The sequence below is a fragment of the Marmota monax genome, unplaced genomic scaffold (genome assembly GCF_021218885.2).
Source record: "Marmota monax isolate L192 unplaced genomic scaffold, Marmota_monax_Labrador192_F-V1.1 WCK01_AAM20220418_F8-fsc00003, whole genome shotgun sequence".
Taxonomy (NCBI): domain Eukaryota; kingdom Metazoa; phylum Chordata; class Mammalia; order Rodentia; family Sciuridae; genus Marmota; species Marmota monax.
Genome location: NW_026694084.1, coordinates 4,228,701 through 4,300,789, shown reverse-complemented (window position 1 = coordinate 4,300,789; position 72,089 = coordinate 4,228,701). Strand labels below are relative to the sequence as shown.

At 38.6% G+C, this 72,089-nt stretch overlaps 1 protein-coding gene and 1 pseudogene across 5 annotated transcripts; both read right to left on the bottom strand.

Moving 5' to 3' along the window:
- Positions 1-12,105: 12,105 nt before the first annotated feature.
- On the bottom strand, positions 12,106-38,405 carry Ndufaf6 (NADH:ubiquinone oxidoreductase complex assembly factor 6). 5 transcript variants are annotated; one of them, XM_046464851.2, is made up of 9 exons: positions 38,186-38,405; positions 35,746-35,845; positions 33,374-33,496; positions 26,241-26,297; positions 23,336-23,438; positions 22,024-22,157; positions 21,075-21,176; positions 16,632-16,688; positions 12,106-13,115 (listed from the first exon to the last, which is right to left on the bottom strand). In XM_046464851.2, the coding sequence occupies exons 1-9, from the start codon at positions 38,383-38,385 to the stop codon at positions 12,987-12,989; spliced, it is 1,005 nt and encodes a 334-aa protein (XP_046320807.1). In that variant the 5' UTR covers positions 38,386-38,405; the 3' UTR covers positions 12,106-12,986. The 5 variants fall into 5 exon arrangements, with proteins under 5 accessions (XP_046320807.1, XP_046320808.1, XP_046320809.1 ...); XM_046464852.2 differs by having other exon boundaries at positions 35,742-35,845; positions 38,186-38,324; XM_046464853.2 differs by having other exon boundaries at positions 35,742-35,845; positions 38,135-38,255.
- LOC131424959 (peptidyl-prolyl cis-trans isomerase A-like) lies at positions 28,630-32,444 on the bottom strand (annotated as a pseudogene).
- Positions 38,406-72,089: the final 33,684 nt, after the last annotated feature.

Here is a 72,089-nt window from a genome sequence, read left to right as displayed (position 1 = left end):
CTGGGAACAGTCACCCTCTTTACCTTGTTCACTGCTACAGAGCAATGCTGGCTACACAGCAGGTGCTCAATAAATGAACAGTGAATGAATGAGTGGATTTACCTTGTTGAGATGATGAACTTGATATGCTGAGAATGAGACCAAGGATAATGAAGAAAAGGGTGGAATCTTGAACAAGTCCGTGAACTTGAGGAGAAAGAGAAGTCAGAGATCAAATCAAGGACGTGGAGCATTGTGATGTCAAGGACAGGGAGAAGTCTGGGATTCAGTGGACAACCTTAGGAAATACTGCAGAGAAACTTAAAAGGGTGAGATTTGGGAAGACACCACTGAACTTGGTCTTTGGAACTGAAAAAAAGGGCAGCTGCAAAAGAGAATTTGGAGTGGGACTCTATTTGTTCAGGAATTAAGGAATAATTAGGACACTAAGCAGGAAGTTTGGCAGTGAATGGAAGGAAAGACATGACAGCGTAGGCATTTACTTGCAGAGTGTAAGGACATTGTTAATTCAGTAGAAAAGTCTCATGTTGTCATATTGTCACTGTCTCAAGTGGGGGCTGCCTCTCATTCATCCTTTGTCCTAAGAGAACAAAAGAAGCCTTGAATTTCAAGAGCACCCAGTGATGTTTCTAAGAGCCAGAGCTTTGGAATGAGACTGCCCATGTTCAAATCCCATTTCTTCCCATTAATAGTTGTGTGGCTTACTACTTAATTACTTAAGAAATTACTTAATTTCTTGAGTTTTCTCATCTGGAAAGTAGGGATTCAGTCACTGAATGTCATGAAGTTCCTTCCACTGTCTAGTAGGGGACTCTGGATACCAGTGGTAAACAGATCTCTGTTGTCATTTCCAAATCATGAGGCCAACTAATATTTTTAAATTATCTCTTGACTCTACTTTCAGGAAGATGTAGTAGGGATGTATTTTTTCCTGTTGTTTTCATAAAGTAAAACTAAAAACCTGCTGAAAAATGTCAGGAAGAAGGCATAACAGCTACCTAGCACTTTAGGATCCAAAAAACAACCTGGTGATGAGTTTTCTTTTAGCCTCCTATATCCCAGACTTGGAGCTGAAGAATCTGGAAACCCAGAAATGCCAAGAGGAGAAACCAAAATAAAACCCCACAAAGCCTGTCCTTTCTAGCTACCACAGTTTTGGATGTGGTTTGTCCCCACCAAAAATTCATGTGCTAGAAACTTGGTCCCAGTGTAGCTGTGCTGAGGTGGTGGGATCTTTAAAAGGTGTGGTCTAGTGGAAGGTAATTAGGTTATGGGGCTCTACCCTCATGAATGAATGAATTAATGCTAGATCTCACGAACACAGAACTCATTTAGTACCTGCAGGAGCAAGTTATTATAAAAAAGTGAACCTGGCCCCCCCAACTTTCTCACTTTCTCTCGTACCACATGAACTCTCTACACACGTGCCCACCATGTGATGCCATCTACCATGTTGTGACAAAGCCATGGAGCCCTCACTAGATGCTGGTGCCATGATGACTGAAATTTCCAGCTACCAGAATCATAAGCCAAATAAATTTCTTTTCTTTATGTAATATCAAGCCTCAGTTATTTTGTTATAGCAATACAGAATGAACTAATGAAAGACCTAAGCAACCTCATTCTACTTGGGACCTCATTTTGCTCTGAAACTTAACCCCTGACCTACTGCAGTCCTAAAATCAGGAAAATACCACAGAAAAGCTCCGTGGAAACAGTTCTCTGAAAAGCCGCAGATGGTGATCGCCTAAAATAAGCCAAAATATCGAAATATCTGAAATTCCAGATGGCCCCCACCTGGGTGTGGTGACCAATATCTAAACTAGAAGCCCTGCAGCTTGGCACGTACCCCCCTTGCGACACCCTCACAATTTAAACCAATCATTTTTAAGTGCGTCAACCCCTTGAACTAACCAATAATCTTTTCCAGATTCTTTCCCGCCACTTGATATGCTAATCATGTCTTAGAGTTGTTTTATGATTTTCCCGCGGTGTGTGATGATTTGCTAAGAGATGCTATGATGTATGTGGGGTCCCTGCCTTCCCCAAAGAATGTATAAAACTGCTGCAAACCCTGGGCTGGGGGCTTCTCAGTGTCACCAGTTGCTGTGTGCACGCGGAGGACCAAGCTAGCTCGCAATAAACACCTCTTTGCTGCGTACATCCATCTGGGACTCTGGTGGTCTTTGGGGGGTCTCAAATTCGAGCATAACAGTGTAAGAAGAGTCAGCTAAAAACAGAAGACTTAACTGAGGCAGGTTTAAGAACACAGGGTCTTGGGTGGGATAAACAGTCCTCCCAGCACCAGCTCCATCCACATTAAAGGAATCTTGAAATTTTATGTAAATAAACATTACTTTATTAGACTAAATTATTAGTCTGCCTGACATTCCTTGGTTAAAGCCCTGGGACCAGCACACCCCTTCTGTTTGCTCTGGCTCACTGCTGAGCTAACCCATCAGGAGCCTGGAGACCAACAAACTAAAAAACTTTTCCATTTTGAACCTGACCAACACAGGGAGATAGTCCAGAAGATTTAGGGCTATTGAATGTGTCATTTTCCTGCTTGGGCATGTGGGTTTGCAGTTCAGTTTACAAAGGCCTCTGGTGTGCCTTCTTCCTCTTTTCTGTTGCCTGTTGTTTATTTGAAGAGGGAAAAGATTGGGTGGAGGGCAGGGGAGAACCCAATGGGAAAATGCCTTATTTAAATGCCTTATTTTTTTCTTGTTCTAGTGAAAGTAGAAGAAAAAGCTAAGGAACTGACTTAAATTTGATTAGACTATACCCCCTTAAACCAAAAGTAATTTTAAAAAAATATATCAAAATGACCAAATGGAGAATGACTAGCCACTTCTTTAAAAAGTACATTTTTCCCCCAAAAGTATTTTTAATAAAAGGGATTGAGGAAAATGTTTCTTAAAAAGGTGACCTCCTCTAAATTATTTAAGGTATTGTTATGCTCGAATTCGGGACCCCCCAAAAGACCACCAGAGACCAAGATCAATGTAAGCAGCAAAGAGGTATTTTATTGCGAGCCTAGAGCCCAGGGTTTGCAGCAGTTTTATACACTCTTTGGGGAAAGCAGGGACTTCACATACATCACAGCATCTCTTAGCAAATCATCACACATCTCGGGAAAATCAAACAACAACTCTAAAACATGATTAGCACAGTCACTGGCCGGAACAAGTTGGATAGGGGTGATTGGTTAGTACAAGAGGGGAATTCCTTTGAACTGATTGGTTTAAACCATGAGGGGAGTACGTGCTGAACTACAGGTTTCCCAACATGTTATCAACCACCATAAACTACTGGGAGGGCCATCTGGCATCCCAGGTATTTTCCCTGTCTCATGCTGATTGGAGGTTGCTAGGGGGTTGCTATGGGTTCTCACTTAGCCTGAGTTAGGGACACCTGGGCTGCAGATCTCTCCTGTTATTTGTAGATAAACAACTCAGCAGGGTGGGTATGTGCCTAGGAGTGCTCTGTGAGTTTTTCCAAGGACAAGGGTCAGGCCCCCTTCCTTGGACAGGCTTTGCTCTGAGGTAGAGGCTGGTTTCTCAGTATCTTTCAGATTCAAATACATTTGGAAACTGAATATATGTTCAGATGACTTTTCAAATCTGATGGTCAAGGCTTCACTACCAACCATCTGTGGATCCATATTGATACCACCGGTTATCAGTGAGGAGTCCTACTTCCCCACACGTTGAAGTCTGAACATCAGAGAAGCACGCAAAGGCTAGCATATAAAGCAGGGTTTATTTAAAAAGGAGTAACATAGACCTCCTGGAAGGGAGATGGAGGCCACAGCTGGTATCCTAGTATCCTAAGAAGCCAGGTGTTCTGCCCTTTTTATGTGTTGTAGGCTTCCTTTGTTCTCCTGCCCTCTTCCCCTAATCTTTCTCCTTCAGGCTTACATGAGGAGACCTTTGACTAGGCCCAGGAATGCTGGGTGGGGTGGCCAAAAGGTGGGGAACAGGTGGGCTGAAGGGGGAAGGGCAGGGTGGTGCAGCCCAGGATCCATTAACAACCTCACAGCTCCCTGTAGGGAGGGGAAATTCCTAGGGCAGGTTATCTTGGCTACAAGTTGGAGCTGGGGCAGGTTCTTGATAAGGGTGGACAAGGGCTCTGAAGGAATTAACATTTCAATCCCTCAGCGGACAATCTCCAACTTCCCGGATTCACTCAAAATTGGCCTCCTTGATCCGACCTGACTGGATTTACCTATCTATACAGACTGCCTGTCTAATTCTGGCTTCAATATCTCACATCTTGCTTCAAACTAATTCCATGTAAATATAAATGCAAAATAAATACATAAATAAATAAAGACACAAAAGTATTAAAAGAAGTTGTGGGAAGAAAGTTTTTTATAATCTTGAAGTTGGCAAAAAATAGAAATAATTAAATCAAAGGATAAATAAATGGCTTTTAATATATGGAAAGATGTTCAAATTCATCCGTAATAAAGATAAATGAAACTATACTGAAGAGGGATGAAAGTACACAAATCCCATGTTCCACTCTACCTTGGAGCCCTGTGTAAATACTGGCAAAGCTCCTGTCAATTTTTCAGAGACTATCACATGGCATAGTGGCTTACATACTTTATTTGGTATTAAAGGAAAGGCCAACTTCATAAGGTTGGAGCCCTTAAATTCTCTGAATTATAACTTCAAAATTAAGAGAGAAGACAGTGGCTAGAGTTGTGGCTCAGTGGTAGAGCACTTGCCTAGCATATGTGAGGCACTGGGTTTGATTCTCAGCATCACATCTAAATAAATGAATAAAATAAAGGTTCATCAACATCTAAAAAAAATTTTTTAAAAAAGAGAGAAGACAGAGTCCCACTAAATGAACTCCTATAGAGTTAAAAATACTAAGAATATTCGAATATGATTTACTTCATATTGTATTAAACTACAATGCAAACTGAGAAACATGTCAAATGTACCTTTCTTGTATATTTTTTATATGCATAGGGGAAAAATTGGAAGGTCAGAGACCAAAATGTTAATGGTGGTTACTGCTTGCCTGAGTGAAATTATGTGTGGCTTAAAAACTAATTTTCTCTACATTTTTGTGTTTAGTTTCTTAAGATTTCTGCAATGGCACGTGCAACTGGCTGCATAAGGAAAAAAAAATAATGTTTTTAGAAAATGATGTCTTATGAAAGATTATCACATATTCCCTCAAAGCAAGATTAAAACAGAGCTATTTCTAACAACCACATGGAATAGCTTACAAGGAAGGGGTGAGGGCAGTGTCTTTAGGCTGTGAGATACCTCTTACTGGTCAATGTAGAAAATTAATATCAAACAAAGTAACTGCAGGAAGAACGAATAAAGGATATAGTGAAATAGCTTCTCAGGAGATTGGGGTTGTAGCTCAGCGGTAAAGTGATTGCCTAGTGTGTGTGAGGCACTGGGTTCATGTTTTTCAGTTTGCATTGTCATTTAATACAATATTTATTTATTAAATAAATAAAATAAAGGTATTGGGTCCATCTATAACCAAAATTTTAAAAAAGAAAGAAATAGCTTCTTAGATCATAAATGTTGAGTTCCTAAAGGATTCTTGCAGCACCCCCAAAAAGAAATCTTGTGGTTTAAAAAGAAGAAAAAAAAAAAAACCTCTTAAACTTGTTCTCTGAGAAATTCATTATGGAGGCCTGTGTTTAAACACACAGGACATTATTATATAACCAAGCAGCTGGAAAGATTAATCCTGATTAAAAATGAAAGGGAAAACAGCACACCATGGCAGGACTGTTTGATGAGAAAAGGGCGACTCAAAGGAAAACAGTATTTGTGCAGCGGAATAAAGCCAACCCACAGATTTATCAAATAGCAACAGGGACATGCTCGCTCAAATCTGATTTGAAAGGCATTACTTATCTGAAGATATGGCTGCACTAGCAATAATAGCCAGGAGTATATATACAGAATATATGTGTCCTGGGCCATTTGTGAAGTGCTTATCTCATTCCATTCCTTTGCTGTGACCTTTGATTTATTTGTCTTTCCAGGTATACTTTTCCTTTCTCTCACCCTGCTTTCCATTTGTACCCAAAACCTACTTTTTAAAATGCCATATGCATTGCCCAACTATTACATCTTGGACACCCACTTCCAGTTCAGCCTTCACCCTATTAGTCCCAACCCCAATTAATATTCCCTGGGATGAAATCTTAGAGTAGTTTTTATTTGCATTTCTCTAATTGCTAGAGATGTTGAACATTTTTTTCATATATTTGTTGATCAATTGTATTTCTTCTTCTGTGAAGTATCTCATCAGTTCCTTATTCCATTTATTGATTGGGTTATTTGGAATTTTTTGGTGTTAAGTTTTTTTTTAGTTCTTTATATATCCTGAGGATTAATGCTTTATCTGAAGTGCATGTGGTAAAAATTTTCTCCTAATTTGTAGGCTCTCTCTTCACATTATTGTTTCATTTGTTGAGAAGAAGCTTTTTAGTTTGAATCCATCCCATTTATTGATTCATCCCCATTTATTGATTCTTAATTTTACTTCTTGTTCTTTAGGAGTCTTGTTAAGGAAGTCATATCCTAGGCCAACATGGTGAAGATTTGGGACTACTTTTTCTTCTATTAGTTGCAAGTTTTCTGTTCTAGTGCCTGTCTGATCCACTTTGAGTTGAGTTTTGTGCAGGATGAGAAATAGAGGTTTAATTTCATTTTGTTACATGTGGATTTCCAATAATTTTCCTAGCACCATTTATTAAATAGTGAATGTTTTTGGCACCTCTGTCTAGTATGAGATAACTGTATTTATATGGGTTTGTCTTTGTGTCTTCTAGTTTGTATCATTGGTCTTCATGACTGTTTTGGTTCCAATACCATGCTGCTTTTGTTATTATACCTCTGTAGTATAGTTTAAGGTCTGGTATTTTGATGCCTCTTGCTTCACTTTTCTTGCCGAGGATTGCTCCAGCTATTCTGGGTCTCATTTTTCCAAATGAATTTCATGATTGGGAGGATGCAGGGGGTCAGGGGCAGGTACACTCAAACATTGCTGGTGGAAATGCAAATTGGTACAATCATTATGGAAAGCAGTATGGAGATTCCTCAGAAAACTTGGAATGGAACCACCATTTGATCCGGCTGTCCCACTCCTCAGTTTATACCAAAAAGACTTAAAATCAGCATATTATAGTGATGAAGCTTTATAGCAGCTCAACTCAATGGCTAAACTATGGAACCAAATTAGTTGTGCTTTAGCAGATAAGTGGATAAAGAAAATGTGGCGCGCACACACACACACATATACAATGGAATATTATTCAGCTTTAAAGAAGAATGAAATTATGCATTTGCTGGCAAATGGATGGAGTTGGAGAATATCATGCTAAGCAAAATAAGCCAATCCCCAAAAAACAAGGGGCAAATGTTTTCTCTGATAATGCTAATTCACAATAAGAGGGTGGGACTAGGGAAGAATAAAGTTACTTTAGGAGTAAAGGAAGGGGAGGAGGTATGGGGAGTAGGAAGGATAATAGAATGAAACAGACATTAGTACCTGATGTACATATATGACTACATGACTCATGTGATTCTACAACATGAGAAATTATACTCCATTTATGTATATCAAAATGCATAAATGTACTCTACTGTCATGTATAACTAATTAGAAAAAAATAAAAGATTGAAATATTCCCTGGGAGTCCACTACCCCACTAGCATGTTTTTTCAGACCACTAAGATTTTTGGAGTAGCATCAGAATCTATGGTAAATTCTGAAGATATAGAGATGAGTAAAATAGTGTCTTGCACTCAAGGTACTTGGCCCAGTGAAGGAGAAAGGCATAAACAATAATTCAATATGGTCAGCCTTTGGGGAGAGAGCCTGGCTGTGCTCCCTGAGGTCAGCCTCCCATTGCAGATCACTTATTAATCCAGCACCCACCAATTCTCTTAAACCACTGCTGCCAGCTCAAGTGTCTAGAGAGCAAGCAAGTACTGCAAATGTGTGAATCAGGCTGGGTGTGAGGTTAGCTCATGCTGGGACCTGTGGCCAGTTGGTGAGTACCTGTCCTGTCTAAAGGCATTCAACTTCTCTTTTTCAAAAGCCATGCCTGTGTTTAATTTGGATCAGGCTGCCAATTTCTGACTTGTTTAAGAATGTAATAACGTTTATTACTACATGCAGGTCATGATTCTAAATAGTTTGCAGGTATTAACTCATTTACTCCTCACAACTGATGAGGCTGGTATGACTACCTAGTTTACAAATTTGCTGAGGTTAGTTGCCAGTGAGTTGAGGCTGGGATTAAACCCAGGCAATCAGGCTTTTTCAGATTCCCACTCTTTCCACCCCTCCCCACCACTTTTTTTTTATTAGAGCATTATATATATTAGTTGGGTTCATCCTGACAAAATCATACAGGCATGGAATTTGATTTCAGTTCATGTTCCCCACCTTTTCCCTCCCCTCTTCCCATTCCTTCCTCTACTGATCTTTCTTTTGCTCATCTACCTATTTTTGATTGGTTCTATTTATATACAAGGTGAAATTCTCTGTGGTGTAATATATGCACATAGCATGATTTTGAAAAATCAATTCACTCTTTACTCCCCTTTCCTGTCCCTCCTCCCTTTCTCTCAAACTCTTCCTTCTACTCTGTTGATCTTCACTCTGTCTTTATAATATCTGAGCCTCCCCTTTCTTTTCTTTATTTTGCTCTAAATTCCACATATGAAAGAAAACATTCAGTTCTGGATTTTCCGAGACTGGCTTACTTCACTTAGCATTTCCATCCATTTACTAGCAAATGCCATAATTTTATTCTTCTTTATGGCTGAGTAAAACTCCATTGTCTACATACCACAATTGTGGATAGATGAATGGATTAAGAAGTTGTGGTATATTGATAATGGAGTTTTCTCAGCCATAAAGAAGAATGACGACAGAAAGACTATGTCCACCTATCTATTCATTATTCCATAATCACCTTCCCTGTAGATCACATTTCTCATTTGAAGGATTCTAGTTTTTTTAAATGTAAATTTTTTTTATTTATATATGACAGCAGAATGCATTACAATTCTTATTACATATATAGAGCACAATTTTTCATATCTCTGGTTGTATATACATAGTATATTCACACAAATTCGTGTCTTCATACATGTACTTTGGATAGTAATGATCATCACATTCCACCATCATTAATTACCCCATGCCCCCTCCCCTCCCCTCCAACCCCTCTGCCCTATCTAGAGTTTGTCTTTTCTTCCCATGCTCCCTCTCCCTATCCCACTATGAATCAGCCTCCTTATATCAAAGAAAACATTCAGCATTTGTTTTTTTGGAATTGGCTAACTTCACTTAGCATTATATTCTCTAACTCCATCCATTTACCTGCAAATGCCATGATTTTATTCTCTTTTATTTGCTGAGTAATATTGAAGGACTCTAGTTTTTAAGAAATGACTTTGCAATTACCCAAGGTATCTATGTTCACTATAGGAAAAAAATAGGCAAAAATGTCCACATTATTTTAATGTATTCTCCCAACTTCTCTTTTTTCCTCTGACCCATTTCCAATATACTTCCTACTTCCGGGTGTGTGTAGTTTCTTATTCAGTCCTCCTTACAGAAACACACAGTAGGATAATGTTCTATTTTCAATAACTGTGCAAAATGTTTACAGTCTGTGGCTTTTTTTGGACAATCAATTAGGTCAATGTCTTTAGAGAAAGCCAATTCCTGTGAGCTAAAAAACATTCCCAGGGTCACCTAGAGATTTGTTGAAATGATCAAACTATAAGTCTTTGATCTTATTTCAAAGTGTTTCACTAGTCCAGAGGATGTGGCCACTTTTTATCCACAAACTTTTCTAAGAATGCTGGATATTACATTCTGTTCTTTTTACTTAAGCTAAAACCAAAAAAAGTAATAAGAGTCTTAACATTCTGCCTCCTGGATCTTGTATATACTACTCCTTCCATCAGGACCTCCCAGCAAGACCATTCACACCCACTCTCCAAGCCTTGGCTTCTACCCAACCTTTCGGACACTATTTACATGCTACCTCTTCTGGGAAACCTTTGACCTTCAAGGCAGTTTTAAGTACCCACTGAGCAACACTTGCTATTTCAATTGTCTATTTCTTCTTCACCTAATTTGGAACTTGTGTAGTGATTACTTTTAAATCTGATTTGTACCTGAAATTAATGCAGTAATACTCATTTCTTTAAACTGTGTACCTCTGAGCTTTTACACTTGGAAGTTCAAGAATGGTACAAATAATGGGCTTTAGGCTTTGACACTGAACTGACGTGGGCTTGCCATCCAGCTTTAGTATTAATGGCTGTGTGACCTACAACTTACTGAGATAGTTTTATCATTGGAAAAGAAAGACCTACTTTACAGTACTTGGGAGGCTGAGGTAAGAGGACAGAAAGTTCAAGGCCAGCCTGGGCAACTGCACTAGAACTTGTCTCAAAAAAATGAAAAGGGCTAGAATATAGCTCAGTAGTAGAGTGCCCCTGGGTTCAATTACCAGTACCTAAAGGTGGGGGGAACCCTACTCACTGTGAAGATGAAAGCATACAAGTATAAGTACACCACCTGTCTGTGTTTGTGTTCAAGAAGGGTTACCAACTATTACATTTCTCAATAGAAATTTATTTCATCAAAAGGAGCGATATAACATTTCCAATTGACTAGGAACTACTAAAAATTTATTTCTTTTCAATATTTTTTTAGTTGCTGGTGACCTTTATTTTATTTACTTATATGTGGTGCCAAGAATTGAACCCAGTGCCTCACACATGCTAAGCAAGTGGTCTACCACTGAGCCACAACCACAGCCCCTCAAAACTTCTTAATGACAGACAACTCTACTCAAATTTAATCTGTAACATACACTTAATATTTGTTATTGGTTACTCTCCACCTATTTAGCATCAAAATACATCTAAAACGGTTTTTAAATGTATCTGACTCTCTCAAATACTAATAAAACCCCAGAGATTTGCAAAGTAAAAAGAAATATTGGCACCATCTCAGGAAGGTTTTAGGCCAGGAAATTAATAATAGAGTAAATGTTATTGAATAAGACTCCATTTTAATCTCTAAGAGATTGGTAACTTTAATTCTTCCAAATCTCTAAGCATTAAATTTAAAACAGCTTAGAAAGTATTTTGAAATTATTTACTTAATAGTAAATTGGCTTCTGAGCTAGTGAAGAATCTAGTAATCCAGTTGAATGTTTAGACCCTCTTTTTAATTTCCTTATACAGGAACCAAGATATTTAGCAGCTGATTAGTGCCAAATTTAACCTGGGAAGACCCACAGACAATGCTAACAAAGACTCTCTTTAATGAACTCTTCAACCCTGGAGCATTTGCAATCCCAACAGGAAACATGTCCCATTTCTTTGTACTTGTATTTAAAGATAAGCTAAAAGCTCTCTAAAGCCACAGCATTAAATAAGAGGATGCTCTTTCAGCATCAGTATCAACCAAGCATAACACACAACACCATGTTAAACATTCCTTCAACTAAACATTTATTAATTTCTACTTGCTCTAAGTAAGAATGGCTTGCTCAGAAGCCACTCTAGTTACTGAGGTGCCAAGACGAATGAAACAATGCATTCTTGTCCTTGAAAAGCTCTCAGTTTGAATTTTATTTACACAAAAATGTAATATTTTAAGGCATTAACTCACAATTTAAGTAGGAACTAATTCATAGCTAGGTCCAGAGACTTTGGAGAAACGGGACCAATACACTAGAGACATTAGTTGGGTAGGAGAGAGACAAAACCATGAAAAACAGGAAAACTGAAATGCAGAACAAAGGAAATAGTGGCATAATGACAGAATCCTGGGAATTAGAGACTTAGTCACACTCCAAATTTATCAATTACCACTAATGTAAACAATGTTGTTTTTTACAACTGGTATGTATTTTATGGAAAGTATTTTATATTTAAAAATTTTTAATTACCAAAAGAGGGTTGGGGATGGGGCTCAGTGGTAATTTGCCCAGCATGTATGAAGTCCTGGGTTTAATCCCTAGCACCTCCCTGCACACACACACACCACACACAAACACACACACACAAAAAATACATTAATTACCATTTATTTCATAGGGCTTTTAAGAAGATCAAATGAGAATACACACACAATGTGTTTGTTTACAGTGCTTATCAAGGGGAAGCTCAATGTATACAAGTTTTTAAAATATACATCTACTTAATGGATGTTCAATACAATATTAACATAATTAACACTAATACAAATTTTGCCAAAACAGTTTGTTCATGATCATAATACTGAATGACAGACTGATGCAGTAAGGTTAACAATAAGGTCAGAGCTTCCAGACCAACCACACCTAAAATCAAATTAGAGCTCCAGTTCTCACAGAAGGTGCCGTACCTTACATAAACTGTTTCAGCATCATGATAAACTTTCACACAAGATCATAAAGATTAAACATAAGGGATATAAAGCCCTCTACATAGAAACTGATCCTATTCAAAGGTTAAGTTCATCCTTCACGACCTGCAAATAAATGCATTTCCAGCTGTACAGAACACCTGAGTTTCAGATGTTTAGCATATAAATCCCAGTGCTAGTCGAGTCTCTTCCCCTTTCTCTTCCTAAGGGTGATGGAGGAAGGAATATATTCCCTCTCCCCACCCTTTGGCAGGAGCATGGCTCCCTCCTGGGCTCTGACTTCCCAGGGATGGCACAACAGACCCTGTCTGGGCTGGTGGTGCCAATGGTGGTGTGTGTGGCAGAATCTTGGCAGTGTCTTGACACTCCAGTCCCACAGCAACTTCACATCAGTTCTGTGAGCTAACTCAACTCCCAACCAATAATTCTTTTTCTACTTAAACAAACAGTTAGTTGCTATTGTTGCTAAACAAGAACCCTAACTAGAAAATTTCTGTAAAACTAATGAACTAAAAATAAACTCATATCAACATCGTGAAGTTGTTCTAATAGCTTTTCCTCCATGATTGAATATACAAAGATAATGGAAGTAATGTATTTTTCTGCTGTAAAGATGGATGGAATATATCAAAATCCACTTGTTGAATTTTCTTTAAATAGTCCTCTAAAGAAACCTGAAAAAAAAAAGAATAGAGGTTACTAGGTCATAAAGTAATCAAGTCTTTCAAATCAACTAAAGAAAAAGTACAAGTATTAAGGTTATTTTAGACTTTCAAGATGGTCTTCTACATAATAAGAATTTAAATGGGAATTTAAAAAGGGAGAGAGAAAATAAAGACATCTTCCAATAAGTTATGCTTAGGACAATAAAAGTATCACAAAGCTAGTATAAAATGCCAAGCCTCGTCTGCTTATGATAAATAATGTTCTAGTCAAGATGCAAGGATTAGAGGAAATTATGTTCTCCTAGTCTTACACAAAGGATGTTTTAATCATGGTACGTAAAACATCCCCCATCCTGCCCCACAAACGCAATGTGGCAAGAGGGAGATCAAGTTGTCTTTTTTAAAAACTATTTTGTGAAAAGTTTAATGGGTTACCATGTTTTTAATAGAAAATATGATCTTTCAACTACAGACAATAATCACAGGTCCCTATAAGTGTCATCTATCCTTTCTCCATCACATAAAATTTGACAAAATTTTTCCAGATAGAGGCAGGATAGAAAATGCCAACAAGCCAGGTGTAGTTGTGCATATTCATAATTCCAGCAACTCAGGAGGCTGAGGCAGGAGGTTCACAAATTCAAGGATAGCATCAGCAATTCAGCAAGACCTTGTCTCAAAATAATAAAAGGGCTGGAGATGTAGCTCAGTGGTAAAGTGGGTTCAATCCCTAGTACCCAACAACAACAACAACAAAAACAAACCAATAAACAAAACAGCAACATGTGATATTCTCTATTTTTTGGTTTTCTGTAATTTTTTGCTATTTTATAAAATTCTATTTTAATAACTTTTTTTATTAAACAAGAAGCCATTTAATTTTGCACTCCATGATTCTGAGGCACCACTCCCTTCTCAAGTCACATGCCCAGCGCCCCCTAGAGTTCTGCAGCATAGAACATGGATGATACAACACAGGGTTTATGCCTGAAAATTCTTTAAAATATATAGATGGAAAGAAAACTCAAATTATTTTCTTCCTATGCATTTATAAACATGAGTGTATACATACATATTTAGCAGCTACTTTTTTAATGCCCTAATTTTATATATATATATATATATATATATATATATATAACAACAACCAATATGTGCATTAAAATGCATAGCTGCCTTGTTTTATATTAACTAAAGACCTGAAAACAAGCTAGAAATTCTCTGACAAAGGAGATAAATTGTTCATATGATGATATATTGCAATGTAGTGAAATGAATGTACCATAGCCAGATGTAATATGGAAAAAAAATTTAAAACGCTGTGTGTGTATGTGTGTGTGTGTGTGTGTGTGTGTCCTAGAAGACAAACAGAAAACGACCCATTTTTATAAAGCTCAGAAATAAAATTAAGGAACATATTGTTTAGGAAAATACAAAATGAAGAAAGTTTTATGGAACAAATGCCAAGTGATAGTAAGCAAAAAAAATTTAGGATAGTTATCTGAAAGTGGAAGGCAAAAGCAGGGGGACGAAATGGGGAAAACAAGTACAATTTTTTTTTCTTTGTTGAGGGGTGGGATTGAACCCAGGGGCACCTGAGCTACATCCCTAGGACAGTCTCACTAAATTGCTGAGGCTGGCCCTGAACTTTGATCCTCCTGCCTCAGCCTCCCAAGTTTCTGGGATTATAGGCATGGGTCATGGTACTCACCTAAAACAAGTACAATTTAACAGTGACACTCTAGTTCCTGGATTGACTAGTAAGTTCATGAGTATTTACTGTTTTGTGCTTTGTAATACATATAACATACATATATTCATAGATTCATTTGTATATTAAAAATATTAAAAATTGCAAAATTTTAAAAAATCTTTAGAGAATATTTTAGTGCACCTATTTCACATGTTCCCTTTTTCTGAAAATATTTTAGTGTTCATCTCAGTGTTCTTGGGGAACTGGTTCCAGAATATATATTGAGAACTGTGGGACTAAATTAGTGGTTCTTGGGTCAAGCTGTACTTTACAACTGCTGGGGAACCTTTTAAAAAGTAATAATGCCTTGGCCCAATCTCTTAGGTATTATGATTTAATTGCAAAAGGGTCCAAGCATTGTTCTAGTTTTTATTTTTAAATGCCCAAAGTGATTCTAATGGGCAGGAAAAATTGAGAACTTTTTTTTTTTTTTTTTAATAGAAGTACACAACAAAGTGCATAACCTTTATTGAGTTTACTCTGTATGTTAAATAGCTGGTGGGACTTCCTCCAAATAACTATCAAAAAGGATAATAGAACAATATTAAGATGAAGACATTATTTCTGTATAGGGTGGAATTGTGGGAGTTCTAATGCCTTCTTTTGCATCCTCTCATATGATGCAAACATTAAAATGTTAACGTATTGCTTTATAATAAGCAAATCAATAAAGAAAGAAAATAATTTCAAACACACAGACCTAGAAACTTAGGATAAAACTAGCATAGAATTCATGAAAGAATAGAAATAAATCTTTAAATACAATTTGGAGGGAAAAGATAGAAGAAAATATGTTTGGTTTTATAGAAAGTCTGAGTTCACAATTTTCAAAGATCACAAATATTTGAAGTTTGCTTTCTATGCCATACCTAAGTTTATTCCCAGGAAGACTAGCAATAATGTATGGAAAAATCTAGTTCAGAGCCTGTCCCATGATGGGTTCCAGATAACTGGAAGAAATCATAATGTCTCGGGGCTTGGGCTGGAGCTCAGCGGCAGAGTGCTTGCCTAGCATTGCACTGTGTTCAATCCTCAGCACCACATAAAAATAAACATATAAAATAAAGGCATTCTGTCCATCTACAACTACAAAAATAATAATAATAAATTATAAATTCTCTATGTAGAACAATAGTTCTCTATTTTAGAACAACAGTTCCCAAAACTGGTTACATAGAATTATTCTTTAAAAATCACAGAGTCTCCTAGGAAGTGTCCCCTCTTCAATATCAAGAGTTTTATTTAATGAGACCCCAGGAATCCACATTCTAAAAAAGCTCTCCACATTATTCTGATGTGGCCAGCTCAGTACTGGGCTGTGAACCACTGTTCAGAAACCAATTCTACAATATGCTCAGTCTGCTATGCAGAAAAAATTAATAGAGTAAGCAATATTTATATAGCTACTAGTAGCAAACAATCCTATCCTATAAGATAGCTTCTCCTATTATTTGCCATTTTATCAGTGGGTAAACTGAGGAACACAAGGATTAAGAAAGTTGAGATCCCATGGCAAATAAGGGCAAAGCAGATTCAACCCAATGCAGTCTGGCTGTAGTCAGTGCTAATGACAACTCAGCTCACCAACCTCTGGAAGTACAGGAATAACCATCACCAAAAACACCACGTAATTAATAAAGCCCACTATACTGGAGGAAATAAAACCAAAGGCTCCAAATGGAAGAACTGCACTGCAAACCTTGTAAAGTACAAAAGGAAATCACGCACATCTGCTTCACTAATTATACAGCCTTCTCTGCTAATGTACTTACCGTCTGAAGAAAAGCAGGAAATGCTTTCACAGGAACACGTTTGTGAAAGGACCTAGCCTAAAAAGGAAGGGAAAAGAAAACTGGTTTGAAGTATTTTTACAAATAAATATTCTCCTTCTGAAAGTGAACACAAAGCAACACGAGCAGTTTGATAACACAACTAAAGGCCTCTCAAACCCAAAAATAAACAGCTCATTTCCTGCCAAATAGATTAGTTTCCAAAGTATAATGGACTTGAGAGAAAGTGGCTACTACACTATATTAAAAATTCCATTCTTTCTTATGTATTGACCTTGGCATTTTCCAACTAACTTATAACATTTTATAATAACTCTGGCACTTCAGTGCTGTGATAAAGGGTAAACAAAGAAATACTTGCATCAGTAAATTCTAGCACCTCCGTAGCTTAGAGTGACATTATCTCCCATTTAGATGAATAGAAAATCCTCTTAAGTGATTCCACACAGACAAATTAATGTCCTTGGGGCATTTTGCAACTTTTGCACTTCATTTTGTACTTTTTTAAACTTAATTCCCTGATAAGTCAAGTATCAACTATTCATCCTGGAATTCAAAGGCCTTCACATCTCACCTCTAATCATCTATCCAACTTCACTCCTTACTCCTCTGGCTATGAACACGTGGTCTACTCAGACTGATGCTTATCATTCTGCATTCACCACTCTTATCCCTGTCTTTACTCATAGTGTTCTTTACACTAGGAAGAGCACATACTCACCGCCTCCACTTCATTCACTGCAGTTTGGGTTTACCCCCAAAGTCTATTAAAATTGGTCAAAGATAATCCATGCTTGTTCTCTTCAATCTCTCACCACCAAGTAATACTTTGCTGTTCCTTTCTTCCCTAAATTTTCAGTATAGTAACTCAGTTTTCCTGTTTCTTTAACCATTCTACCTTTTCCTTCTTTCTAATAAAGGTTCTTTCTCTTTTTACTTTATAAATGGAGGAAGGTCTTAAAGGTTCTCTGCCCATCTCTTGTCTAAATGTATATTCTCCTTGAACCACATCACTCAAATTTAGAGATTTAACTGTAAGCCTTTCATATGGATAACTTCCAAATCTCTTATCTCCAGTCCTGACCTCCTTTTAAAGTCACGATCCTGAATTTTCAATAGCCCATCTCCCAAAATGCCCTCTAATCCCCTTAAATTCAATTATGTGCAGCAGCTAGTCAGAAGTCTAAAGATCAGCATGAACCGTACCTGCTTCTTTATTGTGTTTATTACTTAATGGCACCATTATCATCTATACTTGAACTTTTCATGCAGTCTTTGACTTTCCCTCTTCCTGATCTCGTCTCAATCCAATGAGTTGTCAAGTCTCATTGATTCCACTTCAGTTACGTACATGTGTGTATAACATATAAACATCTACTCTCTTTAAATCACAATTGTTCCCTCTCCTAAGTAAGTCTTCTAACTGATCTCCCAACCTCCAAAATGTGTATTCTCAAATACTGCTGGCAGTTTTCTACTGTGCAACACTAATGCCACTGCTTTACTTGATGATGATGATGAAGGCTAATTCTATTGCACTTATTACAAGCCAAGCGCTGTTATCAACTATTCATGTAAGTTCACTCATTTACTCAAATAATTCTTTGAGCTAGGGGCTAATATGATCCTCTTTTACAGATGAGGAAGCTGAGGCACAGCAAGGTTACAGTCACATGATTAGTAAATGACAGACCACGCTCCTTTGCTTCTCAAAAGCCTCTACAGCTCCCTAACTTTCTGTTCATCCACTGTTCCACACTTACTTTCCAGGACTGGATTTCATATAACCTACAAACCAATAGTTTTCAAACTTAGCTATTTAAAAGAATTTGGAAATTTAGTACCAGTCCAGGTTTACTGTACCCATATCCAGGAAGTAAAGCATAGGAGTTGCTATTTCCTAGGCAGGGTACATGTCCACTGACTAGGACTACTCAGTTCCACATACAGGTCCAGGGCTTTCCTGCCTCTGCAAATCTATAGTGTTCTCAGATCTTACCTTAAACTTAGCTAGTCTTAAGTATTTCTCAACTAAAGTCCCATGTATTTTTTTTTTTAATATTTATTCTTAAGTTTTAGGTGGACACAATGTCTTCATTTTACATTTATGTGGTGCTGAGGATCGAACCCAGTGCATGCTAGGCGAGCACTCCACCACTGAGCCACAACATCAGCCCCAAGTCCCATGTATTTTATCAATACTTCTGTCATGGCAGAGAACTGGGTTACATTCTTCAAGAAATTTAAAAGCTTAAGACAAAGTCTTTAACCTCGAAGAGTTTTCAATCTAATTATTTATTTAATAAATACATGAGTATCTATAATGAACTGGGCACTTTAGATGCTGAACAATACAGCACAGAACCAAAGTCATTTACATTCCATAAAGTAGGGGGGGCAATAAACAAACAAACACACTTTTCATGTCAGAAAGTGAAAAGTGCTAATCTAGGAAAGGAGACTGGGGGTAATGAAAAGGGAGGATGTTATTTTAAATAAGCCGGCCAAGAAATATCTTTCTGATAAGGTGACATGTAAGAACTAACTATAAAGAGTAAGGCAGAGAGGACAGGAAACAGAAAAACAGGAAGTAGAAAGGCCGAGGTGCACATGTAAATGATCAAGTCTTTAGGATTTACAGAAGGCTAACTCTTCAGAAGCCACTGAAATCAAGCAATGGTACAGGAGCTTTGGTACAGAATAGCACAGAGATAAAGAACACAGTGTCAAGAAAGACAAGAGTAAACAGCATCAAATCCCAAACTGAAGAAGTCTTAGAAGAAAACTCTTGGAGAATATCTAAAGTGGTATGTAGGAGAAATCAAGAACCAATTCAGGAGCCAAGTTAGAGAATCAAGGGAAGAAAAAAAGTTTCAAAGAGAAAAGAAGTCAATGGTATTAAAAAGGAAGAAGAGTTAACAAGAACAAGAATTTTAAAGAGCCATTATACCTGTAATCCAGTAGCTTGGGAGGCTGAGGTAGGAGGATCATGAGTTCAAACTCAGCCTCAGAACATAGTGAGGCCCTAAGCAGTTCAGAAAGACCCTGGTTCCAAATAAAATATTAAAAAGGTTTGGAGGGCTGGGGTTGTGGCTCAGTGATAGAGTGCTTGCCTAGCATGTGTGAAGCACTGGGTTCAATCCTCAGCACCACATAAAAATATATAAATAAAAAATAAAGGTGGGCTGGGGCTGGGGCTGGGGCTCAGCAGTAGTGCACTTGTTTGGCATGTGTGAGGCATTGGATTCGATTCTCAGTACCGCATATAAATAAATAAAATAAAGGTCTATCAACAACTAAAAAAAAGAATTTAAAATAAATAAATAAAATAAAGGTATTGTGTCCCATCTACAACTAAATGTATATTTATACGTGTGTGTTTGTGCGTATATACATATATATAAAAAGCATTGGGGATGTGGCTCAGTGGTTAAGCACTCCTAGTTTCAATTCAATACCAAAAACATAAAATAAAGAGCCATTAAATTTGGCAATAAGATTATTTACTAGCAACTGTTTATTAGAGTAGATAGAAGACAAATTATAACAGGATCAGCATGTCTATGTGGGAAGAGTCTAGGGGTAACAATGAATTACAAACCACTTATTCAACAAGTTTAATTAGGGGAGAAAAGGAAGAAATAAAAGGTTTCACAGGCTACCTGTAAATTTAGTAGCAACAAACCAGATGATAAAAGGGGCAACTTAACAGGAAACTGAAGCTAAAGAGGAATCACTTCAGCTCAGGAGTTTGAAACCAGGGCAACATAGTGTGACCTCATCTCAAAAAAAAAAAAAAAAAAAATTCAAGGGGTTGGGGAGCAGGTTATCAGAGACCCAAAGTGAAAACACCAGTGGGGGACTGCTGAGGATGAATGCAAAGTCCTGGAAGGGAGGACAGAGACACCAGCAGCCATGGCACATGGCAAGACACCCTGTGAGCAGAGCAGAGGAAGCCACATACTAAAGTTCAGGCTTGACTTAGTAAAGGGTGCACTCATCTGCTGGCAGAGGGAACATGGATTTTCTTTTTTAAGTGGGTAAAGTTGGCCGGGCGCAGTGGCACACACCTGTAATCCCAGTGGCTCAGGAGGCTGAAGCAGGAGGATAGTGAGTTCAAAGCCAGCCTCAGCAAAGCGAGACACTAAACAATTCAGTGAGACCCTGTCTCTAAATAAAATACAAAATAGGGCTGGGGATGTGGCTCAGTGGTTGAATGCCCCTGAGTTCAATCCCTAGTACCTAAAAAAAAAAAAAAAAAAGGGCAACATTTACAATAGTCCCTGAGATAAATTTACTGGGAATTTAATGAAAAATGGAACAAAGACTGACTGCTAAGGTAAAAATACCAGAACCATGTTCTAGGAATAAACACATCTTGAAATGATAATTTCCTAAATGATTTTCAAAAAAGACGCTACTTACATGCTTTAGGTGTAAGTGTGCCTGGCTGGCGATGTCATATATTACATCTCTCACATTTTTATTTTGGTTCCTCCGTAGAAAGTCCTCTTGTGAAACACCATGCTGTGTATGAAAATATACATTATATTAGAACTCTATAAGCATACTAAAACTAGCTTAACCCAAGAAAACAGCTGAGGCTGAGGTTGTAATTCACTAATAGAATACATGCTTAGGATATGTGAGGCATGGGGTTTGATCCCCAGAATAAAAACAAGGAGACTATAAGTGATAGAACAGTATGGTATATACAATATAATGCCTATTTTCTAAAAACTAAATATATGTATGTGTGCATGTCTGTGTGTACAGAGAGAAACACACACACTGCTGGAATATGCAATAAGATGTTAACTAACAATAGTTGTAGGAAGAAAAAAATTACATGAGCCAAAAATCAAACACGTAAGAATTTTAAAATCAAAGACAATAAAGAATCTGACACAGAAAAATAAAGTTCTGATGAATAACATTTTAAAATTTGGACTGAGCTGGGGGTGTGGCTCAGTGGTACAGCACTTGCCTAGCATGCATGAGGCTCTAGGTTCAATCCCCAGGACTTAGAAAAAGAAAAAAGACTATTTCCTCTAATAAAATAAAGAACAGGCCAAGGCAAACACTAGGAATAATTACTGTGATTGCTTGGAAGGGAAGGGAATAAAGCATCAATTTGAAGCTACAAAAAATGAAGTTCTCTAGACCTTCTTACTCATAGCTCCTCCAAAGACCTAACACACCTAACAAATTAAATTCTGACTTGATTAACTCTGGGGCAAAAAAGATGAAGAACGTTTGCCGGAAGCAATCAGTTTTACTTTCAAATTGGAATAGACTAAGCAAGAACCAAGAGATAACTTCACTCCATGCATTCCTGAGGTAAATTATTAGAATGTGCAAATTACAGCCTCACCTGCATACAAATATCCATAGGAAGGAATACTTTTCTTCTGCTACCATGATAGGGTGTTGCTCTTAAGCAGGTGACAATACCTTGTGCTTTTCCAATGTGACTTGCAGCATGATCTGCATGAAGGTCCTTTATACCTATGATTTTGGAAATGAAACATGGCCATTCTATTCTTTTTAAGTGTGTGAGAAATCAATATAGAAACATCATAGAGAAACAACCTAAATACATTAAAGTAGATGTTTGTCCTATTTTTTATATATGAAAAACAGGCTTTAGGCAGAACAAACTAGGCAAAGGACAAGTTGACCATTTTCCTATTAGCAGGTATCTGTACCAAACTTTAAAATGTTTTCCTCAAACTTCAGCACACCAAGAACACAATTAGAATTTTAATCAGTTATCAAAGAAAAACAGCACAAGTCTTCCATTTTTTTCCTCCTCTGTGTAATTTCCATATGACCTCATTTAAAATATATACTTTACAAACATTCTGCTCTTTGCTTCTTCCTTTCACTGTAATGGCAAACATCACCAGGGGTGCAGGCAGAAGAGGCCTAGGAAATTCATTGGGGACTTGTATTTTTTCTTTTAGGGGGACATAAAATATATAACCTTCTTCAAATGAGACAGTATTATCCTCAGGCCAAATAATTTCCTCATTACAAGACATCACTAATTTGGAAAAGTCAGAGGAGGAAAAGAACCATCTAAAAAATGTTTTAAAGAGAAAGGGAGGGGCTGGGGTTGTGGCTCAGGAGTAGAGCTCTCACCTCATACATTCGAGACCCTGGGTTCAAGCCACAGCACCACATAAATAAATAAGTGAAATAAAGGTATTGTGTCCAACTACAACTAAAAAATACACATTAAAAAAAAGAGAGAGAGAGAGAAAGGGAAAGAAAAATCTCATTAAAACTTTTATAAAGACAATTTATTTTTTTCCTTCTTTTTAAATGTGGTCAAATATTACTGACTGGGAAGGAAGAATCAGGCTACAGGCCTTCCAAATTATAGGAGATGCTATAGTAATAAAGTAAAACTCTCAGCAATTACCAGATTATAAACTATATAGCATTCCCGTGAAGTACCTAAAGTGCCTTTGTAAGAGCCTGAGTACTTGGAATAGTATGTTTGCAAAGGAGAATATACATATTCCCCTTTTGCTATTAGAAAAAAAAAAAAAATGTACCTTTATAGATGACACAAAGAAAAATTTCAGTGCTAAACTGGTTAGACTGTCACATTAGGAAATAGTGAAATCTGAAAAGTGTTTTATTTGAAAAAAGAAATATGAAATGGAAAAACAACTTACCCAATATTTCTAATGTTAAATAAAGAAGAGAGCTCTGTGTGTTTTCAGCATAATTTTCAAGTTCCTGGATATTACGATATGCTTTGTCATCTAAATTTTTTTCCTATAAAGAAAATGCAAGTAAAGTTTGTTGGTTATCAATATTTTATATAGAAAATTGCTATTTTTATCCTAAAGAACTAAATAAGAGTATCATTTAGCATATTTGTTTAGTAGGCAGTAAGATATTTAAGTCCTATACATTCAATACTTACAAATCAGCTCTCAAAATAAAACTCAGGAATAATCTCAGTGTACAAATCTCCACAGACATGGGGTTGGCTTAATTTTTAGTTCCTCCTAAAGCCCAAGGTAATAAAAGACCTTGATTTAACTGGGTAGGTATATGGTAACTCTATGTTTAACTTTTGGAAGAACTGCCAAACTGTTTTTCCAAAGCAACTGCATCATTTTACATTCCCACCAGCAATGTATGAAGGGTTCTAATTTCCCCACATTCTCACCAATACTTGTTACTTCTTTTGTATTATATCCATCCCAATGAGTATGATTAGGATTGTTCATTTATTATAGCCATCCTAATCATGTGTAATCTCATAGTGCTTATTTGTGATTTTATATCCTCTTTGGAGAAATGTCTACTTGAATACCTTGCCCGCCCGGCTTTTTGAACTTTTTTCTTTTTATGCATTTGTAAACTAGTTTTTTACTTTATTTGTCCTTTGCCTCTTTTCAAATTGTCTTTTCATTGTTGAGTTGCAAGAGCTCCTGATGCATTAGATACTAGTATATAACTGGAAAATATTGTCATTCTCTGAATTTTCATCTTCTTGAAGTATTTAATTTTGATGAAGTTCAATTTATCTATTTTCTCTTTTCTTGAATTGCCTTTGATATCCTAAATAAAAAATCACTGCCTAACCTAAAAATACAAAGATTTATACCTATGTTTTCTCCAGAGTTTTGTAGTTTCAACTCTAGCATTTAGGTCTCTGATCCACTTTGTTAGTTTTCATGTATAGTGTGAGACAGGGGTACGGATTCTTTCTTTTGCATATGGATAGTCAGCTGTCCCAGCACCATTTGTTAAAAAGGCTAATCCCCACTCCAGGACCATTAAAAAAAAAAAAAAAAAAGAAGAAGAAGTTATTTTTTCCCCCCACTAAATTGTCTTACCCTATGTACATGTATGATGACACACAAAATGGTCTGACTCTACTTTGTGTACAACCAGAGAAATGAAAAATTGTGCTCCATTGTGTGTACTATGAATCAAAACACATTCTGCTGTCATGTATAACTAATTAAAACAAATAAATAAATCAATTTTAAAAATTAAAAAAAAAATAAATTCACTCACCTGACCATAAATAAGTAAGTTTACATCTGGACTCTCATTTCTATTTTATTGATCTATATTCTTTATCAAAACTACACAGCTTGGTTACTATAGCTAAGTTTGAAAATCAGGAAATGTGAGTCTTGCAACTTTGTTCTTTGTCAAGATTGTTTTGGCTACTCTAGGTCCCTTGCACTTTCACATGAATTTTAAGTTGAGCTTGTCAATCTATATAAAGCAAAGAAGCTATAATTTTGATTACGGTTCTATCAAATCTGTGGATCAATGTTTGATCTCAGCCCTTTACTTTTAAATATCTTCCCTTTCAAATGCCAAAGGTTACTTTTCATTAAATAAAAAGGTACCTCTGTCTTAAGTTTTCTCATTTTATCTTGTAAAAACAAAAATACCTTAAAAACAGATTTTCTTAATGCTTTTTCGCTCTGTGGGTTAACTGAGCAATTTCATTTTTAATGCTAAAGTCATCACCCAAAACTTAGCTCTAAGAATTTACTACAGGATTCCAATCACTGAAATTGTCAGACTTACTTTCTTCCCTCTGCTATTTGGACACAGATCCATGCACTGGGATATGCATAAAAGTATGTATATGACTACTTGAGTAAATGATATTAAGAAGTTATTAGTAATTTTTAAGGTATGATAATTGCATGATAGTATGTTTTTGAAAAGTCTTTACACTTTTAAGATATATTTGTATTTGCAGATAAAAGGGTATGTCTGGGATGTACTTTAAAATAATACAGTGGAGGTTAATGGTGGGGAGTTGATATAATACAGATGCAATAAGATTATACATGTGCTGGTAACTATTTTTTTTTTTAATATTTTATTTATATTTTAGTTTTCGGCAGACACAACATCTTTGTTTGTATGTGGTGCTGAGGATCGAACCCGGGCTGCACCCATGCCAGGGGAGTGCCCTACCGCTTGAGCCACATCCCCAGCCCCATGTGCTGATAATATTAAAGCCAGGTGTCAGATACACGAAATTATATTACAGTATTCTATTTTTACAAAAGTATGCAAATGCCCAATTAAGAAAACCAAAATAAACAGGTGTCGTGATGCATTCCTGTAATTCCAGTGACTAGAGAGGCTAAGGTAGGAGGCTTGAGGAGAATCACAAGTTTGAGGCCAACCTCAGCAACTTAGTGAGACTCTGTCTTAAAATAATAAATAAAAAGGACTGGGGATGTAGTTTAGTGGTTAAGTGCCCCTGGATTCAAACCCCAGTATCACAAAATAAAAATAAAATTAAATTAAAAACATTTCCAAATTTTAAAAAACAGAGTGCAGTTGTGCATATACATGCCTCTGCCTAGATACCTATCTTTGCCTATGTGTCTCCAGGTGTAGGAACAGAGAGCCAAAGGTAGTGGAATATAAGGATGAAGGATGAAAGGATGAAGGATAGATAAAATGACACAGTTCTCTAAAAACTTCCTTCATCTAAAATATTAATACACACATATTTCCTCCCTGAAGAATAAGCTTAAGGATTAAAAAGAAAAAAACCTTAAGTCTTGGACAATTTCAACTTACTCTTTCATCAATGATTTTCATAAGCCATCTTTTAGTCAGATTATGTCTTTTGACAGCCTAAAAGAAAACAAAAGTGTTGTTAAGTTTTTGGAAAGTATTAGAAATGACTTACGCAAATTAGACTAAAAGACAAACCAAATACAAAACTAAGGAGCATTTGTAATAAGTCATCACCAGATAAGATAGCAGTGTTAGAGAAGTATCACTAGAAAGCATTTAGAAACATTTCTAATCTCTCTCTTTCTCTGCTTCCTGGCTGCCATGAGATGAGCAGCTTTGCTCAGCCACACCCACAGAGATGTTCTGCCTCACAAGCCCTCACAGCAATAGGGCCAAGTGACTATGAACTAAAACCTGACACCATCACTCACTCAAAGAAAACAGGTGCTCTGTTGTTGTTACTAATAGGGCATTATGTAAAAATGTAGATGTGTAACCGACGTGATTCTGCAATCTGTATTTGGGGTAAAATTGGGAGTTCAAAACCCACCTGAATCAAATGTATGAAATATGATATGTCAAGAGCTTTGTAATGTTTTGAACAACCAATAAAAAAAAAAAGAAAAGAAAACAGGTGCTCTGCCATGAGGATACTCAAACAGTCCTATGCAGAGGTCTAGGTAGTACAGAACTGAGGCATCCTGTCAACAGCCACATGAGTGACCCAACTTGGAAGTACATCTTCCAGTGCCTCTGTAAAGTGCAACCCCATAAGACTCTAAGCCAAACACAACCAGTGAAGTTGCTCCTAGATTTTTTTTTCTTTTTTGGGGGTGGATAGAAAGGGGTTCTGGGGATTGAACCCAGGGGAGCTTTACCACTGAGTTACATCTCCAGTCCTTTTTTAAATTTTGAGACAGGGTCTCACTAAGTTGCTGAGGCTGGCCCCAAACTTGAAATCCTCCTGGTTCAGCATTCCTGAGTCACTGGGATTTCACGTGTGTGCCACTGTGCCTGGCAACATTTATTTCTTAAAATATGGAAGTTTAGAAAAATAGACACTAGTTTCTTAAGGTTAGAAGCAGAATTTGACCCTGTGGTAGTTATTTTCCTCTTGCCCATTCCATTCACTGAGAATTCTAATAAGGTTATCAGAAGCAGAGATAAAGATTACACAGGAAGAAAGGGGAGACAGAAGGTTGAAATGTCATCTCATAATTCCCTGTTCCACTTATTTCCTAAAATGTTAGTCTTACAAGAGACATCGGTGATGGAACGTTTTTTCTCTTCCACACCTCCCATTGGAACACAGCTAGATGATCATTTTCTCAAAAGTAAACATAAAACAAATTTATCAAAATTTAAACACCTCTGATAATAGAAATTAAAATAAACTGAGGCATCTAAAAAAAACCACTTCCAAGATAATATTTCTAATACTTTTCTAATAAATGTCTTGCCACCCCCATATTAGTAATTTAACAATTCCACTTTCAAATAAAAACAATAATTAAATACTGAACATCTCTATTATGTGATACACTTTGATGTCTATGTTTATACATTATATACAAGTTTTTCCCCACAGGATACAGATTTTATTTAGCAAAACTAACCACTTCTCTAAAAATGAAAAGAGTAACTAAAACTCCAATGAAAATACTCTTCAGGGCAAACTCTTATATTAGCAAGTAATATACTCCAACGGCAAAGAACCCACCTTGTACCCAGATAGTAGTCTTAAAATAACTCCCAACAAAGGAATCACAGTTCAAGAGAAATGTGTGCTTCCAGAGTTGGGACAGGGAAGGTTCAAGATAATCCCAGAATATCTTATTGTGCCAGAAAATAAGAAAGTGTTAAAAAAAAAAAAAAAGATGAGGGATGTTATAAGGATAGAGATGCCAATTTGAAGGAGCTCCCACTCTGGGAGAGCTCTGGGAAATCTGAACACCAAAATGATTAAATCCACTAATGAATTATAAACCACTGCAAACATAAACACATACACACACACACCCCAGTAATTAATAAGAAAACAATTAAACATAGGAGAGTAAGAGTTCATATCCATTGCCAATTGATAGATGTAAACAGAGTGCTGTAGTTGAAAAATTATCTTTTTGGAATTTTTTGTTGTGCTTCAGTTTTGCAATACTAAGAATTGAACTTGGGGCCCTGCACATAGTAGGTAAGCTCTCTACCACTGAGCTATATATATATATATATCCCAGCCCTCCCACCTTATTTTTTTTTTTTTGTCATTTAGTTTTTATTCATGATCACAAATTTAACTCTGCAATCCAGCTAGACTTGGAGGAAAATAAAATATGGAACCTAAAGAACTGCAGCGAGAGCACAAACATTATGGGATACTGCAAGCAGATGGTGTAGAGGGGTGCTCTCCAAAGCTACAGAAGGAATGGTTTGGTGGTTAAGATAAACAGAAGTCCAATGTGTTAGAATTGTGCACAGTCAGTATTGGTAATCTTCTTACTGGTCTTGCCATTCCTGGATCCAAAATGCTCCATGGTTTCCATAATGTTCATGCCCTCTCTCATCCTCCCAAAGACCTCACGCTTGCCATCCAACCACTCAGACTTGGCAATGCAGACAAAAAAACTGGGCACCATTTGTGCTTGGCCTAGGGCTTGTATGCTTCAGGGTGAAGTTCTCATCTTCAAACTTCTTCCCATAGATGGACTTGCCACCAGTGCCATTGAGGTATGTGAAGTCACCACCCTGGCACATAAATTCTGGAATAATTCTCTGAAAGCAGGAACCCTTATAACCAAATCCTTTCTCTCCAGTACTCAGAACATGAAAATTTTCTGCTATCTTTGGAATTTTGTCTGCAAACAGCTCAAAGGAGACTCGACCCAAGTGCTCATCTTTGATGGCAATGTCAAAGAACACGATGGGGTTGACTGTTGGGAGTTGCCCGGCTCCAAAGATGGCGCTGACTGCGCTTCTCTTCTGGTACTAACTTCCCCATCCCCTGAGACAGTGGCGGGAAAAGCCACCCAATGGTGAGCCCTGCTGACCCTCATGATCCTTACCCACCAATCAGAAAGTGCCCCATGCCAACTGTTAAACCACCCCCGGCTCTATAAATGTGCAAAGTTGTTCCTCAATAAATGGGCACTTCTCCGACGAGGAGCCTTGTCCAGTCTTTCTTTCATTGACCATGGCTGAGAGAATGACCACAGGCAATAGCGGCATGTAAAAGTGCTATCCCAGCCTTTTTAAATTTTATTTTGAGACAGGGTATTTGCTAACTTACCCAGCTGGTCTTGAACTTGCAATCCTCCTGCCTCAACTCGGATTACAGGTGTGTGCCACTATACCAAGCTGAGAAATTATCATTTTGCAACCATAATGATAAAGATTGAATATATAAGAACCACCAATGACAACGAAGTTTAGGGGAAAATTTTTGAGGAGGAGCAGGATATTTGCAGAGTTTTAAAGTATCTCTTCAAAGTTAGCTATTTAAGTTGCAAAGAGGATTATAATTAGAGTAAGAAAAACAGAAAACATCTTGACTTGGTAATCAAAACTAACAATGCCAATAAAGGAAAAATGGACAAAGTATCCTTCCTAATAGGATCCCTTGAGAAGGACCTATCACCTATTAAGTTCCAGTCAAGAATCTATAACCTAAATATAATAATAAGAAAACATTACACAAATCTAAAATGAGTATTCTGGGAGGAAAAATAGTGGGAAGGCTATATTTAAAAAACATCAATGTCAGGATGGGGATGTAGCTCAGTGATAAAGCACTTGCCTAGAACACACAAGGTCCTGGGTTCAATTCCCAAGTCAATGTCATAAAAGACAAAAGATACAGGCTGGTGCAATGGCTATTGCCAAAAATCCCAGCTACTTGGGAGGCTAAAGCAAGAGAATCACAAGCTCAAAGCCATCCTGAGCAACTTAGTTAGCCCCTATTTAAAAAAAAAAAAAAACAAACCTGAGCAAAGCTCAGTGGTAAAGCATTCCTGGGTTCAATCCCCAGTACTGCTAGAGAAAGTGGGGGGCGGGGGGCAACGAGAGATATATAACAACTAAATACTTGACCCTAGATTGGTTCTTATACTGGAGGGGAAAAATGCTATAGTGGACCTTTTAGGTCAACTAACAAAATTGTAATATGAATGGGAAATTAGACAAAAGTGTTATATAAGGGAATATCCACATTCTTAGGAAATACTGAAATGATTTAGGTTAGTGTCATAATGTATATAACTTAAATTTTGAGTCAGGAAAAAATTATGAACATGAATATATATACATATACACATATATGTGAATATACAGAAGTGGGAGAGAGGGAAGAGAGAGGAGGAAGGAAAAGAGAATGCTCATCAATGATTTTAAAATGAGATAAAAATGTTAATATACCAATATAGGTAAAGGATATAAAGATGTTCATTGTACTATTTTTAATTTTGTAACCTTTCTGAAAGTTTGAAATTACCCCCAAGTAAGTTTTTAAACATTTTTTGCCAGATCAACACTAAGTATAAAATAAATATAGCAGTGAAACATTAAGTCTTAGGGATATCCTATACTTCAACTAAGACTCATCATATACAATTGATACCAGAAAGTAAATGGCAGCATGCTCATCAATGCACATGAATGTAACAAAAGTGTAAGTATAAAGAATGGGGCCAACAATGCCTGGTGGGAGCCTGATAGAAGCTGAAAGGGCTGTGTGTGTGAAGTTGGTTCCAAAATGTTCTGAGCACTACTATTTTCTCTCAGGACTTCCCATGGGTTTCTCTCCCAAATTCCAGAAGTCAGCCAATCAGTCATTAGACTCCTGTTCTTGTTTTAGTTTATATGTGTCTGAGTGGGTCAGGCATATTTGATCTTTGTTACTACACCATTTAGTGCTATTCCTGACATGTCAGAGTACTCAATAAATATTCAATCTATGAAAAGTCAAACTCCTATTTACTTAAGGATGAAGCTATAACAGTTGTAATTCCTTGACCACAAAATATGGTTCTGTCTAATTCTGAAGAAATTTAGAGATCAGGGTTAAAAGAATGAATATTGAAAAAGAGCTGAATAAAGTATCAACTTTGGAAAATAAAGCCAAACTGAATAAAACCTTGATTCTAAACATAAATTCAAACTATAACTCATATTCATTCACAGAGAAATGGAGTACCCTATCTGGAATGTATAAGAAATTATAAATATTCAACTATTTTGTACCCTGAAAAGTATCAATGGAATAATACAACAGAAAAGTGTTGGAAGCCATGTATGAATTATGGGTTTGTCTGAGCCATCACAAGGCAGGGGGGTTGCTTTTCTGAGAACTCTTGGTGTGAATCCACCAGTTGTAGATTGCTCAGATTAAAGCTGACACTTTACCTTAGTTCACAGCCCTAGGTTCAAACGCAGCCCCCACCTCCCCTAAAGTGGATATAACTTCCCTAGCCCCAAACAACTTGTTTTTCCCATCTTTATCTTGTTTTCCTTAAGAAGCCTGCCACACTGAAATCTTTTGATGTATTTTCCCTTAAATAAATAATTTGGGCCTTTTTTCTTGTTCGATTTCAGTTCCTATCAGGGCTGGAAGCCCCACCAGACCCCAGCTCTCCAGACAACATAATATCATTGCTTCCCCTCTAAAAAGGACCTGACAATCTTCAAAGAACCAATGGGAAGTTTTACTGGATCACAATGAGCACACAGTTCAACAGACTGGTGAGAGGCAGAGAATATTCAACAAGAACAACTGCTCTGGACACCACCTGCTTCTTTCAAATATTCATATTAACCTTATGATAGGTCACTTTGGAAAGTCAACCAACATTAATCATCATAATTTAAGCACCTTGTGTTGGAGATATAGCTCAGTGGTAGAGCTCTGCTTGACATGTTCAAGACCCTGGGTTTGATCCCCAGCATCACAAAAATAAATAAATAAATAAATAACAAGTGCTTATTAAAATTTGACAAATTATCGATCCAAAATTGATGCATACATAAGCATACTGCAATTCAGATGTATCATCTGTTTTTTTAAGAGACACTAAGGAAAGATAAATTTGCATTAAAGGAATTTCTGATCTTCTACTGTATTTCCTGAAAAAGGCCACGAACCTTTGATGCAGTCAACATAAACCTGCACTGCAGTCAGGTTTGTGTGTAAAATAATCAATAGGGTTTCTGGAATTTAGAGGAACTTTTCTTTCTACTGGGTAATCTGGTTGACCTTGAAGTGGGACAAATAGAGGTAGTAAACAACTAGTCTAATACTCACAGCTTCCCATCCACTCTTTCTTCTGAGTCCCCGGTGTGGGGGTCTGGCTTTCCATCTTTACTGGGGCTCTGTGAAGTCAATCTGGAGCCCAGAAACCAGGCCTGTCTCTGCTGGTGCACAGACCTGAGAAGAGGTGTGTACCACTGTCAGGTCTGTTGATGGCTCCTGTTACAGAAACCCTGTTCTGGCACTTATCATATTACAATAGGGACACACATCAGTGACAAAAGACATCTAATTCCCTTCCTCTGTGCATAATTTATGCATGTTTCTAAATTATGCCTGTTTATGAATGAGGAATCCATATACTTGCTTTAATATAAAGTCATTTACTCTATATATACATCTAGCAATACAAGTAATATTCTAGTCCATAGTATCCATTCTCTTAACACTTAACAATTAGTGAGCAATTTTATTAAACAGGACAAGGTAGTTTTAGGTTTGTGTTTGGGATATGCTGAGAGCAAGTCTCTCTTCACAAAAAAATTAACACTATTGTTCTAGAGCACAGAGTGTGCATTAAAACACTGGTACAAGGAGCTGTTGGGCAGACAGAACAGAAAATTTATCTGCCACTGCATCAGAATTCGCAAGGATTAAATTCTACAAACAAATATGGAAACGCCTATGCAATTTACAATATAGAAAGACCACATTCTTTTTTCCTTTAATAAATAAATACAGCAAAAACCTGTGCAAATTATCAGTGAATGATTTTAAATACTTCTACCAAGAAAAAATAAATAAAAAATAAATTCTTCTGCCAAAACTAACACAGATCTAAATATTACATGGGCCTAAGAAAATTTTCAGGATTCTACTATCATCACTTCTACCGAAACTGTATCCAAAGTAGACTCATAAATTCTTATGAATCAAAAGCAATAATTTCTTTTTTTACCTTCCACAGTTCAATGGCCACTGGCTGATGTGGTGGATTGTCATGGTATATTTCTTCCACAGTTTTTTTCCAAAACTGCATTCGCATCAGTCCAATTGCTTTTTCAGAGACTGAGTCCTTGATCTGTAAATAAGGTTAAAAACTTTAATAAATACACTGTCAACACTCTGAAACTACAGTATTTATTTAAAAAAAAAAAAAAAAACCTGCATATGTAGACAGAATGATTGAGAAAATGGTGGAGGGTGGATTTCTTGGCAAAGTTTAGGGTTCAGATCCCGGTGGCATGTAGTAAGCACAGCAATACAGCAGCAAAGGTAATCCTTTTAAAAGGTGACCAAGAGGGGCTGGGGTGTGGCTCAGAGGTAGAGCACTTGCCTAGCATGTGTGAGGCACTAGGTTCAATCCTCAGCAACACATAAAAATAAAAAATAAAAAAAGGTATTAAAAAAGGTGACCAAAAGATGCTGTCCCTCTCTGCTCAGGATCCTCCAATGGCTGCCCATCTCATTCAGAGTAAAGGTCAAGTGACTGCAGTCATCTCCAAGACCTCAACTTTCATCCTCACCTTCTGTGCCCTCCTTTCCCTGCCATCCACACTGGCTTTCCATTCTTTGACTGTATCAGGCATGCACATGCCTTGGAGCCTTTTTACTTGCTGCTCTTTCTGCCTAGAACACCCTGCCTACCTACTATATAATACACTCCCTCACTTCCTGCAATTTTTTGCTCCAATACCTCCTTCTCAGTGAGGTTTTTCCTGACCACTACATAAAATAGAAAACCTTGCTATGCTCAGTTTCCTTCTCTCCCCCTTGTCCTGCTTTACTGTTCCCCACAGAACTTGTCTCCTCTGATATATAATACATTTATTTGTTCATTGAATGCAGGAACTTTGCAAATTGTATTCAATGCTATACCCCAAGGACCTAAAATAGTATCTAGCATATTTTAGAAAATTAATTCTTGTTGAATCAGTGAACAAACAAGTACATACAAAAAAGTAGCAAGATGCTTCTAAAAAGTGACAGAGGATTCAGAGGGAACACTGAGGGTTTATTAAAAATGGAATTTTAATCACTGATAAATTATAGTGGAAGACCACAGTGTGACTGTTTATAGCTAAACTGTGACTGACTTAACATGCTGATGTGCAGTTTAAACTTGAGAAAGGACAACCCATGACATCCAGGAATACTTCAGAGAAAAAAAAAAATAGCCAGTCTCATAAACACTACAGATTCATAGTTGTGAATCTCAGTTTTACCTTGGTGCTATACTCACATCCTTTTATTCATTCTTTGTTCACTTCCTATAATATTCAGCAGAGAAACTGTACCAAACTTGCCATTCTTTTCAAGACTCCAGTACTTTCCTGCTCCTTTACTCTCAATATCTGAACTCTCCATTCAATTTACTGAGTAGACAAATGCCATTCTACTTAAACTCCTTCATTTCCACTCCTCACTTCAATTTGTTTTTATCAGTACACATACATACTCTACATTTGAAAAAAAAAGAAGTCTCCTTCCTTTGAAACTTTTAAGACAAAAATGAGTAAGCATGCTCTAAAGTCTGGGTTTGCTAAAATTTCTTTCATCCTCACTTCACATTAAATTTATAATATTAATTTTAAAAGTGTTTTAAAATCTAGGCATGAGGGCACATACCTGTAATACCAGCTACTTGGGAGCCTAAGGCAGGAGGATTGCAAGTTTAAGGCCAGCCTAGGCAACTTGACTAGAACTTGTCTCAAAAATAAATATTAAAAGGGGGTGATGGGCTGGGGATATAACTAGACACTTGCCTAGCATGCATAGGCCCTGGGTTAAATTCCTAATACAGACCAAAAAAAAAAAGAGGGCAGAGATGTTAGCTTAGTGGTAAAGCACCCCTGGGTTCAAAACCCAGTATGTCTGTGTCCCTCTCTCTCTCTCTCTCTCTCTCTTTCTCACTCACACACACATACACACACACACACACTCACACAGCTGAAAAATTTCCATATACATGTAGATTATATAATTGGAGAGAATAAGCAGTAATGCTCTGATTAACTTAACAGATAAATGTGCAATGTTAATAGCATAGTTTTGTAATATCCTCAGAAAATAAATTTAAAATTCCAGGATTTATTTGTTTTATTTGTTTTCTACAAATAAAATTTGTAGAAAAATTAAGTTTATCAGCTAGTTTTATTTTTGGTATTGAATTAAACCTAAATAGTTAATAAAAAAAGAAAGTACCATCAGAGATCTAAAATACATATAATATAATAATTACAACTGTATTTCTTTAATATAGTTATATTTGTTTAGTATTAAACATATCACCATCTTGCAAATAACAGTTTAAGGTATTTTAATACCAGCCTGAGCCAGTTCCACATTGAAGGCTCTCAATGCAAAAGCAGAACTTCGGGATTCGGCAGGGAGCAGCAGGGAACATAAATAACTTTCATAATCTCGTTTCCTGTAACAAATAGAAAAAAAAAAAAAGGGTAGTTACTCTTCACTTTTCAAACTACACACAAATACGGACGAAAATTAACTGAAATCAATGAGGCTTTCATTCAGAACAGGTCTGACCTTTCTTATCTTGTCAATTATTTCTAATTATAAAAAAAATGTACCTGCTGCCAATCTCAGGACAGTTAAAAAGAAATTTCAATTTATTATTATTGATGTAGTACTTATAATTTTAATTGTTTCAGAGTCACTTTGCTTGAAGTAAGAATTTGAATGATGGCATTAGAGCAGATTATGCTAAGTGAAGCTAGCCAATCCCTAAAAAACAAATGCCAAATGTCTTCTTTGATATAAGGAGAGTAACTAAGATCAGAGTAGGGACGAAGAGCAGGAGAAGAAGATTAACATTTAACAGGGATGAGAGGTGGGAGGGAAAGGGAGAGAGAAGGGAAATTGCATGGTAATGGAAGGAGACCCTCAGGGTTATACAGTGGAGGGGGTAGAGAGAGAGGAGGGGAGGGGAGGGGAGAGGTGGGGAGGGGGGAGGGGGGAGGATGGGAAAGGCAGCGGAGCACAACAGACACTAGTATGGCAATATGTAAATCAATGGATGTGTAACTGATGTGATTCTGCAATCTGTGTATGGGGTGAAGGTGGGAGTTCATAACCCACTTGAATCAAAGTGTGGAATATGATATGTCAAGAAATTTGTAATGTTTTGAACAACCCACAATAAAAAAATTTAAAAAAAAAAAGAATTTGAATGAGCTACAAAAGAAGAAATCAAGAAAATACTTTATGCAGTATTGGTATAAATTCAGAGTTCTTAATATAGAGATAAATAAATCTGAGAAATAAGACATGGAAACCAACATAGGACTGTGTGTGCACAATTTTCCAGCAGCATTTGCTTAAAAAACCTAGAAGCAATATCCTCTCATACTCCCAGCATCAGTGAACATACCAAGCACCTGGAACTTGTTCCTAAAACCGATCTCCACTGAAAGAACCTAGGGGTCCTTAGAAGAACAACTGACTCAGGGCTGGGGTAGGAAAATAAAGGACAGGCCTGAAACATCTTCTTGAGCAGAAAGATACGTTTAAAGGAGGGGGAGATGGGAGATGTGACAAAAGAACACAGAAACTGGCTTGGCCTAGTGTGCAATAACTTGAACATCAAAAAGAATAAAGACAGCTGGAGGTAATGGTATATTCAGGAGGCTAAAGCAGGAGGATCACTTGAGCCCAGGAACTTAAGGTCAGTCTGGGTAACATAGCAAGACGATATAGAAAAAAACAATAAAATAATGGCTAGGGATGTAGCTCAGTGGTTAAGCACTTGCTTAGTTCACAGGAGGCCCTGGGGTTAAAGTTTCAGCACAGAAAATAAAAACAAAAACAAAACACTGAAACACATGTATTTTTAAAATTCCCTTGCCTAATCAAATCCAAGGTAGTTTAGTTATTCTAGTATCAGAAGCCCTTGGGACCAAGTACTTTTAAGACATGATACCACTTAGAATGCTGACATAGTAAAAGCAAGGCCCTGGGTTCATCCCTAGCAGGGGTGGAAAAACAAAACAAAACATAAAACGAAACCTTTATGCCAATGTGTGTGGGTGGAGTGGTAAGCCACTGGTCTCTATAGTCAGTCCTGGATTACAAGGCAGGCTTAACCCACCTCCACAAATATTAAATAAAGAGCCATTCTTAAATGCCAACCCTTTCCCAGAGCTACTAGAGGAAACAAAACACTTCAAGTCTCTGACTTCATGAGGCTATTCTAGTGAACCTCTTTCAAATTCCCCTAAACCCCATTTCCGTCAGATAATAATAACTTACACTGCACTTAAAGTGCCCTTAATTATGTGCCAGGCACTGTTCTAAATGCTTTCTCACAACCCTAAATGGTAGGTCTACATTTGTCCACCACAATTTATAACGGGAATTAAACAATTACTTATAAACTACTTTTAGTAATGCACATCGGCATAAAAAGAACACAATGTAAACTATTGTTAAAATTAACAGCTAGCTGTTATGTGAATAAAAAGGGGTATGCATGCAAAAAACGAATGTCGGTTAAAATCAAGGTTCTGGCAAGGTGATAGGTGTGGGCAAGCGAAGAAATTTTGCCACGATTTAGTAGTGGCGCATATGAATGTCCCTGTCGCCTCGCTCCCTCCACGCGCGCGCACTCGGACGCACCACAACGCACACAGCCCAGAGACACAAGGAAGGCGTTGATCCCCTAGCCGGGGCAGGACACTAGCCCTAACGGCGACCACCTGACCTTAAAGGGCAGCTCTACGACCTGCCGCCGGGGCAGGCCGGGCTGGCTCACCGTAGCAACTCCAGGCAGTAGTGGTCAGTGCCCGAGACGCCCGGCCCACTGGTTGCCACCACGCTCCTCCGGGTCACCGCGGGCCCCGGGAGCCGCCGCACGCACGCCCACATACTACGGGGCCCCGGCCCGCTGCGGCACAGACTAGGGATGTTAAGCTGTAGCGGGCGCCAGCCACAGCCCACCGTGGAGGCCGCCATGACACTGACGCCGCGTGCCCTTCGACCCCGCGCCGGCGGCGCGCAGCGACGCCCCCTGCAGGTCCAGCGGCCGCCTAGCAGCCGGGGAGGGCAGCCTCGCGTCTCGGCTCAGAGAAGAGCCAGGTGGCGCTGTGGTCCTCTGCATCTGGGCCACCGCGCTTCCTGCGCAGATTCCGGGAAAGCCCAGCCCAAGTCCGGCCGATTCCTCCGGGCTACCCCTCCCACATCCATCCAGGGAACCCCCGTATTCCTCCCCGCCTCACCTGAGTTGTGAAGGATGCCTTCTTCTTAAAGGAGCTGCCTTACCCTGTTCTCAACAGGGGAGCTCTTTTTTTTTTTTTTTTTTGTCTTTCCACATTTTTTATTGGTGCACTATAGTTGTACATAATGATGGGGTTTGTTGTTATATATTCTTGAGTGCACACAATGTAACAATATAATTTGGCCAATATCACTCCGCAGCACTCCCCTCCGGCCACCCGTGGTCTCTTTCCTTTTCTGATCTCCCTTGGATTTTATTGAGATTCTCACCACCCCCACACCTTACTTTTCCTTTTCCCTCTCTCCATATATGAGAAAAAACATACGACCCTTGATCTTCTGAGTTTGGCAAACCGGTGCACTCTTGGCACTTTGGGAGCAGCAGCACCTTCTGGGAGGGACTGTCCTGCACACTGCTAGAAAGAAGTTTGCCATTCCCGAATGGCCGGGTATGGTGACCTCCAGAAGACCACACACATTCCCAGAGGTTTCGAGCAGCGATACCCTGGTTGGGAACTGGTCACCTTCCTCAGGGAGAAAAACACTAATGATCACCATCAGTCAGCCACTACCTGTAGCTCACCTGCTTGTTGATTGCCTCTTCCACTGCACTCCCTGAGGGTGGTTTCATCATTTTGTTTCCTGCTTTATCCCCAACGCCAGTCCTTTGAACATTATAGAAACTGATTTGCCTCAGTTCACTTAAAGGTAAGGTCAGGTATGGTTCAAGTATTCAAAATGTCTGTATTATTTTAAATTGGTGTTTGGTGAGGAAAAAAAAAAAAAAGAGGGGCAGGCTACAAGCCACAGTCTGCTTTCCTGGGCCCCCAAGGTCCAACATTTAACTCCAAGAAGTCCGAAAATTCTCAATTTATACCTTAGGTCCTTATGAAGATGTGTGTATAGAGGTAGAAAGATCAAGTATATTTTTATAGTTTCCTAGCTTTATTTATAACTTTTAAATATTTGTTCACATGGTACATGGACCTCCTTTGGTATTCATACCCTCAGACCTCTTAATTTTTAGTTAATTGCCATCACTGATCTGACCCAAACCACCAGCTGCCTATACCTTGATCCCAGGGATTCCTCCCCGCTCCAATTTGCAATGCAAACTGTTCTGTATTGAATTGCAGCCAGACTGGTTCTTTCTAAAATGTGCATCTTATCATGGCCCTTTCCTACTTGACAACCTTTACTATGTGTCCTTTACTATGTGTCCCTTTATGGTGTAGCCTCTATTTACCGTCAGTCTCAATTATGCCCATTTGCATTTGTGACTGTAGCTTAATGTTTGTTTAAACCAAAGACAGCAGCTTGTTCCCTGGACCTAAGAACCCCTTCACCTAGCTTTTGATTTCCTCTTTGAAATTGCCTCTCTTAGGCCTATACATTAGCCCTGCTCCAGCCCTTTTTGCAATAATGTCATCTCTTCTCTCTGAGCTTGTCCTTTAGCTCTGATAGATACATGCCACAGTTTTCAATACTACAATTTAAATCCACTCCACTAAAAAAAAAAAAAAAAATTACCCATCCACATTTTCATTTTGATCTCCTGCCTGTTTTTTTTTCCCCATCTTGACATCTTGTTATTACTTCAAAGTCTACATGTCTGAAAACCAAATCAAACGAACTTTCCTCCTCATCTCTTTATTTGAACAGTGTCCCCCCTCTCACAATCAGTGGAAACACTCTGAATCATCTTTGCATCTTTCCTGTTCTTTATCTAGTATAATCTATCTGGTCCTTTCCTTCACATATATGCATGAAGATTCTCCACCTAATTTTTTTAAACAATATTACTTTTGGTTGGATATGCAATATACTTAATAATTTTGCATCCATGGCAGCATAGCTGGTACAAAAGTACCTGGATTCAGATCCTGGCTCCACCTCCTATTGCTTGATGACCTTGGGTGAATTACCTGCCTTTTCTTGTACCTTAGTTTTCTCACCTATAAAATGGAAATAATGATAGAATCAACCTCACAAGATTACTATGATAATTAAGTAAATTAACACATCTAAAGTAACTGAGAAAGCACCCAGCCCATAATAAGCACTCATCAAAAATCAGCTATGTAGGGAAAACATTATGAAAGGCTTTTCAAATGAAGAAAAAAGGTTGTTGGTTTTCTTCAATAGAAAACTAGACAAGAGTCCAGCATATTTGCCTCTGTGGTATATGTACATTCTTTGAGCTATTTTACAGGTTTATTTGTTGTTATTGTTTGTTTGTTTGTTCTTGTGGTACTGGGGATTGAACCCATATTTTACAGTTTTGGAAGTTATAGTGACCATAATAAAAATTATTCTTGCTCCTAAATATGCAAACTGTGCTCAATGGAAATTCAGTTGATTATTATTCTATGACTATTGACCAGTTTTACCAGTTTAAGCAGATTAATTTATGCATCCCTGACTGCCTATGTATGTCTGGTACCTTGGGCACTACTTTGAACTAGTTGTAACATCTTACTGGTTCCCTCATTAATTAGTTAATGAGTTGAATGAAATGTTTGACGTAATGCATTCATCTTATATCTGTATGAAAGTCACAATTTCATAGCATTTAAAAATTATTAACAGCTATCTTTAGCTATTCCATTGTACTTCTATTATCCAGTTTCACATATTTCTGAAGAACCTGTTTCACTTATTTCCTAATTAGTCTAGGCCAAAGAGTCTATGTTGAAAAATACAACCATTTCTCATCATCAGATACGAATACTAAAGATGTTATGAACCTAAAGAGATATTAAATCTGAAGGCAAATCTGTTATTCAGCTTTCAGTTTCCATAACAAATACCTAGAATAAACCAACCTAAAAGGAGGAAAACTTGACAGGTGTGTTGGTACGTACCTGTAATTCCAGCTACTCAGGAGGTTGAGGCAGGAGGGTCAGAAGTTTGAAGTCAACCTGGGCAACTTAGCAGGACACTATCTCAAAAAAATAAAAAGCATTGGGAATATCTTAGTGGTAAAGCGCCCCTGGGTTCAATCCCCAGTACCACAGGGGAAAAAAAGAGGAGGATAATTTTATTTTGGCTCATGGGTTCAGTCCATGTTCACCTGGCCCTGTTGCTTTTGGGTGTGTGGCAACACAGTACATCATGGCAGAAGCACATGGTAAAAGAAGCATATTCACTTCAAGCCATCCAAGAAGCAAAGAGAAGAATATCCCCTTCAAAGAAGAGGCATGCCTTCCTCTAATTAGGCCCCATCTGCTGAAGGGTGTAATGCTTCACAGCAGTGCCATAGGCTGATGACCAAACCCTCAACACATGGACCTTTGGTGGACATCCATGTGTCAGCAGGCTTATAGCAGCAGGCTTCCAATTAATGTCTATAGAGGAAAAAATTAAGAACTTTTAAAATTATACCAGGAAGAATAGATTATTGCCAACTAACATTAATTGAAATCTGGTATTACAAAAATTTGAGAGATTTTTTTCTTATACGTACTACTACTACTACAGGTTTGTTCTGTTTTGTTTTTGTGGCACTGGATTCACATCCCCAGCCTTTCTATGTTTTTATTTTGAGACATGGTCTTGCTAAGTTGTCTAGGCTGGCCTCAAACTTGCGCCCCCCCCCCCCAGCCTCAGTCTCCCAAGTCAGTGGGATTACAGGTGTGTGTTCCCACACCTAACTCTGCTACAGGTTTATTAAATAATTGTGAGTATGTGAATTTATTTCCTTTGTCTAATTCCTTAGTGTCAAAACTATTGTTTTGAAATATGAATACACTTTTATTCATTTATAACCAAGGCTGAAGCTCTGTGCTTATCCAAAAAAAATAATGTAAACATAAATGACCACAGAAGCATAATTTGTTAACTTGGCCTTTTGCTGAGTCATTTGCTCACTGGGTTCCCTTCAAGTATATGACTCTATCCATAAAGATATAAGGGATCTGTGTAGTTGTCAATGAAACATAGTAACATTTCTTTCCAAGTTTTAGCCCAATAAAGATTGTTCTTTGGTTGATTGCTACATTGTGAGTTATGCCGTATAGCATGTTAGTTATGTCTTATTATTCCAACTTTTACTCTACTCTTTGTGTTTACCATGGCCTTTTGTTAAAAAAGTGAACTCCATTGATTATGTTAGTTGGCAGGCTGGCCCTCAGCTTTCGTATGACACCTTGTGTGTCTAAAGGGTCTGAGAATCTACATCAGACCACAGCTGGTTAAACTTCCTGGACAAGAATTCTCTCTAATCCAAGGCTCTCAGGGATCAAGTAACTTCTTCATTCATTTCATTTCATTACATATTTTCCATGGAAAAGTGTATATATGAAATCTGGAAAACACAGGCAAATCTAGAAAAACATCATGCTAAAACCTGTAATTCAAACAATTACTATTCATATTTTTAAATTTTCTTCCATCCTTTTCCTGTGAATCGGTTTTTTGCTTGTTTTGTATATTGACTTGGCCTAACATTGTCATAAACATTTCCTTATGCTGTTATTCCATTCATTTAAAAGTATGTGCAGTGGCACATACCTGTATTCCCAGCAATTTGGGAGGCTAATGTAGGAAGATTGCAAGTTCAAAGCCAGCCTCAGCAACTTAGCAAGAACTGTCTCAAATTAAAAAATTAAAAGGGTTGGGGATGTATCTCAGTGGTAGATCACCCCTGGGTTCAAGCCTCAGTACCACAATAAATAAATAGATAAGATAAATTTATTGAGAGTTTTCTATGTGCCTAAACTGGACCAAGTGCTAGATTGCCAGGATAAATAAATAGAAATATCCCCATATCCTTCCTCAAAGAGCATAATATCTGGTGGTAGATAAAGACATTAAACAAATAAAAATCATCACAAGAGGCAGGGGATCTAGCTGTGGTAGAACACCTACTTGCCTAGCCTACACACACAAAAAAAAAATACAGAAAATGTCATCACAAATAAACATATAAATAAAAAATGCCATAACTGCTATTGTATTCAGAAGAGTATAAATTTAGCTGTTTAAATAAAGATACAAAATAACTGATTTAAACAAGATAGACTCTCAAGTAGCAATTTAGGTATAAGCAATCTAGAGTTGCATGGATATCCCAAGGTCATGAAAGTTGTGCAGCTTAGGAAACCTCAGTTTTTGCCCCAGGCAAACTGGACAGTTGTCTCCCTACCGATACTAATGTTATCATCTCCATTTTAAAACAAAGTATGGAAAGAGTGAGTAATTTTTACCCAACAGTACACACTTAGTAATTGGCAGAGGCAGAATTTACACTCAGGAAGGCCTCTCCAGAAACTGATTCATCTCTGTATTTTCCTACCAGGCAAAGAGTGCATTGGAAGAAGAATATTCTACAAAAGGGAACTTCATTTACAAAAATCTTGAGTTAGTAAAGGATTCAGAGCCCTCAAAGAACACAGTAAAAGCTGTGTACCTGGAGCTGAGTACACAGAAGGATAGACCATGAGACCCTGGTGAGGTAAGCAAGAATCAAATGATATGGGGGCCCTGTAGGACCAGTTGAGATTTGGGGCATTTATATTAAATAAATTGGGAAGCCATTGGAGAAATTAAAGAATTAAAGCAGTGTTTGACATAATCTACTAGATTTTATTTTTTAAAGTTAATTTAATATTATTTTTTTAATGCTGGGGATTGAACCCAAGGCCTCATGCATGCTGGGCAAGTATTCCACCACTAAGCTACATCCCCAGCCCCTCTAGCTTAGGTTTAAAAAGACAGCTCTGGTTTTTGCTTGGAGAATAGCTTGAAAGCAGGGAGACCATGTAGGAACTTATTGCTGGAGACCCCAGACAGAATTGTTGGTGACTTAGATGAGTATAATTGTGAAGACAGAGAAAATTGGGTGGATTTCAGACATATTGGTAGACTTAGGGCCAGTAGAACTTGTTGATGCACGGGAGAGTCGGGGAAGGGTAAGGCCTGATTCCTCCTTTTGGAGGAGCCCCTTTCCTTCATGTCTAGCCTCTTCTAGAGGAGCCTAGCACCATCCTTGGTCCAAAGTGGTACATTTGATAAATGAATTTAAGCTCGGTGTTACCACTTCCATCACCAGTAATTGTCCCAGGACAGTGCATATGTCCCTGATCTGGCCAATGAAACTTGAGGAAAAACTCCATTATCATATTTTCATCACTTTCTCTATGTGAAAGTCAGCTACCATGTCATTTGAGGGAGATGAGTCCTTTGCCTGTGATCTAGAATATGAATTTTCTCCATGTTTGGTTTTGTTTGTGAAATCTTTTCTATGTAGACATTTTATAATATATGTTTACGTAGTCAAATATATCATCATCTTTATAATGTCTGTGTTTTATGTCATCTTTAGAAAGGCCTTAACCAAAAAAAAAAAAAAAATGAGGAGAGAGAGAAAGAAAAAGAGAAAGGAGCCAGGCATGGTGGCACACTCCTGTAATCCTAGCAGCTCAGGAGGCAGAGGTAGGAGGATTGCTAGTTCAAAGCCAGGCTCAGCAACTTAGCAAGGAACTAAGCAACTAAGCAACTCCATTTCTTTAATAAAATATAAAAAAGAGTTGGGGATCCTGCTTAGTGGTTAAGCACCCCCTGGGTTCAATCCCTGGTACCAAACAAAAGCAAACACAAAAACAAACAAAAAAAACCCAAAGGAATGATCTTACCTGTTTTTTAACTTTTTTTTTTTTTGGAGGGATAAGAATTATGATAGTGACCCAATTTTTTTCTTTATATCTACTACCATGACTTATTTAATAACCCACCCTTTCCCCCTTTGATTTGAGGTGCTTCCTTTTTCACAGGAGAAGCTCATGTGTGTATTTTGTGTCAATACCATTGCATTTGTCTATTAATGTTCTCCTGCCACCCTCTTGATGTTGCTGAAGCTTTAAAATATGTTCTGATATGTATATGTTAGACTTAATCCTTCCTCGTTGCTCTTTTCCTCTCCCAGAGTTTTCCTGGGCATTTGCCTTTATTTTTCCATTTAAATGTTAGAATCCATTTTTCTATTAAAAATTTCTGAAGATGTTTGCATTAGGGTCATGTTAAATTTATACCTAACTGGCTGGGCATGGTGGCACACACCTGTAATCCCAGCAGCTCAGGAGGCTGAGACAGGAGGATTGCTAGTTCAAAGCCAGCCTCAGCAACATCAAGGCACTAAGCAACTCAGTGAGACTCTGTTTCCAAATAAATACAAAGTAGGGCTGGGGATGTGGCTCAGTGGTTGAGTGTCCCTGAGTTCAATCCTCTGGTACAAAAAAAAAAAAAAAAAAAAAAAAATATATATATATATATATATATATATATATATATATAATATATAAAAAATTTTATGAGGAATTGGCATTTTTATTACAACGAACATTTATAAACATTTTTTATGACAGCCTTCTAGTCATTTTATTGATGTATGTAAAACATTAATATATGCCCTTATTCAGTCCTCATATTTTTGCCAACTAAACAATTCTCAAATTAATCATTATCGAAAAGAAAAAAAAATATTTTTCTATACTCACATAACACTTCTGACACCAAATGTGTGGTTCTTTCATATCCAGCAAATCTAAAATGAACTGTTTGGAGTTAGCAGACTCCACTTGTTAAGAAATTCGTCCCACAAAACTGTCTCCTACTTCAGACACCAATAGCAAGTAGTGGATCCCCAGATTACCCACACTTCAGTTTGGTTTGTCTGTAGATCAGAGTTTGTTAGGACTGTTTTCCTTAGGCTCAGTCATTCACTACAGTGACTCACAGAATGCTGGGAAATACATAAGTTTTCTGGTGTATTATATAGAAGATAGTAAAGAATATAGACGAACAGCCAGAGGAAGAGGACATAGGATAAGGTTTGTGAGAAAGGGCACAGTGCTTCCGTGCCATCTCTGAGCGAACCACTCTCCCAGCACCTTAATATTTTCTCCACCCACAAAGATCTCTGAACCACATAGTTGAAGGACTTTTATGGAGGCTTCTTCATACAGGCACGATTGATTATTAACTCAGTTGCTAGCTCCTCTCCCCTTTCTGGAGAGGAGATGGAACTGGAAGTTCCAAACTTCTAATCAAGACCTCTTGTGACCAGCCCCATCCTGAAGCTAACCAGGAACCTACCAGCATTCATCTCATTAGAACACAAGATCCTCCTACCACCCAGGAAATTCCAAGGGACTTAGGAGCTCAGTGTCAGGAAGCAGAGACAAAGACAAATATTATAACAAAATATAACCAAAGATGCTCGTTACCCCTGACACTCAGGAAATTAGAAGGGCTTTAGTAGACAAAGAGCTAATATATATTTCTCACTTTGTCACAATTTATAGTTGAAGCTTTGTCCTTAGCTGTAATTTTTACCTTATAATGTTTTCCTAGAAATAGAATTGCTAATCAAAGACTGAATCTTTGAGATATCTGAAATTGCTAAATTTCTTTTCAAGAAAAGTGAAAAACTGTGGATGAAAATATTAGAGATTTATTACATTAGAAAAAACCTCACAGTCTTGCTACTCTAATGGACAAAAAGTAATATCTCACTTTTAATTTTTATTTGTTTAATAGTATAGAACATTTCTTGTTTACTATATACTTGCACTTATTTTTTAGTTTTATTGTTAACATCACCATTTTTTGTTAAAAGCCTGGAGTTTATCTCAAAGTGTAATTTGTTATTACCCATTTTAATTCAGATGCTCTTAAAGTTTTTCTTTTAAATCCAGATAAGTTTTTTTTTTATTGTTGTTGTTTGCTTGTTTATTTATTTGTTTGTGGTGTTGGGAATTAAACCCAGGGCCTCCTGCATGTTAGGCAAGTGCTTCACCACTGAGCTATATACCCTAGCCCTTGTAATATTTTTTTGTTTTAAAATACGTACATAATCAATGAATAAATTAAATAATACAGAAGCAGCTATAGTAAAAAGTAAAAGCTCCCTGTTCTCTAAGTCCTAGGGCTAAGGAATATGTGTCATGATTTTTTTTTTTTTTAATAGTGTTGGGGTTTGAACCCAGGGCCCTTGTGCTTGCTAGGTAAGTGCTCTACCACTGAGCTATATCCCCCAGTCCTCAGATTTTTTGTTGTCAAATCTATAAAACTTTTTATTTGGGGGTTTTCTTGTTTTTGTTTTTGGTGTTGAAGATTGAACCCAGGGTATACTTTATCACTGAGCCACATCCCCAATCCTTTTTATTTTTTATTTTGAGACAGAGTCTCGGGCTGGGGATGTGACTCAAGCGGTAGCGCGCTCGCCTGGCATGCGTGCGGCCCAGGTTCGATCCTCAGCACCACATACAAATAAAGATGTTGTGTCCGCCAAGAATTAAAAAATAAATATTAAAATTCTCTCTCTCTCTCTCTCTCTCTCTCTAAAAAAAAAAACAAAAAAGAGACAGAGTCTCACTAAGTTTCTGAGGATCTCACTAAGGTGCTGAGGCTAGCCTCATACTTGCCTCAGCTTCCTGGGTTGCTGGGAATTACTGGCATCTACCACCACACCTGGCAGATTTTTTCTCTTGTTAATGTACACCATTTGTTTTTGTGAGAAATACCTTCCCTATACATAAATCACAGTTGGACGGGAGCTGGACTGAATATGAAAATATCATTAAGTAGACTATGGAGGTTATCCAGACAAGAGATTATTGTGGCTTGGACTGGAATGATGGCAGTACACACAAAAAAAGAGGTAGAGAAATCAACCTATATTTTTCAGGTTGATTTTCTCTTATATGTGAAAAATAGAGAAGGAAAAGTGGGGTAGAGTGTCATGAAAATCAAAGGGAGATCAGTAAAATAGAGGAAATGGACCAGGGGAGGGAGAAGGGAACAGAAAGAGGAATTACTGACGAAAGATATTGACCAAATTATATTGTTGTATCATGTGCATTTACAAATATGTAACAGCATATTCCACCATTATATACAACCATAATGCACCCATAAAAATATGGAAAAGATAAAATGATTTGTAGGTTGAGTTGCTGATTGACTGATTGATGGGAGAAGGTAATGAATAAAAGAAATAAGTAATGGTTCCTAGTTTTTCTATGGAAGCAGCTGGGAAATGGGTGTGTGTTTTCTTGAGCTGAGGAATGTGAAGTCTTTAAGGGATGGGGGAGGATATTTTGATGCATACTTTCTTGGTGATATTCATTGACATATGATTCCCTTCAGCAGGATCCTTAAGTGCAAGTTGATGGCGTCCCTGGACTCTGTTCTTGCCCTGGGATTTTACTCTTTAACCTGCCCTGTTCTAATGTACTTGCCTGCTTTGTAGGAATGTTCTCTTAGTGTTTACAAAGTATTCTTGAGTTTACCTTCTGTTCCTTTGATGACTGCTTTCTGGGTACTAACGTAAGCTAGGTTTTCATTACCTGGCCAGTGGGGTGCTTGAGAAGGGGTGTTTTGGGCCCAGAGGATCATAACAAGGTGGGAGGTGCTCCTCAACATTCTGCTTTATCAGATTGTTGCAATGAGGGCCCTTGGCAGTTACTGAGGACCAGTGCTGCCTAACTCACCACCACGTTTTATTTCAACATAGAGTCATCAAGGGAGAATCTAACTTATGGATGTGTGCCTGGAACAGCTAGTTTGGAACTAATCAGTAAAAACACAGTCGGTGAATTTTTTGTTGTTGTTGATGTGGTTACTGTGCAGAACAGTGCGCAGTGAAGCTTCTAGTCCACCTTGAACTCCACAAACAAGTTCAGAAGACACCATCATTTCAAAACATCAGAGCAATATCAGAGTGCCCACTACAGAGGAAGAAATAAAAGTCATAGTCTCTCCTCCCCAGCCCCTCTCCCACCCCACTCCCAATATAATCAGTTTGATACTATATTTGACTGTGCTCTCTTAATGACCCAGAGAAGATGACTCTGACTTCCTGCCAAAAGCGCACTTTCTGAATTGTTTTTTCAGAGAGCTACAGTGGCCTGTGTGGAGCTATTCTGTGCACACATATACCCTGGAGCCTTCTGGCAACCCAGGGCATGTGCCAATAAGGGAAAAAGGCTCACTGGCGTTAGTAATCTATGATCTTAGAACAGTTTGTTTGGGCAAAACTACTGCTCTTTCTTGAGAAATAAGCAGTTTACATCTTTCAGAAATTACGTTCTAGCTGATTCACAATTTTATTGCATAACTAAAGGTCACACCTGTTTGTCACCAAGGATATTTCCATTTGGCAAACAAAATACCTGGAGATTAAGTTGTTCCCTCTTCCTGGAATGTCCTTGTGTTCAGTATCTTCAAGGAGGCCATTTGGCGATGATCCCAAATCCCTGGCCTTTGACCAGCCACCTAGGGCCTCTTCAAATTCCCAAGAGAGCTACATAGAAGGACAGTTCTGGAAAATAAACTTGTTTATTATACCATTTTTACAACCCCCACTGCTGGGCTTGTCTGAATCACTTCAAAGGCAGAAAGACACATAGAATGACAAACTCAACACAAATCATGTGACCCAAGACCTAGATCCAATTGATAAAGCTGCAACCCCAAGCTTTCCTGAGATTTGGGGGTTCAGGAAGAAAACCTTGAGTTCATCTTATTCACCAAAAGTATAAATGTCTTTTACCCACCTCATGAACTTCTGCACATCCTATAACCCTATTCAAATGCCTCTTCCTTTCTGAATTTTCTTTGACCATAGACACATGCAAGAAAAATTAGTTCCTTCATTTGTGATCCTGAGCAGTTTGTTTCTCTTTGATCACATTACCTGATGTTATTGTGCTAATCTATTTACATGGCCCTCTTCTTCATCTGCCAAAGGTAGCCTCTGTGTTATTCCTCTTTTTATCTCTAGTGCCTGGCTGAGTGCCCAGCATTGGGAGGTGTTTACTGTATTGTTCTGAAAGCCAAGTTTTTTGGCACTGGGAACAAGGCATCTGATTGTGCAGTTTGTATACTTCACAGGCGTGCCCAGCCAAGACAGCAAGAGGGGCTGGCTTGGACCCATGTGGGATTGTCTCTGGGCAGGGGATCCTTTATGGTCACCCAGGCACATGCTTGCAGGGCTGCATCTGCCCTGAAGGGACTCCTAGCTTGCATCACGCACTTGCAATTGTACCAACTGGAAGAGCAAATTAGACCCAGCAACTTCAAGAATGGCAGAGTATGAAGAAAATACAAAGTTGAAAATAATATTTCCCCTTGTGAAAAGTTTCCACTACTTTTTAATAGTCAAATCTTGCAATTATTGGTTTTAGGGAATGTTTTTGTCAATTTGAGCAAGAACTTGAATGTATCATTTTTCTTAGTGTACCATAATTACCATCTTTTAAAAATATAGAATTGTAGAATTTTAGACCTGAAAGTTAGTCTTCTACTGATTCAACAAATATTTTTTGAGTAGTTCATAGTGGTTATATTTTTACCATGAACCAAGCACTAGTAACTGCAATAAAATTGGCCAGTAACAAATACCTGTTCAGTGATAGGATTTTTTATTTGCTAAAAGGGTGCCTACCATGTTACTATCAGAAACACAGGCAAGGAGGTCACTATGGTGGTACAATTACAGTTTTAAGTATGTATTGCTCTTTGGTTTCCACTGTGGTCTTATATGGCCACATTTTCAATGCAGAAGCTGCCTTTTATTTAGTTGTTCAGCTTTTTCTCCATCTCTTCCTACTCGCCTATCATAAATAGACTATCAGCCATTCTGGGGATATTGCCACTAAATGTTTCATAGATTTAAGGCACAAAATCATATGTGTAAATAAGGAAGACTGATGGTGGCCTCTACACAATATCTGTCAAAATTATCACATAGTTATTGTCTCTGCCCATAGGAAGGGGCATAGCTATGGTGAACTGCATCTTCACATCACAAGCTATGGTAAATTGTATCTGCACAAGTTGTTTCTCTTTTTTTTTTTTTTTTTCTTACTGTGGTAAGATCAAAAAGAGATCAACCCCAGGGCCTCATGCATGCTGGACAAGGACTCTACCACTGAGCCACATCCCCAGCCTTTTCTTTTCTTTCATAGTGTTGGGGATTGAGCCCAGGGGTACTTTATTACTGTGTTACATCCCCAGACCTCCCCCACCTTTTTTTGAGATTGGGTCTTGCTAAATTGCCCAGGCGGTACTGGAACTTGCAAAGCTCCTGCTTCAATCTCCTGAGTTGCCAGGACTACTGATATACACCATTATATCACATCTGGCAAGCTGTTTCCAATAAGACCGAAGAACCAAAGTTTAAATAGTATGAAAGATAAAATAGATGATAGATAGATAGATAGATAGATAATGATTCCAGGTTATCTTTGTGATAACGTCATTGCAACAAGGGAGGAAAAAAAAAAAGGTGGAGTTGCAGTTCTGTGCCATAAACTGCAAATAGTTTATGTGTGTCATCGGGTCAAGTGACTGGGGAATATGGCCTATCTGTGAATATCACCCATCAACCACATCCTCCCTTTTTGTTTTTTACTGGGCCCCCTTAAGGGACTAGGGCATAGATAAATCTTCTGTAGCTTCTTCCTGCTGGGAAGGGGCAGTGTCTGGACACTTGTTAGGGGCATGGGATGTCATTGAGGTAATGGTGAGGTCAGGTGGTGTTGGCAATGCTCACTCCAGAAGGCCCAATTTTGGTGAGGGGTTGGTATTCCTGTAACAGAAGCTAGTTCACAGTTTGGTTTAGAAATTTTTTGAATCTGGTCTTGAACAAATCAAATGACGCAGGGAGCAAGCATTAGCAGAAGGCCTATGACAAGGACAGGGGTCAGGAAAGGAAGTGCCCACTGAAGAAGGAAGTTACTTGGCTACCATCCTCCAACAGAGGAGGGCTGTTGTTTCTGAAGTTCAAGGTCCTGTTGGAGTTGTTTTATCTTGTCTTTGACAATACCAGATTGATTGACATAAAAACAGCATTCCTCCTGTACGAGTAGACAAAGTCCGCCTTTTTCAGCCATAAGAAAATCAAGGCCCCTTCGATTCTGCAAAACCACAGCAGCTAAAGAATCAAGCTGGGATTGTGTGGTTAGTTTGGTTTGAGCAAGTTGCTGTAAGTCCCCTAGAAATTGGAATGATAACTCCTGATAATAGTACATAGAGATGGCTATACCAGCTGTACCCGTAGCAATGCCAGCTGTGACCCCTCTGATGTTAATAGGTCCAGTTCATGGTGGTTTTGTAGGATCGCAGAGGCTAAAGAGTCCAGATGATTCTGGAGTGTTAGTATAGACTCAGCTACCTGTTGGGTACCCCCTATCAGCCGATTGGAGAACTGATGAAAATAGGTAATGGATGTGGTTATTCCTGAGTTCCTGTGGGTAGGCCTAGGAAATGCTGGTGGGGTGGCCAAAAGGAGGAAAACAGTGAGCTGAAGGGGGAAGGGCAGGATGGAGCAGCCCAGGACACATTAATTAACAACCTTATATCTCCCTCTATGGAGGGACAATTCCTGGGACAGGTTACCTTAGCAACAGGTCAGAGCAGGGGCAGGTTCTTGATAAGGGTGGAGGAAGGGCTCTGAAGGAATTAACATTTCAGTCCCTCAGGAGATAGTCTTCAACTTGCCGAACTCAATCAAAATTGGCCTCCTTGATCCAATCTGACTCGATTTACCTGTCTATACCAACTGCCTGTCTAATTCTGGCTTCATTCTCTCCTCCAATTTTAGGAACTCCTTACTGCTGTAAGGAAAAGGGGCAATGGCGGCTCTGGTGGTTTCAGAGCTGAGAGGGGGGTGAAGTGAGGTGGGGAGAAAACTTCAGACCAAAATCTCTAATGAACATAGATGCAAACATTCTCAATAAAATTCTGGCAAATCAAATACAAAAACATATCAAAAAGATCATGCACCATAATCAAGTGGGATTCACCCCAGGGATGCAAGGTTGGTTCAACATACAGAAATCAAAAAATGTAATTCATCACATCAATAGACTTAAAGATAAGAATCATATGATCATCTCAATAGACGCAGAAAAAGCATCTGACAAAATACAGTTCCCCTTTATGTTCAAAACACTAGAACAATTAGGGATAACAGGAACATGTCTCAACATCATAAAAGCTATCTATGCTAAGCTCCAGGCCAACATCATTCTAAATGGAGAAAAATTAAAGGCATTTCCTCTAAAAACTGGAACAAGACAGGGGTGCCCTTTTTCACCACTTCTATTTAATATAGTTCTTCAAACCCTGGCCAGAGCAATTAAACAGTTGAAAGAAATTAAATGGATACACATAGGTAAAGAAGAGCTTAAATTGGCACTATTTGCTAATGATGTGATTCTATACCTAGAAGACCCTAAAAGTTCCATCAGAAAACATCTAGAACTAGTAAATGAATTCAGCAAAATAGCAGGATATAAAAACACCCATAACCAAAGGCATTTCTGTATATCAGTGACAAATACTCCGAAAGAGAAATGTGGAGTTCCCTTTTAGAAGTCAGGTCAGATTGAAGTCTGGTTGGGGTAGAACAGGTTGTAAAGTCATCTGGGGATGGCTGCTTCTATGAGAGAGAAACAAAAAGTGAATAAATGTTGCAGTGTCTGGGGCATGAAGATGATAGCAGTCAATAATCTCTCACCAGGAGGTGTGAGGGCTGAGAAGTTGTCCCTATAATAAGGCCAGAGTGGATAAAGACCTTATTTGGCAATGTAAATCTTTAACATCCCTAGAGTTATCAGGAGTGTAAACACAACATATAACTTTTAATGTTACAAATTTCCATCTCCATAAGATGTAGTTAAGCTACTTAATGTCATCTGAGTTAAGAGTCCTTGATGGTATATTTAACAGTTAGCATTTTAACCTTGTAAGTTAATAAGATGTCTAACAAATGAGTAATCCCATGGGATTTATGAGTAATCCCATGTCAAATCTACTTTACTTATTTTTACCAAGATATCAGACAAGTATATTGAACAGTATTAGTCATTCCTTCCATGTTGAAGAAAAGTCCTAGAAACAATGGATATTAGACATTTTATAGATATTAACACTTTATTAGTTCTTTGACTACCTAGAGAGACTTGTGAGTTAAATTTAATTTTAAAGATATCTTTACTTTCATCTGTTTACCCAATTTAAATTGAATCTTCTTAAATCATATGAATTAAAGGTACTTGGATCCATTTTTTAAATTTATGAGCACTCATTTTCAGTTTGCCAATCTTGATATCATACATGACATATGAACACACACACACACACACTTATAGACAGACAACACACAGTGTGTGCACATACAAAAATAAAGGCCTTATAGCTTTCTGCAGGTGAATCTCCTTTGCAATGTTACAGATGTTTAAAATCTCCAAAGCTGAATAAAAAGTAGAACTGATCAGAAAAAAATTAACCTAGGGGCATAGAACCAAAATTATGAGCTCAAAAAAATATGTAATTTAAGAAAATACAAGAGTCCTAGAAAAAAATGACTGGCTGGTAATTAGTAAAGTACCTTACAATTTACTTTTTGGTTCAGTATAGTATGAGGCTTCTTCCATTTACATTTCCATGTAACTCTTGACATAGGTCTCGAAGGAGCTGGGGGAAACTGCTGTTCCCTAACCCTGCTCCCAAACTCACCTGCTTCCTCAGGTAGGAGAGTGTTGGATAGGATCATGGAAAATTAAATCATATTATTGGGTTAGGTCTTGGAATTCCTTAATGTACCTGAAGGATTGGAGGTGAAGGACCCTAGCCTCCTTTAGATTTGGGAGAGGTCACTAAGGGAGAAAGGGACGTGTATCCAGATAAGTCCCTCCAAACCTGCTATTACACGAGAGGAAAGCAAAGGTGCAGGCTGGGTAGAGGGGTCCCTGCGAGAACGGAAGTGAGTAGTAGGTGGACTGAAAGTAGGTGAGGGAGGACCCAGAAGAATTGGAGCAGAAGGTGGAAAATGGTAGGAAGGGTGTTTGTCAGCAGGGTCGAAAGCTGGGGTTTCGGGAGGGTCTTGAGGTCAAGAAGAGAGGGTTTAAGAGCCAGCAGAACCTAGGCTGGAGAACAGGAAAAGCAAAGGGATGATTTGGAAGGAAGGAAAGAGAAGGCCTGAGGGTAGAGGGATCTCTTTCCATTTTCCCAAACACTTACAAGAGTTGAAAAGATCCCTGATAATATTGGGATCTAGAGTGCAGCTAAGTGGCCATTTAGAGTCGTTATCCAAAGGATATTGAGGCCAGAACTGATGCACAAGTGGATAAGCTTTGGGGGCTTTAGGTCCAGTGTGACAGAGAGAGATCCTAGGTTAACCAGGAGGCAGCCTAGGGGATTGTGGGAGGGAATGGATGAGGAGCAGCCCATGGTGAGACATAGGAGGTGAGTTTAGAGGTGGGGCAACCCCCAGTCTCTAGTATCACCTAGTTGAAAGGACGGTTATGCTCAGAGGGTTGTCACCAGGTCTGGGTAAGCATCAGGGGCCTGTAGAGGCACTTGGGCACCTGACCAGGACTACGTAGGGGCAAAAGCCATAGAGATGAACCCAAGGCCAAGAGGTCTCACCAGGAACAACTCCCAATCATTCTTGGTGGTTTGTCTCAAAACCCAGGGTGCAAATAAAAGGCCACCTACAGACTCGATCGACAGCAGGGATCAGCAGTAACTGTGAAAGCTATGGCTGGGGGTGCCCCTGACCACATGGTAACCCTGGGAGTGCCAGACATTCAGTGGTCACTTCCCAGGACCTGTAGTTCGTTTAGGTTGACCAAAGACAAGGATCTTACTTGGAATGTCCAGTGTGTGTGCAGAGAGAGTGTTCAGCAGAATGGAGGGCCTGGTCCCACAAGGGAATTCAGATTAGGGCCCCGGGGATGCTCAGTGACCCTCGAAGGAATACCAGGGAACCCGATCCCAGGTTTCAGCACCAAAATATAAGGAAAGTGAGAAAGCGAGAGACAGTGAGCGAGAAATGAAGGACCGAGACCAGGCAGAGAGCCACACAAAAGTTTATTTGTGAAAGCTGACAAATAAAGGCCACCCCTCTATAGAGTGAACAGAGGCCCTGAGATGTTGGGGGTGTCCAGCTTTTGTGGGGAAGGGTTTGGAGGTGTGGCTGTGGCACTGTGGGCCAGGCTCAGGTGCTTGTGTCAAAGCTAGGTGGGTGGGAATAGGCTGGGATTGGCTGAGGTCCATGGCACAATGGGGCAAGGGGTCCTGTCCTTCTGGGATTGGCTTAGGGTTATGGTACCATGGGGTGGGAGGAGTTTGGGTAAGAGGAAGTACAGGAAAGCAAAACTCATCTCATAAGATGGATGTTAAATCAAGACCCTATAATAAGAGAGTAAAAAAATAAGTATTCAACTCTGTGATATTCTATTTATTTAGATTCTGAAGCAAAATATCTTCACATTTATTCTTTCTTTGTTTGTTTGTCCAAATGTCTGTTGTTTTTTTTTTTTTAAAGGTCATCAGTCATACTGAATGAGGACCCACTGTGATAATCTCATCTTGATTTGATCATCTGCAAAGATCCCATTTCCAATTAAGATCACAGTCACAAGTACTTGAGACTAGGATTTTCATATATTTTGGGGAAACACAATTAAACTCAAAACACTCTTCTTGCTGTGCACAATGGCACACACCTGTAATCCCAGCACCTCAGGAGGCTGAGGCAGGAGGATGGCAAGTTCAAAGCCAGCCTCAGCAAAGGTGAGGCAATAAGCAACTCAGTGAGACCCTGTCTCTAAGTAAAATACAAAAAATAGGGCTGGGGATGTGGTTCAGTTGTTAAGTGCCCCTGATTTTAGTTCTCCAACACCCTCTCCCCCCGAAAAAAGAAAAAAAAACCCTTTTATGCTGGGCATGGTGGTGCACACCTGTAATCCCAGCAGTCGGAAGGCTGAGGCAGGAGGATCACAAGTTCAAAACCAGACTCAGCAACTTAGTGAGGCCCTAAGCAACTTAGCAAGACCCTGTCTTAAAATAAAAAATGGGTTGGGGACTTGGCTCAGAGATTAGACAGCCCTGGTATCAAATCTCTGGTATCAAAAAAACAAAACAAAAAAAAAAACACCCTTTTTATGCTGACTTATTTTATTTTATTTATTTATTTTTTGTAGTACCTATGACCATCTGACCAATAATACACATATGTTTTTACTGGCTTAATGTTTCTCTCCCTCACTACTAGGAGGTACGTCCCATGAACATGAAGATGTAATGTTATACCCACAGTACTTAAAAGACTGCTTAGTCTGAGGGTAGAGAGGTTGCCTGGCCTCCGGGAAGCCCTGGGTTCAATTCCCATCACTGAAAAACAAAAAAAGTGCCTAGTGTATAGAGATATGCAATCAATACTTGGTAACTAAGTGAATACTAAACTAGGAAGCAAGCTTTCCTATTTTAAATTACTGAAATCCAACACTTCTTTTTTACATAGTCAACTATTTGAAGAAGAAAAGGTTTTTCAGATGTTTTTCATGTGTATATTCAGAACCTTAAGATTTATTAACAATCTACCTAAAATCTCTGTTAAAATCTTACAAATACCATTCCTTTGAAATTAGAAGGGTGTGGAGCTGGGGTTGTGATTCAGTGGTAGAACACTTGCCTAGCACATGTGAGGAACTGAGTTCAATCCTCAGCACCGCATAAAAAATAAATAAAATAAAATAAAGGCATTGTGTTCATCTACAAACTAAAATAAAAATAAAATAGAAGGGTGAATAGAAACACTCTGAGTAAGAATAGAATTTGGGAGTTGTAGGTTGATAGGGTGTTACCAGAGGTGAGAGGTGGTCAGGGGAGGTCCCAGACAGGGGGACTTCAACATAGGACAGGGTCCTTGACAAACATCACAGAAAAAAAAATTTCAAAATGTGTCAGATAGAGATACAAACAGAAATTCATTCAGGAAAGCACGGAGTTCTCGTTCAAGGGAGAATGTGGGCCATCTGGAAAGGGAGCAGCACTTTTGGGGTCTCAGCTCTTCTTTTAAAGAAAACTTTGTGAGAGATGGGTAGGGCTGGGCAAGGAAGTTAGGTGGGAATGTTGAAATCACTGGAGAAGTCAAGGAAATTCCCAGAGAGAGACTCAGAACAAATGGGGTCCCAGGCAGATGTCACAGAAATAAATTTAAGGATGTGTCAATTGGAGGCACAGAGATATTTAGGAAAGGAAGGGAGACATATTCAAGGGAGAATCTGCAGGCCGTCTCAAGAGTGAAAGACACATTTGCATTTTTGGTTCTCACGTTCTTCTTTTAAAGGAAATTTGATGAGAGGTAGGCATGGGAAAGTATATAGGGATGATATCAATTGGGTGATCACAAGACAGTTTGGGGAGTCTGGTAATTCTGGCGATCCTTAGGATTATGTGGCCTCCATTATCTGATCAGCATATGTTGAAAAGTCCCCTAAATTACAGGTTTCTTAAAATATGTCTCTTTTTGCTTAGCCTGTTCATCAGTGGGCTGATTAACAGTGTACAGGTAATTTTTGTAAGTAGGTGAATAAAAATAAATTTTTTTTGCAATAGTTGGGACTAAACCTTGAACCCAGGGTCCTTTACCACTGACCTATACCTAATTCTTTTTATTTTATTTTATTTTTTATTTTGAGACAGGGTCTTGCTAAATTACCCAGCTGGTCTCAAACTTATAATCTTCCTGTCTCAGTCTTCTGAGTTTCTGGGATTGCAGGAGCCCGCCATCAAGCCTGGCTTATAAATGGATGAATTTATGATAACTCTAAGACTTACAGATTTCTCAAAACTTAGGAGTGACAGGCCTGGAAAAGTACATGGAACTTTAAATTACATTTCTTTGTCTTTTATTTATTTATTTATTTTTGGCCTCCTTTCCAATTTTTATTTTTTCTCTCCTACTTCAACATCAACCTGTTGATCCAAAGACAGTTTATAGTGGTCTAGCAGGTCTCAGGATCCTTAGGTTGACATCTCTACTATCAGATCCATAGATAATTAGGAAAATACCCTGTATTTTAGGTTTTGCATCTTCCTTTGCTCAATCTAATCTAAAAATACATGTGGTTTGTGGGCTAATTAATAGTGTACAGGCCAATTTTCATGACTGCATGAATTTCCAGTAATTTTAAGATTGAGAGTGGAGATTTGTAGATTTCCCAGAAATTTGGGAGTGACGAGCCTGGGGGTAAACTGGCTTGGGAAGCTAAGGTCTGAGGAACTTTAGCACAAGGCTTTTAGGTTAAGGTTATAATCTCTTTATCTTTCGGTTTCTTTCTACCTGTCTTTTATTTCTTCTATTCTAACTCAAGGGGAAGGTGAGAAGGGATGGAAGCTGAATGAGGTTTAGTATGGTCAAGCTCTGGCAAAATCTAATAGTAGTGATCATTTGCTTGCTATCATGATAAAGTATGCCAGTGGTCTTCAGTGAAGTTATAGTTTTTCATTACCCATTGAAAAAGTATTTTTAATGTGAATATAGGCTGCTGCAGATATTAGAAGTGCCCCCACCCCAGCATTTAGTGTGATATACTATCTGTGTGTAACTTTTTCAAAATGTATTATCCATGTCTTTCCTCTCTTGCCCTTTCTGGAATATGAGCTAGGAGCAGGGAGTGGAATCTTTGCTAGCCTACAGACACTTGAAACACAAGTAGTAAGTTAAAAGAGAATATTTGTAGCATAAACACACACAAAAGAGTTAAGAGCCCATATTTACATGAGGCCTTCATTAATCTGTAAGAAGACAAAAGAACCAAAGGACCAAAGGAAATGCAGAGGCCATATAAACACATGAAAAATTGCTCAATTTCATCAGTAGCCAAGGAAATGAAAATTAAAATCATAATAAAGTTCCATTTTTGCCCATCTGCTTAGTAAAAATTAAAAAGATTGATGACTTCCAGGCTGATGAGAAAATGGATAATCAGACATTCATGCTTTAGGGAGTGGGATAGTATGTAGAACTGTGTGTTCAAATTCAAAATATACTTACACTTTAACCTGAAAGTCCTATATTGAGAGACCAAGCCCACACACACAAAAAAGGGGGGGGGCCCTCACAGTGATACTATCAATAAGTCTCTGAAAGTTCTTTTCTTTTTTTTCATTTAGGGAATTGAGGATTGAACCCAAGGATGCTTTACCACTGAGCTACATCTCCAGTTCTTTTATCACTAAGTTGCTCAGGCTGACCTCAAAGTTGTGATTCTCCTGCCTCAGCCTCCTGAGTCGCTGGGATTACAGGCATGTGCTGCCCTGCCTGGCAAGAATATACTCTTATGCTTCTGAATCCATAGAGTAAAATTCCCATTCTCTACAGATTTAATTATTAATTAAACACCACAATCAACATTTATTAAATATCAACTAGAGGTAAGGATCTGATTCCTTAAAATTCTGCTTTGGGAGTTAGATCATGAATGTTTAAGAAAATGTCTTTTGAGCGTTTGTATCTCACTCCCTCAAACAGTCTCAGATCCATACAAAACTGTAGGCCTCAAAGGTGAGCTTAGAAGGGGAACGATCAAAAGGGTGTGCATGGGAGGCCACCCTCTGCATCACTAGCAGGGGAATCCTTAGCTTTTGCTCCTGACTTTCACTCTTTGCTCTCACTGTCCTAGTTGCCTGGGTCTGTAATAAGAAGGGGACGTGCTACTTAGAGCAAGAATTTCTCACAGGCATTTTCTGTCACCCAGGGAGTGCATATTTATACTCAGGGAACGTGCTTGGTGGGCCTCTTTGAAGTGACTCCCTACCCTGCAGGGAGAGGAGAGGTCTCTCCTGGGCTGAACTGCTTTCTGAGCAACAAACTGAGAGAAAACCAGATGTTCTTTGGGAAAGAGAGAAGGTGAGGGGCAAGGAAACGGGTGAGATTTGAGGAGTTTCCGGACTAAATGGAGAAGCATTCCCTAGAAATGCAGCAGCAGTGCTTCTAGCACAGGTCCCTGAGGCCCTCGGGGCTCCAGCAAGGCTTGGCAATAGCTCCAGTTGATAGCTCCCTCAGGACCAGCTTCAGTGTGGGATTGGAGGTCCCAGCTCTGTGGGGAGGCATTCCCCGTACTGCCAATGGCAGGCAGTGACCAGGGCCTAGGCATTCCCACCAGACACAGTGTGCACGTTACTTAAAGCTCCTCTCATTTTGCCAGAGTGTTTGTTAGATCTGGATGGGTCCAGTGGCTCCCCGCCCAAGCCTGCTTCCCTCCCCTTTGTCTTCACAGCCATCTCCATCCCACCCCCAGACCTGGAGAAGGAACCCAGGGCTTTGTACATGCTAGGCAGATGCCTACCCCTGAGATATGCCCCCAGTTCATTTTATCTTTTCTTTCAAGACAGGGTCTCACTAAATTGCCCAGTCCGGCCTTGAATTTGCATTACAGATGTGGTCCACCACTTAGGGCTTCTTCCCAGTTTTTATTCCCCCATGAAAAATCTTGGCCATCCCTACCCTTCTCATTATCTGCTTCCTGGAAAGCACAACTGCACAGCTAGATACCCTCTCATTTGAAACTGCTAAGATAACACTATTTTCTCCCCCTTTGGTGATGGGGATTGAATCCAGGGCCCTGTACCTGCTGGACAAGTGCTCTACCACTGAGCTAGATCCCGAGTCCTTTTAATTTTATTTTTGTGACAGGGTCATTCTAAATTGCCCGGATTGACCTTGAAGTTCTGATCCTCCTGCCTCAGCCTCTGGAGCAGCTGGGATTACTGGGGTATGCCATCATACCTGGGGTATTTAGCATTTGTGAGGTCCTGAGTTCAATCCCCCAGTACCCAAAAAGAGAGAAAAAGAGAAATCATTTTGCAGGAAAGGGGGGCTGGGGATTGAGCCCACAGACTCTATATCTTGGCTACAACCCTAGTCTCATTCTTTATGTTAAATAGGGGAATATATTGGTCAATGCCATTTATTCTTAAACTCTTTTTTCTCTGCCCTCTTTCCCGATCTCTGCTGAAATTACATCTCCACTTGGCCCTTTCCCCTTTATAAAAAGGAGAAGCTCAACTTTCTACCTGGCTGCTTAACTTTCACTAATCCACTTTCTGTCCCAGCTGGCCCAAAGCAGATAAAGTTAGGACAGTTCTCATCCTCTCAGGAAGACCATGCCCCTAAACTTCTCTCTGTTGCTGTTTTGAGGATCTCTGCAGCATCGTTCACCCTCTCTATACTGTGACCCACTGACTCAGTAGCTCTCAGAGCAAGATGGCCAATGACCTATGTTCAACTGTATCTGGTTTTATCAACACCATGGATCAGCCAGTTCATCTACAGAAAAGGGTGGTTTTAGCTACAAATTATGCACAGATGGTTGAACATCTCTTCTGTGCCACTAAAATTGACACAGGGTGCTTCCAAGTGAAATAAAATCATTTGGTGAATGATATTTACTGATGTGTGCATATGGATATGTATTATGTGTTGACTACCAGTGCTGGTATCTGAGTTCACAAGCATGAACTTCAGGAAATGTCCACATCTATAAATAAAGATGAGTAAATGTTAGCATAGCATAGCATAGTATAGCATAGCATAAGTGGAAAATTATTTTCCAGTTTAAATTTTAAACATCTTAGATGGGCATTAATCAATAACATTAATTACTCTTTTAGTACTATCTCAGGATAGAGTTTCTTTTTCAGGAGCAGTGATCTAAACAAGAAATATCAAGTTGACACATATGAAAAGCAGCTAAGGAAAATGTAGGCCTCAGTTTTTTTGTTTTTTGTTTTTTGGTTTTTTTTACACAGTTAAAATGTATAAGACTTGGGGCTGGAGTTGTAGCTCAGCGGTAGAGCACTTGCCCCCTATGTGTGAGGCACTGGGTTCAATTCCACTGAGTTCGATTCCCAGCACCACATATAAATAAGCAAATAAAATAAAAATCCATCAATAACTAAAAATTTTTTTTAATGGATAAGACTTATTGCTGATCATCTTTAATTTTCTGTTTATTATTAAATAATACTGTGCTTTCCCAATATTACCTAATTATTCTCAGCTATGGCAATAAGAAAGGAGGATAAGAGAGCACAGAGCCAAAAGGCTATCTGGTTCAGGTCTGAAAGCTAAAACACAGTCTATTGAGTAATGATGCCACAGGTTTTAACTTCCTAGGCTTCCCCAAAAGACAGGTGGGAGAAAGATTTTTTAGAAAATTTGTGATGGTGGCACATGCCTATAATCCAGCTACTCAGGAAGCTGAGGCAATTCTTTAAAAAGAACTATGGGGCTGGGTTGTGGCTCAGTGGTAGAGTGCTTTCCAAGTAAGTGGAAGGCCCTAGGTTTGATCCTCAGCACTGAAAATAATAATAATAATAATAATAATAATAATAATAAACAATAAATAATAATAATTAAATCACAATTTTAAAGCTTATTTTAGCATTAAAAAACATATTAATACCTTCAGCAGTTTAGGAGACCCTGTCTAAAAATAGAAAAATAAAAAGGACAGAGGATGTGTAGCTTAGTGGTAAAGTGTCCCTGGGTTCAACTTCAAAAAAAAAAAAAAAAAAAAGGGAGGCAGCTTGGTTCTCTCAGCTTTTGAAAAGTCCTGAATCGTGTGCTTTCAGTACAAATGTTTCCACAAGCATATCTGTATAAGATTAAGAAACTACAGCATAAAAAACATATGGAAAGAAAAAAATAGTGGACAAGCTGCACATTTCAAATGAAAGCTAAGCATACACTCCCCACCCTCCTTTATGTTGGATTTTAAGGACTCCAAAACTAGTGTGGTAGTATATACCTGGAATCCCAGCTATTTGAGTAGCTGAAACAAGAGGATTACAAATTCAAGGCCACCCTGGGCAACTTAGCAAGACCCTATCTCAAAATAATAATAATTTTTTTTTAAGGACTGGGGAAATAGTTCAGTGGTAGAGCACTTGCCTAGCATGTGCTAGCCCTAGATTCAATCCTCAGCATCACCAAAAACACATGTCTCAGAGGAATCTTTCATTCTTACTATTCCAACATGTTAATGCATATTTAAAATATGCAAAATTTGCACCTTTAAAGCATTCTTTATGCTTTTTAGTCTGAAGTTACTAAATTGCTTTGGTAGATTTTTTTTTTAGAAATAGCATGTGTATAAAGTTATGAATGTTCAACTGGAGTAAACTGTATGATAATGAGCTAGTGTTCTTGGATACCGAGGCCTAGGGTCCTAAAATAAAACCTGGTACATAGAGATTGAGAGTTAAGTGTTACAGAAGTCTTACAAGGAGAAAGAACTGGCAGTAAACCAATAGAAAAATTAACTCTCATGAGTTAGAAAGGAAGGTTACTTCTATATGACCAGTCAACAGAAGTCATTATTTGAATTATAAATACCCTACAAATACCCTGAGCGGGAACTTCTTCCTCCTGTCTGCCCCATTCCTGAAAGTGCATTGTAATAACTAAGACAAATTCAGTAGTGTCAGAGATAGTCGTTTTGGTACCTCTTAATGACTTAAATTTGTAGCCAACTGCCTAGTTGTGTTGTGGGAATGATATTTTTGAGATCAATAACTAGCCTGACTAAGGGCACTTACAGAAGAGGAGAGACTAAGATACAAAGGACACCAAAGGTGAAAGGAAGTTTGGGGTCTGAATTCCATCCCTCCTCCAGGATGGAAGCCACTGAAGGAAGTCAAATAAAATGAATGAGCCAAATTCACACATGAATGTAATTAATGCCACCGAATTTAAACACTTAAAATAATTTTAATCACAAATTTTATGATATGTATATTTTATCATAATAAAAAACTAATGGCCAGAGAGTTGGTAAGAAAGCCAGGGAGTGTAGCATTTTGGAAGCCAAAGGAAAAGAATGTTTGCAGAAGGAGAACCATAAGAATGTTAAAAAAGCCTGGGTGAGATAGCACACGACTATAATTCCAATTTAGGAGGCTACGAAGGCGGATCCCAGGTTCCAGCAGACTTGGCCACTTAGTGAGACTCTGTCTCAAAACATAATCAGTGGTAAAGCATGCCTGGGTTCAGTCCCCAGTGCTGAAAAAAATAAAATAAAAAGTTTAAGAAAGGTGAATAATGACCTTAGAACTGGTCAGTGGAAAGAAGGTAGCAGAAGCCAAGCACAGCAGGTTGCGGAGCAAGTGAAAGAGGAGACAACAAGACTGAGTTTGGGTAAGTTTGACCGAAGAGGAGGAAAGAGATAAGGGAGGAGTGGCTAGAGGAGGCTTAGGAGTTGGGACAGTGAATATGTTCCATGGGAATAGAACAGAGCAGCTGTTCCAGGAGGCCCAGGGTTCTGGGACAGGGAAGTGACAGACTGAGTCAGGGATTAGGAAGTGTGGAGCATTGCTGTGTGTTCACACTCCTGTCTCTAGGGTTAGGATCCAATCCCGGCCCGCCCTTTGAACCTACCAGTTGAAGCATAGACTAAACTTGGGTTTAAAAACCTTCCCCAATAAATCCCTGAGGTACATATAGGCTGAGCTCTATCTTCGAGGGCCCCTAAAACAGCACTTTAGACTCATCTCACATCCTTTGTCTCCTCTGCTCCATGGCATATCTACCCATATTGAGCCCAATTGGACCACAGATATCTTTGTTGCTTTCCTACCTCTGTGTCATTGCTTACATATTTTGCTCCCCAAGGAGTATCCTCTCTGTGATAAAAATCATTCCTTTACTATACACACACACACACACACACACACACAATGGAATATTATTCAGTCATAAAGAAGAATGAAATTATGGCATTTGCCAGTAAATGGATGGAACTGGACACTGTCATACTAAGTAAAATAAGCCAATACCAAAAAGCCAAAGGCCAAATACTCTCTTTGATATGCAGATATTAACATACAATAAGGGGGAGGGTAATAGAAGTTCACTGGATAAGATAAAGGGAAATGAAGGGAGGGGAGGGGGATGGGGATAGAAAAGACAGTAGAATGAATTGGACATCACTTTCCTATGTTCATATATGAACACATGACTAGTGAAACTCCACATCATGTACAACCACAAGAATGGGAAGTTATACTCCATGTATGTATTATATGTCAAAATACACTCTGCTGGGCTAGAGTTGTGGCTCAGTGGTAGAGTACTTGACTCACATGTGTGAGGCACTGGGTTTGAGTCTTAGCACTGCATATAAATAAATGAATAAAATAAAGGTTCATTAACAACTTAAAAAATATTTTTAAAACCCTCTAATGTCATGCATATCTAAAAAGAACAAATAAAAAATGCTAAGGAAAAAAGTGAATCACTCCTTTATTTGTGTTCTAATAGTACTTATTACACAGGCCTGTTACAACCTTTGTCACATTTTATTGTAATTTTTGGTTTGCACTTAGAGGGTATCTGCTGTGTTCCTCTACCCAGCACCCCTTCCTCTGGCAACACGTCCACCCTGCAGTCAGAGAATTGCCCCTCGGTCACTCATTTTAGTTCTGCTATGGGGTCCAAATAGGGCTCCAGGACCTTCCAGCTGTAATGTGGGCACATAACATCTTTTCTCAGGGTCAGAAAATGAAAAGGTCCCTCTTTTTTTCTTCTTTCCTTCTTTTCTCCTCCCTCCCTTCCTTCTTTCCTTTCTTTCTAACTTTAGTTGTTTCTTTCTTTCTTTCATACTGGGAATCAAACTCAAAGGTGCTCTACACTGAGCTACATCTCCAGTTCTTTTTTTTTTTTTCAAGTTTTATTTTGAAATAGGGTTTTGCTAAATTGTCAGGCTAGCTTTGAACTTGCAATCCTCTTGCCTCAGCTTTCAGAGATGCTGGGATTACACAGGCATGTGCTACCACATCCGGCTAAAGATCTCTTTCTTTGGGTCTACTAGCTGAGATGATGAAAGTCAAGAGTTGTCTGTGGCCAATTTCAACACCATGACTTCTTCTTCTCCCCCTCTCCCCCAATACTGGGGATTGAACCCAGTGGTGCCCTACCTCAGAACTACATCCCTAATCCTTTTCATTTTGCATTTGAGACAGGACCTCGCTCAATTGCCCAGGCGACCCTCAAACTTGGAATCTTCCTGCCTCAGCCTTCTGAGTTTCTTGGATTATAGGCGTGTACCACAAGTGCTGACTTCTACACCATGATTTCTAACCACTGCCACATGGAGGGAGCCTAGAAAAACAGAGGAGACCCAGGTGAGACCACATTATTTGACTTCCCAGATCCACTTATGCCTGACAGTGTCTCCCCTCCTGGACTTTTCAATTCCATGAGCCAATCAAGGGTCTCTATTGCTTAAGCCAGCAGGAGCTGGTTTTGCTTACTTGCCCCCAAAAGGGTCTGGATGATTACATGTGGTGTCTCCCCTAGTAGTCGCTAAGTCTTCTATTAGATGTGGAGACTGTACCATCAGTCTCCACAGCACAATGAAGTCTCAATAATGTTAAATAACTTAAAATCCTAACAATCATTCCAGATATAATTTAAAGTTAATGTTTTTTAAAAATGGTTTACTAAATTCATTTAGGAATCAGAATTATTCCCAGAACCCTAAAGCAAATACTATAACTTCTGCTGACACTTTATAGGCTCTGTATGTTCTCTCTGTGTGTGTGTGTGTGTGGGGGGGGGTTGACATTGGGATTGAACCCAGGCCTCACACATGCTAAGCATGCACTGTACCACCAAGTTCCACTCCCAGCGCCTGCTTCTTATTTTAGCTGTTTGTGTTCTCGGCCCTTTCTCCCTGTCAGATGACAAGTTGGTGGCAGGGCTTAGATCTGCATAGTAGAAGTGCAGTAAGTTAACTGTTCTAAATTGGCCTCCTCTTTGCCAGTTGTTGTGCAGAAGATAAAAAGAAGGGAAGGTGAGACAGTTCCTGCTCCTGAGGTGCTTGCAGCACATGTTTAACAAGTGATGTTGTGACTTGCCTTGGCCTGAATAGGAAAAGAATAACAGAGAAGAAAAAAGTAACATATATATTTTATGGATACAAAGCTCTAGACTGAGAGAAAAAGATATTTTTATCAGAAGTATTAAAAAAAATGCAGAACAAGATCAGAAACATTTTATAAATAGATCAGGAACCAAACAGGAAACATAAAACCACTCTTAAAGTCAGACCCATTTCACTGAACATAATCAAATAACCGTAGGACTCGCTAAATGCTCTTTTCCATGTCTTCAAGGTTCTTTCCAACTAAATCAGGGCAGGTCAATCTGACCTGGATGTGTGTCTAACCCTGGGTAAACACAATGGCTGTAAAACGTTCTGCTTCCCCAGAGAACTCTCGATAAGGCTTCCGGTGTTCCAGCTGCTCCAGCTCCGCCTTAGACAGGGTAGGAGAGCTCTTTCTAACTCTGAGGCCCCCAAGACTTTTCCACATATAAATATACAATCTGCAGATGCTCTGGGAATATCTGTTGAATAGACGGCAAGTAACTCAAATTGAATCTTCCTCCCCAATGTGTGATCGTATCCAACTTCCTCACATTGTTTCCTCTTCAGCCCACTTCAGAGGTTTAGAGTCTAGCCCTTAACAGCCAAATCGAAGCAGAAGTTTATCCAAAGATCCAAAAATCTTAATCTAACCTTTGGACAGCTTGGAGGGATCAGGCTAAAAAAGCATCTGGGCAAATATGCCAGAAGCGATTATGTCATCTCAGCAGTAAAACATTGGGTGTCTTTGGTCACCTAAAAGTTTTCCTGTTGCAGTGAAAATAGAGACAGTCCAGTTGGTTGGCTTCTGGGAAGGATGTCGCTGAAGTACAGCCTTATCAAGGTGAGGTCCAAACATTCAGATCACAAACTTGTTGAGATCACAAACTTGATGAGACTAGCTCTCTCATGGGGGTGAGGGTGATCAAGCTCTGGGAAATTGAGTCACACACCCCAAAAAACTTCCCAAAGGGCCAGAAATTCAAGATGTTCCATCCTTCTATCCTAATGAAATAAATTAATACAGAAATTTTATGCACAAAAAGGTAAGGGCATTTTTAAACTTAATTTTGCTTATTATATTACAGTTCTACTTTGAGACTAAAATGTGCTTTTTTTTTTTTTTTTAGTGCTGGGAACTGAACCCAGTGTGTTCTACCACTGAGCTATATCTCCAGCCCTTTTATTTTGAGACAGGGACTCCCTAAGTTGTCAAATCTGACCTTAAGCTTGCAATCCTCCTGCCTCAACCTCTCTCGTAGCTGGGATTACAGTCTTGTATTACCATGCCCATATTAAAATATGAATTTTTATTTTTTTTCCCAATACTTGTTATTTATTTATTTATTTTCTTTGACAGCAGCCATTCTAATGGGTGTGAGGTGATCCTAATTTTACTCTTTATTTTTTTATTTTTTTTATTGTTGGCTGTTCAAAACATTACATAGTTCTTGATATATCATATTTCACAATTTGATTCAAGTGGGTTATGAGCTCCCATTTTTACCCCATATACAGATTGCAGAATCACATCAGTTACACATCCATTGATTTACATATTGCCATACTAGTGTCTGTTGTATTCTGCTGCCTTTCCTATCCTCTACTATCCCCCCTCCCCTCCCCTCCCCTCCCCTCCCCTCTTCTCTCTCTGCTCCCTCTACTGACATTCGTTTGTCCCCCTTATATTATTTTTCCCCTTCCCCTCACTTCCTCTTGTATGTACTTTTGTATAACTCTGAGGGTCTCCTTCCATTTCCATGCATTTTCCCTTCTCTCTCCCTTTCCCTCCCACCTCTCATCCCTGTTTAATGTTAATCTTCGTCTCATGCTCTTCGACCCTACTCTGTTCCTAGTTACTCTCCTTATATCAAAGAAGACATTTGGCATTTGTTTTTTAGGGATTGGCTAGCTTCACTTAGCATAATCTGCTCTAATGTCATCCATTTCCCTGTAAATTCTATGATTTTGTCATTTTTTAATGCAGAGTAATACTCCATTGTGTATAAATGCCACATTTTTTTTATCCATTCATCCATTGAAGGGCATCTAGGTTGGTTCCACAGTCTAGCTATTGTGAATTGTGCTGCTATGAACATCGATGTAGCAGTGTCCCTGTAGCATGCTCTTTTTAGGTCTTTAGGGAATAGACCAAGAAGGGGAATAGCTGGGTCAAATGGTGGCTCCATTCCCAGCTTTCCAAGAAATCTCCATACTGCTTTCCAAATTGGCTGCACCAATTTGCAGTCCCACCAGCAATGTACAAGTGTACCCTTTTCCCCACATCCTCGCCAGCACTTGTTGTTGTTTGACTTCATAATGGCTGCCAATCTAACTGGGGTGAGATGGTATCTTAGGGTGGTTTTGATTTGCATTTCTCTGACTGCTAGAGATGGTGAGCATTTTTTCATGTACTTGTTGATTGATTGTATGTCCTCCTCTGAGAAGTGTCTGTTCAGGTCCTTGGCCCATTTGTTGATTGGGTTGTTTGTTCTCTTATTGTCTAATTTTTTGAGTTCTTTGTATACTCTGGATATTAGGGCTCTATCTGAAGTGTGAGGAGTAAAGATTTGTTCCCAGGATGTAGGCTCTCTATTTACCTCTCTTATTGTATCTTTTGCTGAGAAAAAACTTTTTAGTTTGAGTAAGTCCCATTTGTTGATTCTAGTTATTAACTTTTGTGCTATGGGTGTCCTATTGAGGAATTTGGAGCCCGACCCCACAGTATGTAGATCGTAGCCAACTTTTTCTTCTATCAGACGGCGTGTCTCTGATTTGATATCAAGCTCCTTGATCCATTTTGAATTAACTTTTGTGCATGGCGAGAGAAAGGGATTCAGTTTCATTTTGTTGCATATGGATTTCCAGTTTTCCCAGCACCATTTGTTGAAGATGCTATCCTTCCTCCATTGCATGCTTTTAGCCCCTTTATCAAATATAAGGTAGTTGTAGTTTTGTGGATTGGTTTCTGTGTCCTCTATTCTGTACCATTGGTCCACCCGCCTGTTTTGGTACCAGTACCATGCTGTTTTTGTTACTATTGCTCTGTAGTATAGTTTGAAGTCTGGTATCGCTATACCGCCTGATTCACACTTCCTGCTTAGCATTGTTTTTGCTATTCTGGGTCTTTCGTTTTTCCATATGAATTTCATGATTGCTTTCTCTATTTCTACAAGAAATGCTGTTGGGATTTTGATTGGCATTGCATTAAACCTATAGAGAACTTTTGGTAATATCGCCATTTTGATGATGTTAGTTCTGCCTATCCATGAACAGGGTATATTTTTCCATCTTCTAAGATCTTCTTCTATTTCTCTCTTTAGGGTTCTGTAGTTTTCATTGTATAAGTCTTTCACCTCTTTTGTTAGGTTGATTCCCAAGTATTTTATTTTTTTTGAAGATATTGTGAATGGAGTGGTTGTCCTCATTTCCATTTCAGAGGATTTGTCGCTGATATACAGGAATGCCTTTGATTTATGCGTGTTGATTTTATATCCTGCCACTTTGCTGAATTCATTTATTAGCTCTAATAGTTTCTTTGTAGACCCTTTTGGGTCTGCTAGGTATAGAATCATGTCATCTGCAAATAGTGATAATTTAAGTTCTTCTTTTCCTATTTTGATGCCTTTAATTTCTTTCGTCTGTCTAATTGCTCTGGCCAGTGTTTCGAGAACTATGTTGAACAGAAGTGGTGAGAGAGGGCATCCCTGTCTT

Bases quoted from the DNA above. Each gene is read 5' to 3' on its own strand.
- Ndufaf6 (XM_046464851.2), bottom strand. From the start codon at position 38,385: ATGGCGGCCTCCACGGTGGGCTGTGGCTGGCGCCCGCTACAGCTTAAC. The intron at 23,439-26,240 runs GTAAGTTGAAAT...TTTTCTTTATAG, and splicing joins TGAAAATCATTGATGAAAGA to GAAAAAAATTTAGATGACAA. The intron at 13,116-16,631 runs GTAAGTACATTA...TTTTTTTTTCAG, and splicing joins TTCCTGCTTTTCTTCAGACG to GTTTCTTTAGAGGACTATTT.